A 72,089-nucleotide genomic window follows, 5' to 3' on the forward strand; every position below is an offset into this window, starting at 1 on the left:
AAGCTTCCACTTGCTCACTCTTTATGGAGCTACTGTGATGTTTATGTTGGTACCTGGTCATGTCGGTCTGATCAGAAACGCAGCTTCTCTTGTTGCTGCCAAGGCAACAGACTACCTCAGCCTGTTAGTTCTTCCATACCGTCTGATGATCTCTGTGTTGCCATCAGTCCGCAGGTGGTACCCTTGGGCATCACCACTGGTCCCCCCTTCATGGGAACAAGCTCCAGCAAAGTCCATCTGCTTGTCATCAGCCTTTGACAGTTTGGCATTTCCTGACAGAATTCCCTTTTTTCAACCACTTATCTTCTCATTTATGTTTGCCGCCTGAGTTATTACCCATTTTAGCGAAAGCTCCACAGGCGGTTGATCCTGTCTTACCTTTAATCTATCGTAGCAATACAGCAAATGACATTTAATATTTAGTTCAGGACCTCTGTTGTCTCTATGGAAAATTTTATGCAACTTTCTCCACAAGGAATTTTTCAGTTTTAACTGTCTCTCTTCTGTAGATTCGACTTAACGTGCACTTACTTTTAACTTCTTTTTTGTCTTAGTTTTCAGATGCTCTGACATGGGTACATATGACCTTAGTTGTTCTTATGCCCTAGAATAAAACAAATAAAACAATCAAAGTGTTAAGAACATACTTGATGGGGTTTCTAAAAACAAATTCAAATTCAAATTGAATTTAATGAAGATTTCAGATGTGGAAACCTTTTGCAGCTTTGACTGGGCTCACTTTATGAGTGCTGACAGGAAATGCACAATTGGGTTCTTTAGAAGTGAAGCAGTGTTTCTTCATGTATAAGGAACTATTGAACTCAGTGTCCATGACTTGGTGTGAAAACTGAAGTGATTTGTGTAATCTGATATAACAGAACCCTGGACATGGGACAAAAATAGTTAATGTAGCTGATGTAAATCAAATAAAGTAATTCCATTGGCACCTTTTGATCTGTATTTTCAGAACCTTCTTGCCACTTTGTGGCCATAACTTATGGCTTCAAATCCTTTTACTATAACCATTTTTTAGGGGAAGAGTAAAGGAAAAAATATGTGAATAATGTACTTGGCTAAAGGACATACATAGATAATTTAAAAGTAAAATAGTTCATAAACTGCAATAAGATATTTGTTCTATTACATTGTAGTGGTAAAATTGAGCAAATTGGAATATATTTTGCAATAAATATTTAATTATCAGTCCTTTGCCTTTTAACAACGACAGTATTGCTGAACAGCCTTGAATTCTCTGCATAACAGTTACTCTTGACACATGCACTGAAGACTAAGTTTATTATAAATCAGAATTGCACTGTAAGTGACAGTTGCATGGCATTAGATTGTTAGCCATCTGCCTCCGGGCCACCCCTCTTACAGACTTTCAGGAAAACCAAGCAGATCTATGCTGATCCATCTTACTTCTTCATCACAATTGGACTTGCAGCAATATAACTGATTTTAATTCTGAATATTGTCTTTTTAATGAATAATATAAGATGATTTGAATTACTAGCACATTAGTAAATCCACAAAACATTAATTCTTACTGCAAAAATGTGTTTAGTTCATATAAGTTGTTAAGCTTGGATATATTCATTCAATGGTGTCATGTTTCTCTAACTAAGACTCAAGAAATTGAAATTCCTTTTCAAACTTAGTGAAGAGGCAGGACATTGAAAGACAGTAAGTACCATCATATAAAATCAGTGTCTTTGACAGGATTTAGATCTTGTTTTCTTGTCAGCTCTCTCACACTACCAGTTTGTTGTTTTACTCCTCCATTTGGCCTCCTGTCTCTCTTCTGCATTCTGATTCTCATCTGAGATCATGAAAACTTTGTACTGCCTGTCCCAATTTGTCATTGGCATTGACTGAATTTTTAAAGATGATTTCAATATTTCATTTATATTTACTGATTTAGCCTATATGACGACTGCAGGGTTGTCTTACTGACCTCCAAAGTGGGAGACAGTGCCACTTTCTTCCAAGGTTGTCTTCAGTGTGGCTATTGTGTGAGGATGAACACTGTGAGCAGCAACATACCTTCCAGCAGCAGGTCAAACATGTTCTTTTATGCAGTTCATATTGATGCTCAAGCTAACTGACTATGTGCTAGATTGCCATGTGAAATGTATATTTACGTGATGAGCCTCATATGGTTGAATTTTGTTGCAAGAAGAATGAAATAGTCACCTACTGCTCCAGTGTAAACTTAGAGGTGGACTGTGGTGTGTCTTCCAAAATGTGGAGTTTCAATGGAGTAGTTAAAACACTGTAGGATAGAAGAGCTCATGTCAAAGAATTTGATAAGTAGTTCACTGTGACTTTTCATATTAGAGCACAGCATTACACATACACCTAAAATTAAGTAGCTTGTCCCCAAGTTGACCTGGAAAGGAAAGTTGCTACTCACCATTAAACAGAGATGCTGAGTTGGAGGTAGGCACAACAAAAAGACTGTCACAAATATAACTGGTTATAGTAGTTACAGGCACTCCTTTTAGGGTATGCAGTACTGTAGTCCAATGTAACACAAATGAATATTGACAAATACTTAACACAGGTTTGTGTATGCTTTTACTTCCAGTTCCAAGAACATCTACCAGCCAGTGCAAGCAGCTGCTTTTTATGCCGTGAAGTGGTGGGAATTACAGGGACTCCCATGACTGCCCTCACCGACACCAGCAGAATTAGCTTCAGCCAGAGGCTGGCTGAAATTATACATATGAGGAACGTAGAAATTGACAGAAAAGGAATGCTCTGTGAAGCATGCTGTTCTGAAATTAATGAGATAGATGAGAAGGAAATGCGAGTAAAGCAGCTTAAGAAATCAATTCGTGTGCTCGCCAGGGACCCTGATTATGGTAAGCACTGCAGATGTTCCACAAACGAGTCACATTATCTGATTTTTAGTGTTTATGATAATTTTGTCTTGAAACAAATTATTGTGATTTCAGCACATGGGAAAGGGTGGGGAGGGGAATGGTGTGATCATTCTAGTTCAGAGTGGTTTATGGCGGTTATGGAACACTGAGAACCCTGCTATTTTGGTGGAACACCTTGCTTATTTTGAAGGTTAATAAATGTAAAAGACTGAGAATCCTGTTTTATTCAGTGATTACTTCAATTTTCAATTATAACAAACAACATAGAGATCAGAACAAAACAAAAAATCCTTTTGCAGTTTTCCAAAAAGTTTTATTGTTCTGGTATCCTGGTTGGAGACAGTAAGAAAATTATGAAACATGTCCAGTGAAACGTTCTAAACAGCATTACTCTCCTTTGATTTTCATAGCATTTACTCGTGTGCTCCTAAATCCAGAAATTTAGGTGTAAAGAAAACAAAGTTCACAAGAGATGGCATGCAGTATGGCATCTGAACTACAGAATTCTATATACTGTGCACCTAAATGTGTTAATCATTGGCCTAGTTCTTTGCAACCTTCATCAGAAACAGCTTTGAGGACTAATGTCTTTGGCACACATTGCAACACACTTCTGTGATATACTGTTGTTTATTACTTCCACTGTCTCTGAAGGAGCTGTGTCAGTGTGGGTTTTATCACAAATGTGTTGCTTTAAATGAGTGGTTCCTGACTGGAAACAAAATAATGCAAAGCTGTATATGTGGAATACGTACCTATTAGACGTGATGTTTCCATCGCTAACTTTCAAATTGTACTCTATATTTCACTGATTAGATCCCCCCTATTTACTTCCTCAATGTGTATGCATTGATTCCAGTCTTACTGCTCACTGCATTGGCTGTCTCATGTTGCAGGATTATTTACATATACATGAGAAGACATTACTGGATGTAGCCAAGCATTATAGACATATTGAATGTCTTCGGAGTGAAACATTATTGAAGCCTGATGAAAGAAATTTGACTTCTACTGCAATAGCACATTGAAACAACTGAATAGTGACAGATGAAAATTTCTTTTGCACTCTGGGTATCAGTCTGTTTCCTTCATAACCCAAATCTCCACAGTAGTGTACCCTGTATATTAGCCTTCTTTGCTTGCGGGTCTACTATATTTCTGTGGGATATCTGACATTGCGGTGCATTTGGACTGAAAGGCCAATATTACATCAGGCATGAATATTTATAAAAGTGTGGTGTCTGTTCCTTTGGATGTCTATTTATTAATTAATTAATTTATTTATTTATTTATTTAGCATCCAATAGATCACACACGTGATATAGGATTTGTCATTTGATTACACGTAACTCATAACAACACATACACAAAATAAATGGACGAACATATACAAACAGCCAAACAAATTACATACACATAGTACATAAGTAGTGTACAAGAACTTATTACACAAAAACAAAAGTACGTGCTCATGATAAACAATTACAGACCATGAACTTCGCCTTGTACACAAAACATATTACAGATACTTAACAGATTTTTCATAAGTACCATAATTATGAAGTTGAAAACACAATTAAATTAGTTTAAATTTTTTAAAAAGTAAGTACTGGTTTCAATCCACAGTCTGAGACAGGTCTTTGCTTACTCTAGTAGCATTTTTCCATCAAGTATTTTTTTTTACTTAATGCTTGAAATTATTTTTACCTTTCAATTCTTTAATTGCCTAACATGTTTCTGACTTCTAGTTTTCGCTACATAGGGAATGTGGAAGTCTTAACAATGCCTTGTATTGTGATCATGGTAGCTTGAGTTGATTTGGAGATCGCAGTTATTTTTACTGACCATTTCCAGGCATTTAAAGATATATATCAATGGTATTGTCAGTATCTTCAGTTGTCTGAATAAGGGTCTACAGTGAGTTTGTGGTGGGCTGTGTGCCATGATACGAATAGCTCTTTTTCGCATAATAAAAATGTCATTTAGTCTTGACCTGGTTTTCTCCCCAAAAGCTTGTGCCACAGCTAGCAACTGATCAGAAATAACTAAAGTACACCGCTCTAATATATTCCTTGCTACATACCTTGGATATTATTCTTAAGGCAAAACATCCTGAGCTAAGTTCCTGAGTAATATAAAAACTGTATTCATTCCAGTTAAAATCTTGGTCAATTCGCATTCCCAGAAACTTCGTGGTGCACATTTTTTCTATTTCTTTGCTATCCAGCATAAGGCACATATTTTCCCCTTGTCACTTTCTCCCTTACTGTATAAAGTTCGTTTTCTTTCTATTTAATGTCATCTTATTTTAATATAACCATGACTGTATGTATGAGCATTTTTTCTGCTGTAGTACACAGTGATTCTTTTTTATCACTAATTATGATACTCGTGTCATCTGCAAATAGTAGAATTTTGGCTGAACTGTCTGGAGCCTGCATATCATTAATATAAACTAGAAATAACAATGGGTCCAGAATGCTGCCCTGAGAAACAACTATTTAAATTTGTTTTGGTTCAGATATGGGTTTAAAATTGTGAAGATTCTTGGATGACCTCAGCTCAACAACTTGTGACCTGTTTTGCAGATAGGATTCAAACCAATTTTTAACGGTACCCCTGATGCATATTGCTTCAAGTTTCCCTAGTAATATTACATTGTTCACAGTATTGAAGGCTTTGGCTAAATCTAGATTAATTCCAACAACCTGTTTATTTGACTCAAAATTTCTTACTATTTCTGTGCAATATGGCTGTTTCTGTACTGTGCCATGTTGACTGTTATTTATTAGTTTGTTTTTCTAGATATTTTGTAACCCTGGTTTTCATAAATTCCTCAAGTATTTTGGAGAAGTATGGGAGGAGAGATATAGGTTGGTAATTTTTATTTTATGTCTGTCACCATTTTTGTATAGAGGTATCACTTCAGAGATTTTTAGTTTATCCGGAAATATCTCTTCACTAAGGGACAGGTTTGACAACACATGGAGCAATTTTCTTAATTATTGATACAGGTACATCATCCAAACCAGCGGACAATTTGGATTTCAAGCATTTAATGACTTTTAGAACTTAATGCTCATCTGATGGAATTGCCATCATGCTGGTATTTACCATTGGAGACATCACTGTTAATTGTTGCTTAAAGTAAGGGGAATATTAACAAAATAATTGTTTACATTATATGCCATGGCATTTTTTCTATGGGAATATTTTCATTATTTTTAAGATGGATTTCCTGTTCTTTAGTTTGACTCAAATTTTTTTCTTTTTTCTTTTTTACCACATCATTCTGGACTACTAGCCTGCCTTATTAATCTATCATTACTTAATAATTTTGCTTTTGATATTACTTTGCGGTAAGTCTGTTTGTATGTTCTCACATACTCAACAAACTGCTGATCATGACATGTTTTTAACTTTAAACTTAGTAATTTCGTGGTTTCACTTGACGTTTTAATTCCGGGTGTACTCCAGGTCCCTTTGGATCCAGATGATCTGTAACTCAAAAGGTTTTTTGGGAAGCACATTTCAAAGTATGCCATAAAAGTGGAAGCAAATGTATTGTAAGCATCATTTGTGTTTGTTTGTGCCAAGACCTCTGGCCAAACTGCACCTTTAACATTATTTGTGAACTGATTACAATTTTCAGTAGAGAAATATCGTTTGTACTCCTTTTTATTTTCCCCTCCTTTGGAGTTGCAGTGAGATTAAAGGTTAGTGAATTATGATCTGATAATCCTATATTCACATTAGTAACTGCAACTTCATGTGTGACCATATTTGAGAAGATGTTATTTATTAGGCTTTCACTGGAATCTGTTGTTCTAGTGGGAGCTGATATGTGGGGAAACAAGTTGAAGCTTTTAGTATGTCTAAAAACTTGTCTTTTACTGAACTCTGGACCAATAGATTAATATTAAAGTCACCACAAAGAATTATGGCAGAGTTCTCATTTGAGAAAAATGTCGAGCATTTCTTCCAAATTCTTAAGAGAGACTTCAGTATCTCCAGATGGTGATCTGCAAATTGCTGCAACAATTACTTTCTTTTCTATGATTAATGGTTTAGCCTCATATCTTAACTTAAATTTAAGCTTGGGATTTAGATAAATGCATACACCACCACCTTTGACATTTTGCCTATAGTACTGACTGGCAAGTTTATAATATGTGTGACCAAAAGGACTTAAACTATATCTGTACATTGTATAAGGCTCAGTCACAACTTCTGTGCATGTCTATGACAGGTGGTGTGGGCAGCCTATCAAGTTAGGCTGTGGTCTCCTGATCTCACATTTTGTGCTCGCTTACTCAGTTGTGCAGGACTCTGACACTTGTCTCACTCCTCTGTCAACACAGCTTCCCTTTCATGTTGTTTGTCTCCTAACACTGTAGTCAATTGTCATGTAGTGTAACTATTTAATACAATGACGTATTATATTCTGTACCTTATCTTCTATACTTCTTCTCAAACTCTGTTTACTTTAAAATTCAAAATTGATGCCTTTGATGCATCACATTTTTATAAATAACTTACTATGTCACTTTTGACTTAACAAATTATTTATCCCCTTCATCATCACACTCGTGAACTACACTAAAAGATCACCTTCATTCAGTATAAAAGAGACACTCACAATAATTTTGAAGGTTCCTCTTGTGTGTCTCACAACACACATCAGTTGTTGAAACAACTCCTTTGGCAGCCTATTGCTTTATAGGACCGTGTGGTGTCCCCACAGAATACTTATTTTCCCACATGTAGTTTGGCACCCAAAGCTGCTGCGATAGCTGTACAGTGCTGAAGGTGCATATTGTCCCCTGATGTAAGTCACCACACACAAAATAGAAATCACACTAATGAACAATATCTGTACGTTTATGTTTGACATGTTGTTTTCTATTGCTCTTTTCATAATGTGTACACAACACTTCTTTCAAAATGGCATTCATTGATAAGAAGTCATTGATATGTGCATCTCCCATCTGGAGTGGTACATACAAGCACAGTCTGTGAACATGGTGCCCAGTGAACACAGTCCAAAGTTTTTTAAATTTTTTTCCTATATGCCATGAATGTGGATTTCTTTTTGTAACTATGGCTTCAGAGATTGGTTATAGCCTCAGTACATCATTGTCCATGATAAAATACGCAAATTTACCCTCAATTGCAGCCATAATTTAAGAGCATGTCACTAAAGTGAACATAAAGTACTTGAAAGATGTTTTCCTCTCTGTGTGTACAATAGTATCCAGTGCAGAACAGCGGCGGCTACGGTCACCAGAGGCTGGACCCAGTACTGCAGGTGCAGCGAAGTCACCTGGTGAGTAAGAGTAAGAGCCCACTGTGGCAGGCTTAAATTCCTGCTCTGTACACTAGAGAATCAAATGTATCTGGACACCTATTAGTGGACATTAAGATTTTGTGTTCTCCTTTGAGGACTTGAACTCTTCTGGGGACACTTTCACATTTCGAAATCTCTGTGGGTGGATGCCAGCCCATTCTTCCTTGATAGCTGATACCAGACAAGGTAGAAATATTGGACACAGGGTATGGAGTGAAAATGCCATTTATAACTAATCCCTAAGACGATCCATTGCTTTCAGGTTGGAACATCGGCAGGCAAGCCTTCTTCAGGAATGCCACTGGTTATAAGCCTTTGCCTAACAATGCTGATCCATGAGAGGTACAAGTGTTGAGCTGATCAAATCGGTCGTTGTCTGTGAACTGTTCCTCTGCTGTGTATAGTACACAATACTGTCAAATATGTACTTACCCTTCTGCATCTATCATATCCTGAAGTACAATAAGGGGAGAACAAGTTAAAGAGGAGAAATTGCATATTGTTACACTGCCTGCTCTGCACTGCATTGTTGGCAGTAGAGTTAATGGCAGATAATGTTCACTGAGTAGTCACTCTATCCAAATTCTTCCGTCAGATACCCACGGAGTATAGCACTGTTTGTCACTCCAAATCTCGTTTCCACTCATCCACTCACCAGCAGGCATAGGTTTTTATGCTACAGTCAGTGTGACTTTATGTTGAACAGAAATATGTTGTTTCCAGAAGCTGCTCAGCCACTGTAACCAGTTTTTCTAACTCCCTGTACACAGCCATTTACTTAGCGGGCTCCTAGCTGCACTTCAAAACTGAAGAGTGACTGCAGCAGCTAACTGCAAGCTGGTTTTTACTATTTGCTACCACAATGATAGAAGCACTTGTCCATCAGCATACTGTGTGTGCCTGGACTTCATGTAGCATTGGTTGTTCCTTCACATTTTCACTTAACTGTCACATCGCTGACAGCTGACTTGGGCAAGTTTGGAAGGGCTGAAATGCATCCCTGTGTTAATTATTCCGGTGTAATGCAAAGAAAAGTCCATGTTCAGTGTACTCAGATCCCTGACTGATGAATTCTGCTTACAAAACAGTATTACCTGCCACTTCTTATAATATACATGACGGCAGTATCTGTTCCTGTAAGAACAATTACCCTGGATGACCATGCAGCTTTGCTAGAAATGAAATGATAATTAAATGGATGGAGCATCTGCCATGTGAGCGGAAGATCCCGGGTGCGAGTCCCGGTCGGGGCACACATTTTCAACATTTCCCCAATGAAGTACATCACCGCCTGTTTGCAGCTAGGGTGTCCATTTAATTATCATTTCACTTCCTATAATAGTAGCTCCACCTCTCATTGAATTAAAATGCTCAGTTGCCCGTTACATTAGGGTGCCCAGGTATTTTGATTGGATAGCGGGTTTATAGTTCTTATGTATGTGATTTCTGCAACCCCTTAGTCAGTCCACCATACACAATTGAATTAGAACCCAGAAATCACAATATATTTTATTATATTTATGTTTTTGAATATTGAGGACTTTGATTTGGGGCGAGTAGTTACTGACTTACAGAAATACAAAGTTTACCTATATAGCTGTGGAAATATGTGTGCTGAGAATTACAGGGAGGGAAAAGGAAACAGAAAAATGGACAGGGAACAGGCAGGAGTAGGAGACGTAGTGGGGAGGTAGTGGAGATGAGTGACAAATGTAGTGATGGAGTGAGTGACAGATAGGATAAGACAATTACATGCTCCTATCCTAGAGAGGTGAGTGGGGGGAACATTGAGGTGACAGTCTGGTGAGAGGCATTGAGTGGATATCAGGCTACATGGACTACAAGCTGCAATGCCTGTAGCTTGAGACCAGAATACCAGGAGAAGCCAGGGAAGAGGCTTAATCAAACAGTGGGACTCCAATGAATGAATGAATGAATGATGTGAGTAGAAGAAACTGAGGATGATTTGTATTTCAAAACTGAACATTTTTGTACAACCTATTAGGGTAGTAACTTAAATGGAAATATTGGGGTGTGAATCTAGTTTACAAATGGTCATAGCTGATGCGTTCAGCACTACCATAAATAATTTGATACTAACATTTTCAGGGGCTCCCTTAACCATTCTGTGGTCAATCAGACATAAAGGTCCTGCCAAAATGTTTGTTTCAGAATCTGCACAACCATAGGAATGTCCCATTTCATTGTGTACTGTGATCTGTTGTTCAGTTTATGTACAATTAGAACCCAGAAGCTGACAGGTGATGCTAGAATGTGTTTTTTTCTTTGTTGGTACAGAAGTGTGTACAGTATGTTTTGTAGAAGGAGCTTCCTATCTTTGACTTAATTGTGGATGGCAAAGACAGTGTAGATATTATTTATCTTTGTTACATTATTTGCTAGGTATATACTATTTGACATATATTTTCACTGATAACTCATTCTTGAAGAAACCTGATGTCTGTGCCTTGTAACTAAAATTAATGCATGTCTTTATTAATGAAAATCATATCAAAATCGTGACTGTAGTTGGAAATCTACCACCACAAATGTACAGATACTGTTCTTTTGATGTACTGTTTTTCTTCTTTCTCATGAGATAGTGTACTGGAGACATTTGTTTTCTTTCCCTTATTTTGTCTTGAATGTCTCAATAGTTTCTTGGAATTAATTGTTTACAATTATTTATGGAGCTGTCTTTTGAATTATGGATAGGGTGGTTATGAAGAATCCAGTAAGCAGAAATAAGGTTTCTATGATCTACTTTATAACATATGAAAGCTGATCACCTCTGAAATGAAGGTGCTGGGAGTGTATAGTAGAGTGAAAACAACTGAAGCATGTGGGATGAATGTGTCAATGCTTTTGGAGAGAATGGCTGATAATACAGTATCACTTCCTGTTCACTAGATTTGTCTCTGGTGCCAGTACCTTTGTTCATAAAATACACTCCTGGAAATTGAAATAAGAACACCGTGAATTCATTAACCCAGGAAGGGGAAACTTTATTGACACATTCCTGGGGTCAGATACATCACATGATCACACTGACAGAACCACAGGCACATAGACACTGGCAAAAGAGCATGCACAATGTCGGCACTAGTACAGTGTATATCCACCTTTCGCAGCAATGCAGGCTGCTATTCTCCCATGGAGACGTTTGTAGAGATGCTGGATGTAGTCCTGTGGAACGGCTTGCCATGCCATTTCCACCTGGCGCCTCAGTTGGACCCGCATTCGTGCTGGACGTGCAGACCGCGTGAGACGACGCTTCATCCAGTCCCAAACATGCTCAATGGGGGACAGATACGGAGATCTTGCTGGCCAGGGTAGTTGACTTACACCTTCTAGAGCACGTTGGGTGGCACGGGATACATGCGGACGTGCATTGTCCTGTTGGAACAGCAAATTCCCTTGCCGGTCTAGGAATGGTAGAACGATGGGTTCGATGACGGTTTGAATGTACCGTGCACTATTCAGTGTCCCCTCGACGATCAACAGTCGTGTACGGCCAGTGTAGGAGATTGCTCCCCACACCATGATGCCGGGTGTTGGCCCTGTGTGCCTCGGTCGTATGCAGTCCTGATTGTGGCGCTCACCTGCACGGCGCCAAACACGCATACGACCATCATTGGCACCAAGGCAGAAGCGACTCTCATCGCTGAAGACGACACGTCTCCATTCGTCCCTCCATACCCGCCTGCCGCGACACCACTGGAGGCAGGCTGCACGATGTTGGGGCATGAGCGGAAGACGGCCTAACGGTGTGCGGGACCGTAGCCCAGCTTCATGGAGACGGTTGCGAATGGTCCTCTCTGATATCCCAGGAGCAACAGTGTCCCTAATTTGCTGGGAAGTGGCGGTGCGGTCCCCTACGGCACTGCATAGGATCCTACGGTCTTGGCGTGCATCCGTGCGTCGCTGCGGTCCGGTCCCAGGTCGACGGGCACGTGCATCTTCCGCCGACCACTGGCGACAACATCAATGTACTGTGGAGACCTCATGCCCCACGTGTTGAGCAATTCGGCGGTACGTCCACCCGGCCTCCCGCATGCCCACTATATGCCCTCGTTCAATGTCCGTCAACTGCACATACGGCTCACGTCCATGCTGTCGCGGCATGCTACCAGTGTTAAAGACTGCGATGGAGCTCCGTATGCCACGGCAAACTGGCTGACACTGACGGCGGCGGTGCACAAATGCTGCGCAGCTAGCGACATTCGACGGCCAACACCGCGGTTCCTGGAGTGTCCGCTGTGCCGTGCGTGTGATCATTGCTTGTACAGCCCTCTCGCAGTGTCCGGAGCAAGTATGGTGGGTCTGACACACCGGTGTCAATGTGTTCTTTTTTCCATTTCCAGGAGTGTATTTCCCATCAAGACTTTCACTACAGTTTGATCCCAGACCAATCTGTTCGTCTTTCTGCCTCACCTCTCCACAGGGAGTCCAGCAGGGAGCTGCCTTGCCCCATCCGCCACCCACACTCGTGGTCATATGTCCCACCTAATGTGGATGATCCATGCACAAGGAGAGAGATGTGCTCAGGTAGCCATGAACATTAGAACATTATTGCAACACAGAAGGCACATGATAATGCTGGGCACGTGAAACAGCTTCCTAGTGCAAGCAACATAAAAATACTCCTGATATGCTGTAAGGTTGTCACTAATATGAGCTAAGCTGAGCACTGCAAGCTGCACTGATGATGATGATGTCCTAGATTCCAATGTTGCTGTGCTCAGAGGAAAAGTTTTGACTGTAACAGCAGCCAAAAGTATGAACTGTCATCCCCATGGAGGAGATGGCAGTGCCATCCATGAGGCAAACACCTGGAAGAAAAATACAGAAATTGGGCCAAGACATCAGTAAGGAGGGATGATGATGTGGAATGGTGCAGGCAGAAAGATACCAGGATGAAAGAAAGAAGTGGCACAAGGCATTTGAACATCGAGCAAAACCATTCAAACACTATGCAGAAGCACTTGAACACAGAGATGAAGGCTACCTAATGGATCACAAGACACTGGTAAAAAGCTTCCAGAGACAAAAAGATAATTATAAAAGCACAAGAAGAGAGATGTTCCTGAGTGAGCAAGAGGAAGAGTGTTTCATTGCGGCACAGATGGTACATGCCAACATGAAGCAAATGAAACAACTTTCTGATGAAGGCAAGGAAGAGAATGCCCTGATGCATGAAAAGATTGCCACTAATATGAAAACTATTCTTGAAGCTTCCTGTTGAGCACTCTGTCTGTAACAACTGACAAACATTGCTGTAGGTTGCACTGGCAATGCCAATATTGTTGGCTGCCTTCTTATTAATATAGTCATGCATTCCAAAGTAGATAGTTGATGTCGAGTCTGGAACTTGGGTTGGCTGGTGAGCCACTGTACATTCCCCTACAAAGGCTATGTAGCGGAGAAATACTGTTAAGTTGTCCAGTGTCGCATGGCTCCAGGGTGGAAACTGTGCAGTGGCTGTCATTTGCAAGATCCGCTGCACTGAGGGTGAGTTTCAGTTTCAAGCCTGTTAAGATGCCAGCAACTGACATACCTCTGTTGTGTGGCATAAGGCATGATTGTAAAGCACCAGCCAGATGCTACACAACCCACTTCCACCTCATTCCTATTATGTCTCCTAATCCATCCTGTTCCCATACGCATCAGATTTTCTTTCTGTCTCACCTCTACAAAAAATCCACCTGAGAAATAATCTGCCTCACCTGCCACTCATTCTCCTCACTACTTGTACCCATCTGTAAGTAAAGAAAGGAGTGTTACATTGAATGTGTTTGATGTGGCATTATTACTGCACAAACAGCAAAAATGTGGTAAGTGATAAACATTTTTGCTATTACTTTCTGTGGGGTATCTGTGAGAGAAATTCATCATAATTTAAAATTATTGGTGAAGTTTCCTGCAAAACACCAAGTGCTCTCATTGCCAAATACTGGATAAATATAATGTCGGTACATGAATGCAATTAGTGAAGGTGCATAAACAAGCTTACACACAGTTCCTAAATGTTAAACGTGACACTGTGTTAACTGTGTAACATAAGATTGTATGTTTTATTAAGCAGATTTTAAAATTTGATCAATAATTATGTGAAATGATGACAATAAACATTTATTTGTCCCTGCCAGTCTTCAGATAGCAAGCGTGCAACCGGAATAAAGTTCTGGCTTTCTGGAACTCGGTAATATTGATCGTTGTTTATAATTGAGTAGATTAGATGCTCAATTATACACTGATCCGTACTTTTTCTAAAAGATAGAAACAATTGATTCTGTTCTTTATCAGGTCATGTTGAAACACACTTAGTTTATCACTAGTTTGTTTTACTTGTGCAGATAAAGTATTTTTTAAATTAACACGCAAATTCTTTTTTTGTCAATCAGGCCCTGCTGAGGAGGAAGGCACACGTCCCATCGCTCAGGTGAGTGAAAGTAGTGGATGCACGTATGAGACTGGCAGAGCAAGTGTGATTTTCACCAGTAGCATATAAAGTTTGGTTCTGTGGCATGTAATGAACCCCACACTGCTTCCTGTCCTCCTCCCAGGGTGAGGACATATTTCATCAGCTCAGGGCTTTGAACCGTTAAAATACTTCCTCCTATTCTGAGCTACTCTGCACACTACCAACTTGCTTAATCAAATAAACTCCTTTATTAATATCCTATTCATCTCCATTTCAGTCTCATTGCATCTCCCATGGCAGTCTGTTTCCTGACATCACAAACTTTGCAACTTTTTTAGCACTGTTAACTGAAATGCTATCTCAAGTCTAAATTACCTGCTAAATGAACCAAAAAATATCTCAAAGACCACTCATATACTGGCTCTTAATTTAAAACAAGTAACTCTCTTTAATTATTAATGTCAAGTCATGTGTCATTGGTTAGTGTACAGAATCTTACTGACAGCTCGACCTCATCTTCGTTCTCCTGATGTAATGGCAGTTGTCATGATGCTGACAGTTCTAGGGGGAAGGCACATTGCTGAACAAGAATGAGACAGCAAGGAATAAACCCATGGACTGGTTGTTTGTGTTGCCATCATCATTTGTGAAAGCGGCATGGCTGGACCATGTAAAATTTGGGGATTCGTGTGGATGCTGATAACCAGGCCATTGAGTGCCCCCTAACCAGGTATCATCATCATCATGATAGAATAAAACACTGAATTCATCATGAACTGTGAAGAACGATAAACTAATTATTGTTATCCCATCCTGCAGATATGCTGCATCAATCTCCACTAGATTTTGTGTGTTGTGGTTGGCAGGTGTTACTAGAGGAGGCCAAAATGCATGCGTTTTAACTCACGCAGACTGGCGTGAGGTCTGGAACAGGACAAGGAAATTAGAATTTAGAAAAACTGACTTAACTGGTGGAATACTTAACTTTAATCCATTAATGATGAACATCTGTCTTGATGGTACATGATTCACAATATCAATAGTAACTGATATGGGCCCCTTGCTAGGTCGTAGCAAATGAGGTAGCTGAAGGCTATGCTAAACTATCGTCTCGGCAAATGAGAGCGTATTTTGTCAGTGAACCACCACTACAAAGACGGTTGTACAGCTGGGGCGAGTGCTAGGAAGTCTCTCTAGACCTGCCGTGTGGTGGCGCTCGGTCTGCAATCACTGATAGTGGCGACACGCGGGTCCGACGTATACTACCGGACCGCGGCCGATTTAAAGGCTACCACCTAGCATGTGTGGTGTCTGGCGGTGACACCACATTATGCACAACAGAGAAGGGTATAAAATTTTAAAGCCATCATTTGAATTAAAAAAAAATATATATATATCACTTTGTGGTGGTGACCATTGTTCATCGGTACTATAGACATTGTGGGATGTACACCTTTACCAAAGCGATGTGTTACACCATAGTTGATACTCATTAAACACGACAATAAATATTCCTTAAAATCGACACTTACCACTTACTGTTGTCTAAAATGCTTACTGATTGCAGTTGGGAACTGAGATTTCTCCATTTTTGAACAAATATCACAAACACAAATGACAGGTACTCGCAATTGCAAACACATTTCAAAGTACCTTTCTAGAATGATATCAGACTCATTCTCCTTCATACATTCATGGCCTGTCAAACTTCCTAAACTCTTCTGAAAATACTTTCCTGCTTGTGAAATAACTACCAAGTAAACTACTTTGAGAGGTATACTTGCCATAGTGTTTGTTATGTTTGACACGTGTTGATTAGTAATTCAATAAAACTACCTTAGTGTACTTAAGCACGTGCATCACAAATTGTGCAGTGTGATTTCAAAGTAACTGTTTAGTTACTTTTGTCATTAGGGATTTGCTTTCAGTAACATTAATATAGGTCTCTGGTATATTAAACAGAATTGAATGATCATTCTTGTGATCTTTCAGATCTTGCATTGACTTACTTGCCAGCTCCCATGACCATGGCAAACAGTCCTTTATCCAGTAAGTGGTTTCTTTTTCATACATCTTGTTGTTTAGGACCAATATGTGGCACAAATCTTAAAGGTCAGGCTTGTGTCAGATAAAATAAAATGTTTAAGAAACCAAAAAAGAGGAGCCATAAGTTAATGTAAATGCAGTCAAGAATGTAACACAGGAATGGCCGCTGAGGTGCCACCTCTCCACCTCTTTCCTCCTCCTCTTTCCTAATCATGACATTATTCCAATGGAATATTAGTGGCCTTCAATCCAAAAAGATGACTTGCGGCTGCTCTTGGAATTGCAGCCTCTGCTAGTTCTCTGCCTGCAGGAAACAAAATTGCATCCTCCAGACTGATTTGCACTTTTGTATTTCTTCCCAGTCTGCTTTGACTCCCTCTCTCCAAAGATGGCATTCCATATCGTAGGAGGAGAGAGGGGAGTCATGCTGCTCATATGGAAGGACGTTCAAAGTCAACATTTCTCCCTGACTACCCAGCTTGAAGCTATTCCTATCCGCGTTTTACTTCCTCTCCTGAACTTTTCCATATGTACTGTTTACATCCCTCAGTCATTCGGTGTCGTGGACACTCTTTATCCAGCTTACTGGCCAACTCCCTCACCCCTTTCTGCTGCTCGTTGACTGTAATGCACACCATTCCCTTTGGAAATCTCCCAGAACCTGACAGAGAGGTGCCCTCTAGGCTGAACTTCTCAGTCACCTTAACCTCATTTGCCTTATCGTGGGAGTACCCCTCTTCCTTTTATACTACATGCACTCCTACCCATATCTGGAAATCTCCTGCACTGCCCAATTTGCCCATCATCTCATCACTGTCTCTAGTACGTACTCGAGCAACCATTTACCATTTGCTATCCATTTTCTGACTCCTACCCCACATATATGCACACCCAAATGGCAACTTTCTAGGGATGACTCGAGATTTACTGTTCCCTGGCACCCTTAGAGTAACATAATTTCTCCAGTTGTGATGGCCAGGTAGAATATCTTACAAATTCCATCATTACCACCACACAATATTCCATTCTCGCCCTTCATCTTTACTGTGCCATGTCCCAGTGCCTTGATTGACTGAGCTGTGTTGTGACTCAACTCACATGCAGAGATGTGTTCTCCATGTTTTTAACCACCATTCTATGATGGCAAACTGCATTCATTATGAACAGTTGCATGCACAGTGTCGTTGCACCCTTCAGGATAGCAAAAATCTAGCTAGATTTCCTTAACTACTTCTTCTAACAGTTCCACTACCTCATCTGTTGTATGGGCCCTGCAGGACCAAGATCCATTGGGCTGCTATTCTGCGGAGATTTCAAGCTCCACCCACTATCATTCTGCCTTCCTCCACCAGAAACAAGTGGAGGAGGCTTGGGTAGTACCCTTATTTTGGCAGATTAGCGAGTGCTACAAGCTGCCTTTAGTATGAGGGGGCGATAACTTGCTCTCACTTCCTATCGATCCTCCAACACAGTGCTGGACGATGTTTGCATTCAGATGTTGCTAAGCCTTTCTTTTGTGGGCAAGCACTTGCTCTTTCTTATGTACAACTGCATCTGGGCAGAGGGCGCCGTTTGCCAGATGCCAGCATAAAGACACTGTCATTCCCATACCCATCCCCAAGCCCAGTAAGGAAAAATACCTTCCTTCTAGTTACTGCCCCATTTCTCCCACAAGCTGTGTTTGCAAACTGATGAAACATGTAATTCATGCCTGGCTGGTATAGCGACTAGAGTGTGGCAATTCACTGACCACTGTACTGTGCGGATTTTGATCAGGCCGTCCTGCAGCTGACCATCTCATCACTTTGTCAACGTGTGTCGCGAATGGTTTTCTGTGGATATATCAGACACTGCCAGTGTTTTTAAATTTGCAGAAAGCCTGAAACACCTTCTGAAGGATGGGTATTCTTGATCTCTCTACATGTGGCACTTCTGAGGCCACATGCCCCATGTCCTTCAGGTATTTTTAAAGTATTGATTTTTCAAGGAATGTTGGTACTGCCTTGTCAGACACCTTTACCAGGAAGTTGGTGTGCCTCAGGGTACTGTTTTGAGTGTGACCCTCTTTGCTATTGCCTTTAACCTTATTATGTCCTGTCTCCTGCAGGTCATCTCCAGCAGTCTACTGTTGCCCACCCCTACCCTGTTACCGTCCCACACCCTGTCCCAGCCTCCTCCTTACCCCCACATGATTGCCTGTCTCATCATGTGCAACTGCTCGCAGCCTGGCTTCAGCCGCCAGAGAGTGTGATCACGTGTGTGAGAGTTGCATTTGCGTGAGTATGTGAGTGTATGTTATCTATATATAACAGAGGCCTTGTTCACTGAGAGCTCACTTTCTTACAGTTTTTTTTTTTTTTTTTGTCATGCCTCTGTGCCTTCCATGGTATTGTTAAATTCATTTCTGAAGAACTGTGATGGCTGGAGGCATTGATGTGCTGAGTTAGGGGTCAGTGTACACTCATCAGCAAACAAACAATTGTGTCTTATTAGACAAAAGCCTGGAAAGATCAGACCATTTGGCAATAGTGCCGTAAAAACCAGACCAGGGATTGATCTCGGGGAGATGAGTGTCATTAGTGTGGTAAATGTGAGGTGTCTGATACTAACTCAGTATTCATGCTAGTGATCGCTTACTTAACTGCATAGGTTATGGACCTCACTCTCGGAAGGTTCAAATCACTGACATAAGCACACTCTTAGCCTTAGTATATTTATTGGCATTCAGATTCTAAGTGCTCACTGTCTACCATTCAAGCAACTAAGAATGGAAGACCAGTTTTAAAAAAACAAGTTTTTTTGTATTCCACTGCCACTCATATTCTTCATTTTGCAGCTTGAAAATATATCTCTGCATGTTTTGGAATGAAGGTTAAGGCCTCAAAATTACCTGCTCTTCCCAAATCCATTCTCCATGGTGAAATGAGGGAAGCATTGCACGGTGACCTGAAGGTGCAGAGTTCAAAGCTACACATTTCCATTGTTTAATTGTTTTTGCAAATTCACTAGAAAGAGAGACAGATTTTTTTGACATTTATGCAAATAATGGAATTGTGTGTCTGAGTAATGAAATAGCTGCTCTTGTTGCGTATGGGCTTCACTCTGATTCAGATACATTTATTAAACTACCTGTAGCTAAAGTCATGAAAGTTATAATGTTTTATGATAGAGAAAATAACCAACAACAAAACAACGTTTGACGAGCTCTTCTTAAAAGACATAATGAAACATGATACCTTTAACAGTTCATGATAAGAAATATTACACACTACTACAACCACACTTAATACTTACCATCCTTAAATGTTTAAAGCAGTGGTTAAAATTTCCCAGAGTACTTTGACAAAGTGTGAACAAATAATGATGTACTTTTGCAACTACGTACAGCCATTAAAGCTCTAATGAATGGGCAGGCAGCATTATCAAATTAGTTATCAACATTACTGGGTCAGCTACTTGTCAGAGAATATTAACTATAATCTATTAGATCTATTATGAACTACTAGAAAGAAGAATGCCAACAATTAAAAGCTTCCAGATGCATTTGAACTTGGATGCTGGCATGTTAAGTACTCACTTATGTGCCTTTACTGATGTAGATGTAGAATGGGTGCCAAGTTTGATATAGCTATTTGAACACAAACCAGACCTCATGGCAAAGAATAGAAACAGTAAAACTAATGATTCACAGTATCATCCAGTTGCAGGCCTAGGTAAGCCAAGTGTTGCAACAAAACATTTGATCATATTCCATCAGATCTCATCTGTCACATGTGCCAAACTATAACTTCACTTTCCATTACAGTGCTTGTGTATAGTCCAGCGCAATATCAACATTGTGATGTGCGCTTCCACAAACATTTCAACAGCAAAAAGAGATCAAATTTCTTCACGGGGTTTACAATACTATTCAGGTTTTCGTCACACAATGTTTGTCTTGTATGGGAGTCCTAGTGTACTGCATATTGTGCTTGAAAAAGGGAACAGGGAGAAGGGGAAGATAAGGAAGATGATGGCGAGGTGAGTTGCAGTCTTGTGTTAGACCATCATAGCAACAATAGTTGCGGGCACAGATCAGTGGAAGATGTCATGGAAGGCCTTAGAACATCACTGAGGCCCTAATTACAAGTAAGAGACATAAGAAATAAATGAATACACCTTTGGTTGTCGTTACCCATGCCCTGGCTTCAACTCAAACCATTAATGTTTGCTTGACTGTGAATTTCCTGTGGTGCTGCTTGTGAGTGGATGACTGTAACTGAGGTATTGTCAGAGGTGTTAGTCATCAGAAATGGCATATTAGTTCAATGCTGATTCCTCTCTTGTCATGCTGATAAATGGCAAAAATGTTTAAGGAAATTTTGTTTAAATATGTGGCCTGTCCTCTGTGTAAGCTGTGCAAGGTTAAGCAAACATATGCAGTATGCAGATGATTTGGCTTTCCATCCATGCTTGTCACATATCTGGCAGAGTCGTGAATTTCTATGTATCCTGTGTTGACATGACAAATATTAAGGGGTAGTAACGTGCATTTTTAAAGCTATACAAATTCACCCCAAGGGTGACTATGGGAGTGGAAGTTGCCTGAGTATTGGGAACTTTGGATAAAATATCAACCTGTGTGATTGATGAATCTTTGGAATGTCAGAAGTCTACCCCTACTGTAAACAGAATTTTAAAGAATTTTGTTGAAGGAGGCACTATCAGCAGAATGCCTGGCTCAAGATACTGAGCACACAGCAGGATAACACATAGCTTGCCTGCAAGAGCCAACTAATCCCTCCCCTAGATACGAAGCAGTTGTAGTGAGTGACCAACTTCCCAGTTCCAATGATGCAGTTAGTTGAGGGCCAAGGAAAGCTGTACTGAATGCACAATGATCCACTATAAAACAGGAACTCAGTGAGGAAAAGTTACACTGGCTGGTAGCCACAGAGCTACATCTGAATGCAATGAGGAAAAATGTATTTTTTCACAGATAAGTTGTCTTACCAAGACCAAACAGTAGTTTAGCAGCCGCGAGGGTCCAGACATAATGGCGAATAAGTGGTGACAACAGGTAGTACTAGCCGATTGTCGGTTTCCCCGCCGGGGGCGTCGGTTTCCCCGCCGGGGGCGTCGGTTTCCCCGCCGGGGGCGTCGGTTTCCCCGCCGGGGGCGTCGGTTTCCCCGCCGGGGGCGTCGGTTTCCCCGCCGGGGGCGTCGGTTTCCCCGCCGGGGGCGTCGGTTTCCCCGCCGGGGGCGTCGGTTTCCCCGCCGGGGGCGTCGGTTTCCCCGCCGGGGGCGTCGGTTTCCCCGCCGGGGGCGTCGGTTTCCCCGCCGGGGGCGTCGGTTTCCCCGCCGGGGGCGTCGGTTTCCCCGCCGGGGGCGTCGGTTTCCCCGCCGGGGGCGTCGGTTTCCCCGCCGGGGGCGTCGGTTTCCCCGCCGGGGGCGTCGGTTTCCCCGCCGGGGGCGTCGGTTTCCCCGCCGGGGGCGTCGGTTTCCCCGCCGGGGGCGTCGGTTTCCCCGCCGGGGGCGTCGGTTTCCCCGCCGGGGGCGTCGGTTTCCCCGCCGGGGGCGTCGGTTTCCCCGCCGGGGGCGTCGGTTTCCCCGCCGGGGGCGTCGGTTTCCTGTGAGAGGAGCAGGAATGCTTCATCAGTAGCAGGCTGTATGTCCACATTTTGAAGAAAGTGGTGCTGCATTTAGTGTGAATGCTATATTGTGGAGGGGAATTCATGCTACAGGAGGAATATTCACTTGTGTATAGGTCTGCTCATTCAACTGCAACTGTCCAAGATAGACATTAATGTAATGGACTGGGTGTGAGAGACTGCTCACTTGAACACAATGGAAATTATGTGTGTGTAAGTAGCACGAACACACAGAGAACTGGCTGTGAAACACACCATTTATAGCTGATGCTCTTTTGGACTGCTTTTTTTGAAGCCTCGGTGGGGTTGTTTCTTCTGACAAATGGGTCCAATGCCTCACAGATTCAGTGCCAGGGTGCATGACTGAAGTCAGAAATAATGGGGCATTCTGGAGAAAATGTTATGGACTGAGAACATTTTACTTTCTTTCCTTGTTCTGCTGTGCAGTGTTCTGCCAGTGAGAGCCAGCACAAAATCTCTTGGTAACGGAAAAATATCAAAGATGAGAGAAGGAAATTTGAGCTAGTTCTAGTTGGCATTATCCTTGTACCTGAAATAAATTTATTTTAATTTAATATTTTGAGTATTACATTCTCTTTACTTGCTCTCTGCCTACATACATGAAATGAATAAATCAAGAGTGCCCCTTTTTAGGGCTATTTTTTGTTATGTCAAATTCATCTCTCTCCCACTCTATTGCCACCCATCAGACTGGGCAAAAATGTGCAAAATACATCTCTCTCTCTCTCTCTCTCTCTCTCACTCACTCACTCACTCACTCACTCACTCACTCACACACACACACACACACACACACACACACACACACACACACACACACACACACACACACGCAAATTACAAATTGGAAAGTCTCTCATGACCAAATAAGAAAACAGGGCAGTAGGATAATTTGTAGTTTCTAAATGGTGTTTATATATAGAAATTGGTCTGTATGCTGCATTTATTTGATGGAGTACATGTGTTTCCTCATGCTGTATGTAGAATAAGAAACAATGACATTTAATTTCTGTTGGACAAAACGTGTTTATTTCTTGTCTGAATCCTGGGCTATAGCAATGAACTTTGTCCACAGATTGTTCTTCCTTCATGTAATGGAGGAAAAATGCAACTGTGGACACTGCATCATGTAATTTCCCCATGCATCCTCCACAGCCTGACTAAACACAGCTTTGTTAGAGGCCATCTGATCTCGACTGTCAGTCATTTGTCCCAATCAGTGCTACCTAACAATAGCAAGACCGTGCACTCAATTTGCTTACTAAATCACAATCTGTCTTACATCACTGCACCTTTCAGTAAGAGTGATAGATTTGGTGAGTGGGAAGTAACTATACTGCCACTCATCTCAGACATTTCATACTTGCAGAACTTCAGTGCGAAAGGAGGGAGGTAGGGTGGGCGGGAGGGAGGTAGGAGGGAAGTCAGTATGGAACTGATGTAGCAGAAAATCAGTTTGTAAAGTAAGCACCACTTGGTGTTAGGCTCATACTCACCCAGTTTATGGACTGCAGTTGTTCTTGTTGTTGTTACTGTCAGTCCGAATGGGGTTTGATGCAGTTCTCCACTCTGGTCTACCTTGTGCAAGCATCCTTGGCTCTCTGTAACCATTATTAAATTCATTATCATGTGTTTAAATCTGGTAGGAGGCATACAGTAATGATTGTAACACAGTACCACATGGAATGACTTCAGTGCAGTCACCACCAGCAACTTCTGTGCAAATGACTGGTCAGAGAATTCTGTACTGCATTCACAGAGTGAATAAAAGTACTTGTTTCTCATGAGGTACTGCAGTGCTGGAAGTTAAGCCGCATCCTGTTAGCAACTGACACAAGCTGAGTGGACCAAAATCCATTTAGTTCACTTTCAGAGGACTAATTCCAGACCACTGCTGTAGCCCCTCAATGAGCTATGGACATTTGTGGACGTGTTTAGTCAGATGTTTTTACCTATTTTTCCACTTTTTGTTTCCATTTTAATTTCTTGTATTTCCTTTGTTTTGACTGCCTTTGGGACCCTAGTTGTTGGGCTGCCCCAGTCCAATTATGCTCTTACTCAAGTCACTACTCGACAAAAAATTCTTATTTGCAGTTGCCTCTTTATTGGATGTGTTCACATTAGTCACATTGTGTTGCTGCTGACATAATATCAGCTTCCATCCCTGTTAGCCATGACCACAGAGATATGCATGGCCAAAATACAAAGTTGCTTCAAAATTGTCCACAGCAACTGCTCTAACAGCTTCCCAATTAAATGTTCGAATATACCAAAATGGGATAATGATGCATTGCCTGTAGTTCTGTCAAACTGTGCTCTTACAGATTACTTTAAAGACTTCAGTTTTGAAATTTCCTTTCCCCTCCAAGTGATGTAGGACTTGCCTTATGCATGTCAAGGAATCCAAATTTACACTGCAGTTGGATTTTGTGTAAATGTTACATTAGTTTCTTGTAAAAGTTGTAACAGCAGTCCCTGACAGGAATGCCTGATGTTAAGTCATCAGTACTGAGTACCACACTTGTTGATGATAGTTTTGTTGGTTAAGCTGTGTATCCAAATTGGCATATAGTTCCTTTAGTTGCTGGATATAAAATTTTCCAATTGTTTAAACTCCCACACCTTTATGCTGGTTCTTCATGCTGTCATTGTTGCTCTCTGCAGTGTTACTATGAACATGTGCTAGGCTGTTACAGTATTTGTGATTTATGATGCCATATATCATTGCTACCAATGTCACATAGTACACTTCAAGACACCTACACTATCTTCTAAGTAAATTAGATATACTTTTCTGCATATCACCTTAACACTGTCCACAGTATGAAGTGGCTTCCACTAGTCATTCACTATGAAACACACAAGTCTCACTTGTTCTGTGTGTACAGGTACAAATCAGTGAGGCTGATACACTGATGCCAGTTGCCACTGATGCATTTTTACAGGAGAATGCCATCAATAGCGATTTGGATGCCTACAGTGCTATATTTCAATCACATTGCAGTCTGCTGTAGCAGTGTGAACAACAAGAGCTATTCAGTGTAGTTTCGGGGCTAACTGAGCATGTGCTAATCAACACAAAATACATAGAAAATAACTATCCAAACCTTAACCAACAATGTACCTTGAACAAACTGCTTGCATCTGTAAGAAGCTCCCTAACAGGGTAGTGTGACTCAATTGAAATGAAAACTTATGTGCTGGCCACGCATGTTAAGTATCTGTGGGCATACCCTCGACACATTAAACCTCCTTACCTCTGGGGCAGCTATTAGCATGTTGGAATCCAAAATATGAACTTTGATGAAGAATTACTCTAACACAACAACACTCTGGAACAGGTTAGTACACCCCTAAATAGACAAAGCTCATAAAATCATAATGTATTGTTGAGGCCAGTGTCCTCCAGTTTTGTAGGTATGCAGTCATTACAGTACTTGCAGATGGTTTAAAGTGTTTCGTTCAGGATTCTCGGTATTCATGTGTCCTTTATGGCTTCCTATCAACATCACACTACTAATACAAAAGAAAGTTAGTCACATAGTTGTAAGCTGCCACAACTCTGCTACACTACATGGCATGTCATTTGCGACGTGTGCTACGTGAACTGCTGTGGCTCAACGCTTTGGGATCTGCTGGTTCTCAGTAACTTGAAATCCAATGGAGACACTATCAGAATTGTACATGACATAATTTCTCTATCTCCTAACTGTGACAGTCTGTAATTTTATAATGGTCTGTTATTCCTTTCCCCTTTCATGACGGGTGTTCATTCCAGCAAACTAAGCTGTACCATTATTTCGGTCACTGGCAGTGTCCTTACACCAGCCTCCAAACACCAATGTTGCCTTGCTTTTTGTGGGCACCTTTGCCCTTCTCTGTGACAGTGGCTGTATATGGCAGCTGTAATGAATTCAGACAATTAAAATTAAAATATTTTGTGGTTCTTCACTTGGATCATTATGCAGTTTTCATCAGTCTCACTTTTATAAAATTCCACATGTATGTACTTGCCACAGCACCTGATTCCTAATCTCCATCACTATTTTAATTTAGCAACTTCTTGACATTAAAATGAGCATGTGCAGTGAGAAGACAACCACTGCCACATATCAAGATGTTTGATTTACACTCAAATTCTGTTGATGTAAAGTTATTCAGCTTCTTAATATTTTTGCAGATGCCGCAGAAGTTGAGGATGGAGGAGCTGTTGGCAGGTGAGATATTTGCTTTCTTCAGTAGCTTAATTACACATTAAAGTTACGACTTTAATATTTTATTATGTGGTACTTTATTTTTCATCTTTTTCTTTGACATTAATATTCCATTGGTGGTGTGCTAAATAATTTTTGTGAAACAGTTTTTAAAAACTCTATACTATAACTTAACACTGGATGTTAATTATGTCATACATAATTCATACTGAAAATTTGCGGTGTTTTTGTAACTACGAAAGATTGGTTACAAATGTGCAGTTGCATTGAAAATGTGTACTGTGGTAGATTGTGAGGGAAATGTGGTCAAAGAGAAAAAAGACAAATTTTTATGTACCAAATTGACATTTAGAAATTTGTCATTGTAATGTTAAGCAAACATTACAAATAGGCACACTACGATAAGTAGTAATGAATTTTGCCACCTGACTGATGTCTGAAATAGCCTGACCCATCTGGGTGCCACAGTTACTCTCAATCCCCCGCCTGCCAAGAGTGTTATTGACTACCCGGTGACAACATGCTACTGAGTACAAGGTGGCTGACTTGTTGGTGGCTTCACAACTTGTGTACTGCATTCTCGAGACCCATCTCATACTCCTCTCGCCCCCTCTACTCCCATACCAGCTTCACTAATTTGAAAATTTTGGAGTTCCCCTTAACTTAAGTTTCACAATTCTTCCCTCAGTACTAGCCACCCCTACAATGCCCTTTCCCATGCCTAGCTCTGTACCTGTACCTGTACCTGTACCTGTACCTGTACCTGTACCTGTACCTGTACCTGTACCTGTACCTGTACCTGTACCTGTACCTGTACCTGTACCTGTACCTGTACCTGTACCTGTACCTGTACCTGTACCTGTACCTGTACCTGTACCTGTACCTGTACCTGTACCTGTACCTGTACCTGTACCTGTACCTGTACCTGTACCTGTACCTGTACCTGTACCTGTACCTGTACCTGTACCTGTACCTGTACCTGTACCTGTACCTGTACCTGTACCTGTACCTGTACCTCCTATGTTACACCCTCTGCCACCCCATCCCCTCTATGACATTTGCATTAAATCTGTCCACCACAACACCTCACGCAGTTGGCCTGCAGGTTTATGACAATTTATCTGGTTGGCAGAGAGACAGAACGCAACAATGTTATTCCAGGCTTAGGCTTTTACTGCTTATTTCCAGATTAACTCTTTCATGGCCAATCGAACGTCTTAGGCTGATGCATAACACTGTAGTGTTTCCTACAAGTTAAAAAACTCAGACTATACATACTGGAGACTTAAATCATCATAAATAATATAATTTGTTTCGCTGTTCACTTCAGTCTGTTGGGATAACTTTCTGGATCCACAACTGTAGAAATCATGTGGTTTTGTAGCAAAGAGCCATGTTAAAAGTGTATTTTCACCCCAAAGGAAGTATGTCAAGATCATTGAACAGAGAGCAGAGAAGATGAAATCTGAGGGTGCAAGATCAGATGAAAAATGGTGGGTGCAAAATGACTTCTCAACCCAGTTGTTCTATAGTGTTTGTTGCCAGTCTAGTAGAATGCTGGTGACTGTTACTGTGGAATAGCACCACTTCACACAGTCTTCCTGGATGTTTTTCTGGGACTATATCTGCAAGATGTCTGTTGTTGACAATAAATACCAACAGGAAAGTTACACCTCATGCAAGCAACTCATAGTACACCACATGGTCACCTACATCTACATCTACATGATTACTCTGCAATTCACATTTAAGTGCTTGGCAAAGGGTTCATCCAACCACAATCATACTATCTCTCTACCATTCCACTCCTGAACAGCGCATGGCAAAAACAAACACCTAAACCTTTCTATTGGAGATCTGATTTCTCTTATTTTATTTTGATGATCATTCCTACCTATGTAGATTGGTCTCAACAAAATATTTTCTCTTTCAGAAGAGAAAGTTGGTGATTGAAAATTCATAAATAGATCTCGCCGCAATGAAAAACGTCTTTGTTTTAATGACTTCCATCCCAACTCGCATATGATATCTGCTGTACTCTCTCCCCTATTACGTGATAATACAAAACGAGCTGCCCTTTTTTGCACCCTTTTGATGTCCTCCATCAATCCCACCTGGTAAGGCTCCCACACCCCGCAGCAATATTCTAACACCGGACCTCTGCACAATATCCATAACATTATCTTGTGTGGATGCTCAAATGTCTATGTGGCACTGCTGCTCTGTTTGGACTAAGGCATCCTTTCCGTTCTTTCTCTTACATTAGCATAAAAACAAAATTTCTAGTCATCAGTAACAATACAGGTTAGAAATGGTCAGTGGTATTCACCCACTAATCAACAACAAGCAAGAGGGTAATGTACATACGGCCAACCACTGATTTATATGTTTTGGCATGTGGTACCCGTATGATTTATTGTTGAACCTTCTCCTTTGTATTCAAATGCTGCACAGTGACGGAATGGCCATACTTCATCACATTTTCTGGTTCTTGAGTGCAATGATGTGCATCATCATGGATTAATGCATCGAGATGATCTTCATCAAATGCTGAAGGTCTTTCTGAAAATGGAGGGTCAATAATGTCAAAACAATCATCCTTTAAATTAGAATATCTTTCCTTGCCATGCTCTGTCCCATGGCATTATCCCCATACATGGTGAAAACGTTACCATTGAAACCACATATTCATAAACTCCACTGTTCTCATTTTGCCGTCTTAGCCATTTTAAATTAAAATGTAGCAGTGCTTTGTGTCAACATAATATTCATAGAATGACAATTTACCTAAAAGAATGTGTCCACATTAAGTGAGAACAAGGTAATGTACTTCGTAAAAATGGTGGAAAAGACAACTGTATCCTTTGATCCCTAGGCATATGAACTTGTCAAGGATCACATGTAATGCCCCCAACAACACAAAACACAATGATGGGAAAGGCTGACTTAAAGCATACATTGTGTGCCCACTCTTACATTATTGGTATCGGCTGCATAAGTAACAATAACACAGTGCACAGTGTTCACTTAAGACGTCTCTCTGTTTTTGCTCCCAACATTTAATGTTCTAATGATGTACCAACATCATAATGCATTGATGGTGGGTGGTTTAAATAAAAAATATGTACAAATGAAATGAGCTTCATGACAAGGCTGAAGATATATCGGTACATAGGACACTGGAACATTGTAGATGTAACTGTAGATGTGCTCCAAGGAAGTGTGTGGGGCCCTTGATATTGATGTTTTATATTAATGACATCACAGACATTCTTCTTCTTTTTGTTTTTCTGTTTGGGGTATCTAATGACCACATACTAATTTCAATGCTTCCTCCTTTGTTCTTCTTCCAGGTTTCCTTTGTCTTCACTATCTATCCTTTTTTCTTCCTCAGACCATTCTGACCCTGTCTTCCTCTTCTTCTTCCTGCCTTGGAATGCTTCCATTTGCAACACTTTCTTCTTGAAATCCTATCATTCTGCTGGGTCTTTTTCTTGTATTTCTTTCCAAATCTTTCCTAACTACTTGAATCTGTCCTGTTGTTGACATCTTGTCCCAAAGATGCTTAACAATCTGTTTGGTTAACCTGTTGCTGTTCACTCTGTATAAATGTCCAAAAAATAATAGTCAGCTCTTCTGCAGCATTTCAATTGTTTTTCCTATGCTGCAATATACTTCATTACTTCTTAATATTCATACTCATGGATTTCCTAGCAGCCTGAGTATTTTTCAAATGATTCTTAATTCTAGGACTTGAAGTTTGTATAACTCATTATTCAACATTAAACATTCACTTGCATAGAGACATTCTGGTTTTACTACTGTGCTGTAGTGCTGTATTTTCAAATTTTTAGACACACACATCTTGTTGTAAATGTTCATGTTTATATCATATGCTTTCTCCATTTTACATACTATTTTGTCTACAGCAAATATTTTTGAAGCCATTGCCTTGAATCTTTCCTCCCAAATATTTAAATTTATAAACCCTCTTTATCAGTTCATTACCTGTTACTAGGATTTCTGGGTCATTTTTTTATGTTTGCCCTATAAAATTTTTTCTACAGAAACTTTTAAAGCTGCTTTGTTAGGTATTCCTTCTAAGAGGTTGATTTGTATTTCTGAATTTGTTATATTTATATAAAGAATGGCATAATCATTTGCAAATACTAGACACTGAATTTCAGTATCTCTTTTTCCTGAAGTCTCCAGTCTCATTGTGACAACTTGTGTTCTTTGCCTTTTGTTTCAATTATCTTACTATTTCCTCTAAGATGCAGTTGAGGTGGCGTGGAAACATGTTGTCACCCTGCATTTCACCTGTTATTTTGAGTGCCTTAGGTGTTTCACACCATAACTTTATTTATGCTTCAGTGTGTGGGTGTTTCACGAATAAGGTTTGCTAGTTTAGTGTAATGCCAAGTTCTCGAGTCACTTTACCCACTGTTTACCTGTCAATCAAATGCTTTTCTAAAACCTGTAAATGTTAAAACTATGTCTTAAAATTCGTATGGACTAAAAGTTAAAATTCTGTTCTGAGCCAGATTCGATCTTTCTAAATCCACTCTGATATTCTCCCAAATGGCTGTCAAGTGTTACTTCTACCTTGTTTAGTAATATTGTTAAAAATATAACACAGCCCACTGGCAACAGATATATACCTGTGCAATTATTTAGATAATGCCTATGACTTTTTTGTGCACAGGATGGATAGGAGCCACTTTCCAGTCTTCGGGAATCTTTTCAGTTTCCCATATTTCTTCAGACATAATCTGAAGGTTAGTTGTCATTTCTGCTTGACACCAGTTATGTTTGAGATGATTTTATTTCTTCTCCACTGGCTTTGTTGTTTTTCAGGGTTTTTGTTTGTTTGTTTGTTTGCTGTAGGTGGTAGATCTGCTTCCATGTTTTCATCAAATATCTGGAAATTCTAGCTAACAATTCAGTTATCTACCGTTCAAGAATTGATCAAAGTACTTTCTTAGTAATTTACATGTGTGGTTATTGCTTAGACCTATTTTACCATTTTCGTCTCTGATGTAAATACATTGGAGCATGATAGCCCTTTTTGAATAAAACCAAGACTGTATGTATGAGAGCATTTTTTCTGCTGTAGTACATAGTGATTCTTTTTTATCACTAATTATGATACTCGTGTCATCTGCAAATAGTAGAATTTTGGCTGGGCTGTCTGGAGCCTGTATGTCATTGATATAAACTAGAAATAACAATGGGCCCAGAATGCTGCCCTGAGAAACAACTATTTAAATTTGTTTTGGTTCAGATATGGGTTTAAAATTGTGAAGATTCTTGGATGACCTCAGCTCAACAACTTGTGACCTGTTTTGCAGATAGGATTCAAACCAATTTTTAACGGTACCCCTGATGCATATTGCTTCAAGTTTCCCTAGTAATATTACATTGTTCACAGTATTGAAGGCTTTGGCTAAATCTAGATTAATTCCAATAACCTGTTTGACTCAAAATTTCTTACTATTTCTGTGCAATATGGCTGTTTCTGTACTGCGCCATGTTGACTGTTATTTATTAGTTTGTTTTTCTAGATATTTTGTAACCCTGATTTTCATAAATTCCTCAAGTGTTTTGGAGAAGTATGGGAGGAGAGATATAGGTTGGTAATTTTCTATTTTATGTCTGTCACCATTTTTGTGTAGAGGTATCACTTTAGAGATTTTTAGTTTATCCGGAAATATCTCTTCACTAAGGGACAAGTTTGCTATGTGCACTATAGGTTCGACAACACGTGGAGCAATTTTTTAATTATTGATACAGGTGCATCGTCCAAACCAGAGGACAATTTGGATTTCAAGCATTTAATGACTTTTAGAACTTGATGCTCATCTGATGGGATTGCCATCATGCTGGTATTTACCATTGGAGACATCACTGTTAATTGTTGCTTAAACTAAGGGGAATATTAACAAAATAATTGTTTACATTGTTTGCCATGGCGTTTTTTCTATGGGGATATTTTCATTATTTTTAAGATGGATTTCCTGTTCTTTAGTTTGACCCAATTTTTTTTTTCTTCTTTTTTTTTTTTTACCTCATCATTCTGGACTTGATACTAGCCTGCCTTATTAATCTATCATTACTTAATAATTTTGCTTTTGATATTACTTTGTGGTAAGTCTATTTGTATGTTCTCACATACTCAACAAACTGCTGATCATGACATGTTTTTAACTTTAAACTTAGTAATATCATGGTTTCACTTGACGTTTTAATTCCGGGTGTACTCCAGGTCCCTTTGGATCCAGATGATCTGTAACTCAAAAGCTTTTTTGGGAAGCACATTTCAAAGTATGCCATAAAAGTGGAAGCAAATGTATTGTAAGAATCATTTGTGTTTGTTTGTGCCAAGACCTCTGGCCAAACTGCATTTTTAACATTATTTTTGAACTGATTACAATTTTCAGTAGAGAAAAATCGTTTGTACTCCTTTTTATTTTCCCCTCCTTGGGAGTTGCAGTGAGATTAAAGGTTAGTGCATTATGATCTGATAATCCTATATTCACATTTGTAACTGCAACTTCATGTGTGACCACATTTGAGAAGATGTTATTTATTAGGCTTTCACTGGAATCTGTTGTTCTAGTGGGAGCTGATACGTGGGGAAACAAGTTGAAGCTTTTAGTATGTCTAAAAACTTGTCTTTTACTGAACTCTGGACCAATAGATTAATATTAAAGTCACCACAAAGAATTATGGCAGAGTTCTCATTTGAGAAAAATGTCGAGCATTTCTTCCAAATTCTTAAGAGAGACTTCAGTATCTCCAGATGGTGATCTGCAAATTGCTGCAACAATTACTTTCTTTTCTATGATTAATGGTTTAGCCTCATATCTTAACTTAAATTTAAGCTTGGGATTTAGATAAATGCATACACCACCACCTTTGACATTTTGCCTATAGTACTGACTGGCAAGTTTATAATATGTGTGACCAAAAGGACTTAATCTATATCTGTACATAGTATAAGGCTGTCACAACGTCTGTGCATGTCTATGACAGGTGATGTGGGCAGCCTATCAAGTTAGGCTGTGGTCTCCTGATCTCACATTTTGTGCTCGCTTACTCAGTTGTGCAGGACTCTGACACTTGTCTCACTCCTCTGTCAACACAGCTTCCCTTTCATGTTGTTTGTCTCCTAACACTGTAGTCAATTGTCATGTAGTGTAACTATTTAATACAATGATGTATTATATTCTGTACCTTATCTTCTATACTTTTTCTCAAACTCTGTTTACTTTAAAAATCAAAATTGATGCCTTTGATGCATCACATTTTTATAAATAACTTACTATGTCACTTTTGTCTTAACAAATTATTTATCCCCTTCATCATCACATTCGTGAACTACACTAAAAGATCACCTTCATTCAGTATAAAAGAGACACTCACAATAATTTTGAAGGTTCCTCTTGTGTGTCTCACAACACACATCAGTTGTTGAAATAACTCCTTCGGCAGCCTATTGCTTTACAGGACAGTGTGGTGTCCCCACAGAATACTTATTTTAACACATGTAGTTTGGCACTCAAAGCTGCTGCGATAGCTGTACAGTGCTGAAGGTGCATATTGTCCCCTGATGTAAGTCACCACACACAAAATAGAAATCACACTAATGAACAATATCTGTACGTTTATGTTTGACATGTTGTTTTCTATTGCTCTTTTCATAATGTGTACACAAAACTTCTTTCAAAATGGCATTCATTGATAAGAAGTCATTGATATGTGCATCTCTCCTCTGGAGTGGTACGTACAAGCACAGTCTGTGAACATGGTGCCCAGTGAACACAGTCCAAAGTTTTTTTAAATTTTTTTTCCTATATGCCATGAATGTGGATTTCTTTTTGTAACTATGGCTTCAGAGATTGGTTATAGCCTCAGTACATCATTGTCCATGATAAAATACGCAAATTTACCCTCAATTGCAGCCATAATTTAAGAGCATGTCACTAAAGTGAACATAAAGTACTTGAAAGATGTTTTCCTCTCTGTGTGTACAATAGTATCCAGTGCAGAACCACAGCGGCTGCGGACACCCGAGCCTGGAACCAGTACTGGGGCTGAGGACATACGTGCAGTGAAGTCACCTGGTGAGTAAGAGTAAATTTACACGTAATTGCAGCCTTAACTAAAGCAGTACATAAAGTACTTAAAAGACGTTTTACGCTCTGTGTGTACAATAGTAGGCAGTGCAGAACAGCATCAGCAACGGTCACCAGAGGCTGGACCCAGTACTGCAGGTGCAGCGAAGTCACCTGGTGAGTAAGAGTAAGAGGCCACTGTGGCAGGCTTACATTCCTGCTCTGTACACTAGAGAATCAAATGTATCTGGACACCTATTAGTGGACATTAAGATTTTGTGTTCTCCTTTATGAGGACTTGAACTCTTCTGGGGACACTTTCACATTTCGAAATATCTGTGGGTGGATGCCAGCCCATTCTTCCTTGATAGCTGATACCAGACAAGGTAGAAATATTGGACACAGGGTATGGAGTGAAAATGCCATTTATAACTAATCCCTAAGACGATCCATTGCTTTCAGGTTGGAACATCGGCAGGCTAGCCTTCTTCAGGAATGCCACTGGTTATAAGCCTTTGCCTAACAATGCTGATCCATGAGAGGTACAAGTGTTGAGCTGATCAAATCGGTCGTTGTCTGTGAACTGTTCCTCTGCTGTGTATAGTACACAATACTGTCAAATATGTACTTACCCTTCTGCATTTATCATATCCTGAAGTACAATAAGGGGAGAACAAGTTAAAGAGGAGAAATTGCATATTGTTACACTGCCTGCTCTGCACTGCATTGTTGGCAGTAGAGTTAATGGCAGATAATGTTCACTGAGTAGTCACTCTATCCAAATTCTTCCGTCAGATACCCACGGAGTATAGCACTGTTTGTCACTCCAAATCTCGTTTCCACTCATCCACTCACCAGCAGGCATAGGTTTTTATGCTACAGTCAGTGTGACTTTATGTTGAACAGAAATATGTTGTTTCCAGAAGCTGCTCAGCCACTGTAACCAGTTTTTCTAACTCCCTGTACACAGCCATTTACTTAGCGGGCTCCTAGCTGCACTTCAAAACTGAAGAGTGACTGCAGCAGCTAACTGCAAGCTGGTTTTTACTATTTGCTACCACAATGATAGAAGCACTTGTCCATCAGCATACTGTGTGTGCCTGGACTTCATGTAGCATTGCTTGTTCCTTCACATTTTCACTTAACTGTCACATCGCTGACAGCTGACTTGGGCAAGTTTGGAAGGGCTGAAATGCATCCCTGTGTTAATTATTCAGGTGTAATGCAGAGAAAAGTCCATGTTCAGTGTACTCAGATCCCTGACTGAAGAATTCTGCTTACAAAACAGTATTACCTGCCACTTCCTATAATATATATGACGGCAGTATCTGTTGCCGAAAGAACAATTGCCATGGATAACCATGCAGCTTTGCTAGAAATGAAATTATGATTAAATGGATGGAGCGTCTGCCATGTAAGCAGGAGATCCCGGGTTCGAGTCCCGGTCGGGGCACACATTTTCAACATTTCCCCAATGAAGTACATCACCGCCTGTTTGCAGCTAGGGTGTCCATTTAATTATCATTTCACTTCCTATAATAGTAGCTCCACCTCTCATTGAATTAAAATGCTCAGTTGCCCATTACATAAGGGTGCCCAGGTATTTTGATTGGATAGTGGGTTTATAGTTCTTATCTATGTGATTTCTGCAACCCCTTAGTCAGTCCACCATACACAATTGAATTAGAATCCAGAAATCATAATATTTATGTTTTTGAATATTGAGGACTTTGATTTGGGGCGAGTAGTTACTGACTTACAGAAATACAAAGTTTACCTATATAGCTGTGGAAATATGTGTTGAGAATTACAGGGAGGGAAAAGGAAACAGAAAAATGGACAGGGAACAGGCAGGAGTAGGAGACGTAGTGGGGAGATAGTGGAGATGAGTGACATATGTAGTGATGGAGTGAGTGACAGATAGGATAAGACAATTACATGCTCCTATCCTAGAGAGGTGAGTGGGGGGAACATTGAGGTGACAGTCTGGTGAGAGGCATTGAGTGGATATCAGGCTACATGGACTACAAGCTGCAATGCCTGTAGCTTGAGGCCAGAATACCAGGAGAAGCCAGGGAAGAGGCTTAATCAAACAGTGGGACTCCAATGAATGAATGAATGAATGATGTGAGTAGAAGAAACTGAGGATGATTTGTATTTCAAAACTGAACATTTTTGTACAACCTATTAGTGTAGTAACTTAAATGGAAATATTGGGGTGTGAATCTAGTTTACAAATGGTCATAGCTGATGCGTTCAGCACTACCATAAGTTATTTGATACTAACATTTTCAGGGGCTCCCTTAACCTTTCTGTGGTCAATCAGACATAAAGGTCCTGCCAAAATGTTTGTTTCAGAATCTGCACAACCATAGGAATGTCCCATTTCATTGTGTACTGTGATCTGTTGTTCAGTTTATGTACAATTAGGACCCAGAAGCTGACAGGTGATGCTAGAATGTGTTTTTTTCTTTGTTGGTACAGAAGTGAGTACAGTATGTTTTGTAGAAGGAGCTTCCTATCTTTGGCTTAATTGTGGATGGCAAAGACAGTGTAGATATTATTTATCTTTGTTACATTATTTGCTAGGTATATACTATTTGACATATATTTTCACTGATAACTCATTCTTGAAGAAAACTGATGTCTGTGTATTGTAACTAAAATTAATGCATGTCTTTATTAATGAAAATCATATCAAAATCGTGACTGTAGTTGGAAATCTACCACCACAAATGTACAGATACTGTTCTTTTGATGTACTGTTTTTCTTCTTTCTCATGAGATAGTGTACTGGAGACATTTGTTTTCTTTTCCTTATTTTGTCTTGAATGTCTCAATAGTTTCTTGGAATTAATTGTTTACAATTATTTATGGAGCTGTCTTTTGAATTATGGGGAGGGTGGTTATGAAGAATACAGTCAGCAGAAATACGGTTTCTATGATCTACTTTATAACATATGAAAGCTGATCACCTCTGAAATGAAGGTGCTGGGAGTGTATAGTAGAGTGAAAACAACTGAAGCATGTGGGATGAATGTGTCAATGCTTTTGGAGAGAATGGCTGATAATACAGTATCACTTCCTGTTCACTAGATTTGTCTCTGGTGCCAGTACCTTTGTTCATAAAATATTTCCCATCAAGACTTTCACTACAGTTTGATCCCAGACCAATCTGTTCGTCTTTCTGCCTCACCTCTCTACAGGGAGTCCAGCAGCGAGCTGCCTTGCCCCATCTGCCACCCACACTCGTGGTCATATGTCCCACCTAATGTGGATGATCCATGCACAAGGAGAGAGATGTGCTCAGGTAGCCATGAACATTAGAACTTCATTGGAACACAGAAGGCACATGATAATGTTGGGCAAGTGAAACAGCTTCCTAGTGCAAGCAACATAAAAATACTCCTGATATGCTGCAAGGTTGTCACTAATATGAGCTAAGCTGAGCACTGCAAGCTGCACTGATGATGTCCTAGATTCCAATGTTGCTGTTCTCAGAGGAAAAGTTTTGACTGTAACAGCAGCCAAAAGTATGAACTGTCATCCCCATGGAGGAGATGGCAGTGTCATCCATGAGGCACACACCTGGAAGAAAAATACAGAAATTGGGCCAAGACATCAGTAAGGAGGGATGATGATGTGGAATGGTGCAGGCAGAAAGATACCAGGATGAAAGAAAGAAGTGCCACAAGGCATTTGAACATGGAGCAAAACCATTCAAACACTATGCAGAAGCACTTGAACACAGAGATGAAGGCTACCTAATGGATCACAAGACACTGGTAAAAAGCTTCCAGAGACAAAAAGTTAATTATAAAAGCACAAGAAGAGAGATGTTCCTGAGTGGGCAAGAGGAAGAGTGTTTCATTGTGGCACAGATGGTACATGCCAACATGAAGCAAATGAAACAACTTTCTGATGAAGGCAAGGAAGAGAATGCCCTGATGCATGAAAAGATTGCCACTAATATGAAAACTATTCTTGAAGCTTCCAGTTGAGCACTCTGTCTGTAACAACTGACAAACACTGCTGTAGGTTGCACTGGCAATGCCAATATTGTGGGCCACATTCTTATTAATATAGTCATGCATTCCAAAGTAGATAGTTGATGTCGAGTCTGGAACTTGGGTTGGCTGGTGAGCCACTGTACATTCCCCTACAAAGGCTATGTAGTGGAGAAATACTGTTAAGTTGTCCAGTGTCGCATGGCTCCAGGGTGGAAACCGTGCAGTGGCTGTCATTGGCAAGATCCACTGCACTGAGGGTGAGTTTCAGTTTCAAGCCTGTTAAGATGCCAGCAACTGACATACCTCTGTTGTGTGGCACAAGGCATGATTGTAAAGCACCAGCCAGATGCTACACAACCCACTTCCACCTCATTCCTATTATGTCTCCTAATCCATCCTGTTCCCATACGCATCAGATTTTCTTTCTGTCTCACCTCTACAAAAAATCCACCTGAGAAATAATCTGCCTCACCTGCCACTCATTCTCCTCACTACTTGTACCCATCTGTAAGTAAAGAAAGGAGTGTTACATTGAATGTGTTTGATGTGGCATTATTACTGCACAAACAGCAAAAATGTGGTAAGTGATAAACATTTTTGCTATTACTTTCTGTGGGGTATCTGTGAAAGAAATTCATCATAATTTAAAATTATTGGTGAAGTTTTCTGCAAAACACTAAGTGCTCTCATTGCCAAATACTGGATGAATATAATGTCGGTACATGAATGCAATTAGTGAAGGTGCATAAACAAGCTTACACACAGTTCCTAAATGTTAAACGTGACACTGTGTTAACTTTGTAACATAAGATTGTATGTTTTATTAAGCAGATTTTAAAATTTGATCAATAATTATGTGAAATGATGACAATAAACATTTATTTGTCCCTGCCAGTCTTCAGATAGCAAGCGTGCAACCGGAATAAAGTTCTGGCTTTCTGGAACTCGGTAATATTGATCGTTGTTTGTAATTGAGTAGATTAGATGCTCAATTATACACTGATCCGTACTTTTTCTAAAAGATAGAAACAATTGATTCTGTTCTTTATCAGGTCGTGTTGAAACACACTTAGTTTATCACTAGTTTGTTTTACTTGTGCAGATAAAGTATTTTTTATATTAACACGCAAATTCTTTTTTTGTCAGTCAGGCCCTGCTGAGGAGGAAGGCACACGTCCCATCGCTCAGGTGAGTGAAAGTAGTGGATGCACGTATGAGACTGGCAGAGCAAGTGTGATTTTCACCAGTAGCATATAAAGTTTGGTTCTGTGGCATGTAATGAACCCCACACTGCTTCCTGTCCTCCTCCCAGGGTGAGGACATATTTCATCAGCTCAGGGCTTTGAACCGTTAAAATACTTCCTCCTATTCTGAGCTACTCTGCACACTACCAACTTGCTTAATCAAATAAACTCCTTTATTAATATCCTATTCATCTCCATTTCAGTCTCATTGCATCTCCCATGGCAGTCTGTTTCCTGACATCACAAACTTTGCAACTTTTTTAGCACTGTTAACTGAAATGCTATCTCAAGTCTAAATTACCTGCTAAATGAACCAAAAAATATCTCAAAGACCACTCATATACTGGCTCTTAATTTAAAACAAGTAACTCTCTTTAATTATTAATGTCAAGTCATGTGTCATTGGTTAGTGTACAGAATCTTACTGACAGCTCGACTTCATCTTCGTTCTCCTGATGTAATGGCAGTTGTCATGATGCTGACAGTTCTAGGGGGAAGGCACATTGCTGAACAAGAATGAGACAGCAAGGAATAAACCCATGGACTGGTTGTTTGTGTTGCCATCATCATTTGTGAAAGCGGCATGGCTGGACCATGTAAAATTTGGGGATTCGTGTGGATGCTGATAACCACACCATTGAGTGCCCCCTAACCAGGTACCATCATCATCATGATAGAATAAAACACTGAATTCATCATGAACTGTGAAGAACGATAAACTAATTATCGTTATCCCACCCTGCAGATATGCTGCATCAATCTCCACTAGATTTTGTGTGTTGTGGTTGGCAGGTGTTACTAGAGGAGGCCAAAATGCATGCGTTTTAATTCACGCAGGCTGGCGTGAGGTCTGGAACAGGACAAGGAAATTAGAATTTAGAAAAACTGACTCAACTGGTGGAATACTTAACTTTAATCCATTAATGATGAACATCTGTCTTGATGGTACATGATTCACAATATCAATAGTAACTGATATGGGCCCCTTGCTAGGTCGTAGCAAATGAGGTAGCTGAAGGCTATGCTAAACTATCGTCTCGGCAAATGAGAGCGTATTTTGTCAGTGAACCACCACTACAAAGACGGTTGTACAGCTGGGGCGAGTGCTAGGAAGTCTCTCTAGACCTGCCGTGTGGTGGCGCTCGGTCTGCAATCACTGATAGTGGAGACACGCGGGTCCGACGTATACTACCGGACCGTGGCCGATTTAAAGGCTACCACCTAGCAAGTGTGGTGTCTGGCGGTGACACCACATTATGCACAACAGAGAAGGGTATAAAAGTTTAAAGCCATCATTTGAATTAAAAAAAAAATATATATCACTTCGTGGTGGTGACCATTGTTCATCGGTACTATAGACATTGTGGGATGTACACCTTTACTAAAGCGATGTGATACACCATAGTTGATACTCATTAAACATGACAATAAATATTCCTTAAAATCGACACTTACCACTTACTGTTGTCTAAAATGCTTACTGATTGCAGTTGGGAACTGAGATTTCTCCATTTTTGAGCAAATATCACACACACAAATGACAGGTACTCGCAATTGCAAACACATTTCAAAGTACCTTTCTAGAATGATATCAGACTCATTCTCCTTCATACATTCATGGCCTGTCAAACTTCCTAAACTCTTCTGAAAATTCTTTCCTGCTTGTGAAATAACTACCAAGTGAACTACTTTGAGAGGTATACTTGTCATAGTGTTTGTTATGTTTGGCACGTGTTGATTAGTAATTCAATAAAACTACCTTAGTGTACTTAATCACGTGCATCACAAATTGTGCAGTGTGATTTCAAAGTAACTGTTTAGTTACTTTTGTCGTTAGGGATTTGCTTTCAGTAACATTAATATAGGTCTCTGGTATATTAAACAGAATTGAATGATCATTCTTGTGATCTTTCAGATCTTGCATTGACTTACTTGCCAGCTCCCATGGCCATGGCAAACAGTCCTTTATCCAGTAAGTGGTTTCTTTTTCATACATCTTGTTGTTTAGGACCAATATGTGGCACAAATCTTAAAGGTCAGGCATGTGTCAGATAAAATAAAATGTTTAAGAAACCAAAAAAGAGGAGCCATAAGTTTATGTAAATGCAGTCAAGAATGTAACACAGGAATGGCCGCTGAGGTGCCACCTCTCCACCTCTTTCCTCCTCCTCTTTCCTAATCATGACATTATTCCAATGGAATATTAGTGGCCTTCAATCCAAAAAGATGACTTGCGGCTGCTCTTGGAATTGCAGCCTCTGCTAGTTCTCTGCCTGCAGGAAACAAAATTGCATCCTCCAGTCTGATTTTCACTTTTGTATTTCTTCCCAGTCTGCTTTGACTCCCTCTCTCCAAAGATGGCATTCCATATCATAGGAGGAGAGAGGGGAGTCATGCTGCTCATATGGAAGGACGTTCAAAGTCAACATTTCTCCCTGACTACCCAGCTTGAAGCTATTCCTGTCCGCGTTTTACTTCCTCTCCTGAACTTTTCCATATGTACTGTTTACATCCCTCAGTCATTCGGTGTCGTGGACACTCTTTATCCAGCTTACTGGCCAACTCCCTCACCCCTTTCTGCTGCTCGTTGACTGTAATGCACACCATTCCCTTTGGAAATCTCCCAGAACCTGACAGAGAGGTGCCCTCTAGGCTGAACTTCTCAGTCACCTTAACCTCATTTGCCTTATCGTGGGAGTACCCCTCTTCCTTTTATACTACATGCACTCCTACCCATATCTGGAAATCTCCTGCACTGCCCAATTTGCCCATCATCTCATCACTGTCTCTAGTATGTACTCGAGCAACCATTTACCATTTGCTATCCATTTTCTGACTCCTACCCCACGTATATGCACACCCAAATGGCAACTTTCTAGGGATGACTCGAGATTTACTGTTCCCTGGCACCCTTTGAGTAACATAATTTCTCCAGTTGTGATGGCCAGGTAGAATATCTTACAAATGCCATCATTACCACCACACAATATTCCATTCTCGCCCTTCATCTTTACTGTGCCATGTCCCAGTGCCTTGATTGACTGAGCTGTGTTGTGACTCAACTCACATGCAGAGATGTGTTCTCCATGTTTTTAACCATCATTCTATGATGGCAAACTGCATTCATTATGAACAGTTGCATGCACAGTGTCGTTGCACCCTTCAGGATAGCAAAATTCTAGCTAGATTTCCTTAACTACTTCTTCTAACAGTTCCACTACCTCATCTGTTGTATGGGCCCTGCAGGACCAAGATCCATTGGGCTGCTATTCTGCGGAGATTTCAAGCTCCACCCACTATCATTCTGCCTTCCTCCACCAGAAACAAGTGGAGGAGGCTTGGGTAGTACCCTTATTTTGGCAGATTAGCGAGTGCTACAAGCTGCCTTTAGTATGAGGGGGCGATAACTTGCTCTCACTTCCTATCGATCCTCCAACACAGTGCTGGACGATGTTTGCATTCAGATGTTGCTAAGCCTTTCTTTTGTGGGCAAGCACTTGCTCTTTCTTATGTACAACTGCATCTGGGCAGAGGGCGCCGTTTGCCAGATGCCAACATAAAGACACTGTCATTCCCATACCCATCCCCAAGCCCAGTAAGGAAAAATACCTTCCTTCTAGTTACTGCCCCATTTCTCCCACAAGCTGTGTTTGCAAACTGATGAAACATGTAATTCATGCCTGGCTGGTATAGTGACTAGAGTGTGGCAATTCACTGACCACTGTACTGTGCGGATTTTGATCAGGCCGTCCTGCAGCTGACCATCTCATCACTTTGTCAACGTGTGTCGCGAATGGTTTTCTGTGGATATATCAGACACTGCCAGTGTTTTTAAATTTGCAGAAAGCCTGAAACACCTTCTGAAGGATGGGTATTCTTGATCTCTCTACATGTGGCACTTCTGAGGCCACATGCCCCATGTCCTTCAGGTATTTTTAAAGTATTGATTTTTCAAGGAATGTTGGTACTGCCTTGTCAGACACCTTTACCAGGAAGTTGGTGTGCCTCAGGGTACTGTTTTGAGTGTGACCCTCTTTGCTATTGCCTTTAACCTTATTATGTCCTGTCTCCTGCAGGTCATCTCCAGCAGTCTACTGTTGCCCACCCCTACCCTGTTACCGTCCCACACCCTGTCCCAGCCTCCTCCTTACCCCCACATGATTGCCTGTCTCATCATGTGCAACTGCTCGCAGCCTGGCTTCAGCCGCCAGAGAGTGTGATCACGTGTGTGAGAGTTGCATTTGCGTGAGTATGTGAGTGTATGTTATCTATATATAACAGAGGCCTTGTTCACTGAGAGCTCACTTTCTTACAGTTTTTTTTTTTTTTTTTTTTTTTTTTTTTTTGTAATGCCTCTGTGCCTTCCATGGTAATGTTAAATTCATTTCTGAAGAATTGTGATGGCTGGAGGCATTGAGGTGCTGAGGTAGGGGTCAGTGTACACTCATCAGCAAACAAACAATTGTGCCTTATTAGACAAAAGCCTGGAAAGCTCAGACCATTTGGCAATAGTGCCGTAAAAACCAGACCAGGGATTGATCTCGGGGAGATGAGTGTCATTGGTGTGGTAAATGTGAGGTGTCTGATACTAACTCAGTATTCATGCTAGTGATCGCTTACTTAACTGCATAGGTTATGGACCTCACTCTCGGAAGGTTCAAATCACTGACATAAGCACACTCTTAGCCTTAGTATATTTATTGGCATTCAGATTCTAAGTGCTCACTGTCTACCATTCAAGCAACTAAGAATGGAAGACCAGTTTTACCAACAAGATTTTTGTATTCCACTGCCACTCATATTCTTCATTTTGCAGCTTGAAAATATATCTCTGCATGTTTTGGAATGAAGGTTAAGGCCTCAAAATTACCTGCTCTTCCCAAATCCATTCTCCATGGTGAAATGAGAGAAACATTGCACGGTGACCTGAAGGTGCAGAGTTCAAAGCTACACATTTCCATTGTTTAATTGTTTTTGCAAATTCACTAGAAAGAGAGACAGATTTTTTTGACATTTATGCAAATAATGGAATTGTGTGTCTGAGTAATGAAATAGCTGCTCTTGTTGCGTATGGGCTTCACTCTGTTTCAGATACATTTATTAAACTACCTGTAGCTAAAGTCATGAAAGTTATAATGTTTTATGATAGAGAAAATAACCAACAACAAAAGCAACATTTGAAGAGCTCTTCTTAAAAAACAGAATGAAACATGATACCTTTAACAGTTCATGATAAGAAATATTACACACTACTACAACCACACTTAATACTTACCATCCATAAATGTTTAAAGCAGTGGTTAAAATTTCCCACAGTACTTTGACAAAGTGTGAACAAATTATGATGTACTTTTGCACCTACATACAGCCATTAAAGCTCTAATGAATGGGCAGGCAGCATTATCAAATTAGTTATCAACATTACTGGGTCAGCTACTTGTCAGAGAATATTAACTATAATCAGTGAGGAAATGTTACACTGGCTGGCAGCCACAGAGCTACATCTGAATACAATGTGGAAAAATGTATTTTTTCATAGATAAGTTGTCTTACCAAGACCAAACAGTAGTTTAGCAGCCGCGAGGGTCCAGACATAATGGCAAATAAGTGGTGACAACAGGTAGTACTTGCCGATTGTCGGTTTCCCCGCCGGGGGCGGTCGGTTTCCCCGCCGGGGGCGGTCGGTTTCCCCGCCGGGGGCGGTCGGTTTCCCCGCCGGGGGCGGTCGGTTTCCCCGCCGGGGGCGGTCGGTTTCCCCGCCGGGGGCGGTCGGTTTCCCCGCCGGGGGCGGTCGGTTTCCCCGCCGGGGGCGGTCGGTTTCCCCGCCGGGGGCGGTCGGTTTCCCCGCCGGGGGCGGTCGGTTTCCCCGCCGGGGGCGGTCGGTTTCCCCGCCGGGGGCGGTCGGTTTCCCCGCGAGAGGAGCAGGAATGCTTCCTCAGTAGCAGGCCGTATTCCCACATTTTGAAGAAAGTGGTGCTGCATTTAGTGTGAATGCTATATTGTGGAGGGGAATTCATGCTACAGGAGGAATATTCACTTGTGTATAGGTCTGCTCATTCAACTGCAGCTGTCCAAGACAGACATTAATGTAATGGACTGGCTGTGAGAGACTGCTCACTTGAACACAATGGAAATTATGTGTGTGTAAGTAGCACGAACACACAGAGAACTGGCTGTGAAACACACCATTTATAGCTGATGCTCTTTTGGACTGCTTTTTTTGAAGCCTCGGTGGGGTTGTTTCTTCTGACAAATGGGTCCAATGCCTCACAGATTCAGTGCCAGGGTGCATGACTGAAGTCAGAAATAATGGGGCATTCTGGAGAAAATCTTATGGACTGAGAACATTTTACTTTCTTTCCTAGTTCTGCTGTGCAGTGTTCTGCCAGTGAGAGCCAGCACAAAATCTCTTGGTAACACACACACACACACACAGGCAAATTACAAATTGGAAAGTCTCTCATGACCAAATAAGAAAACAGGGCAGTAGGATAATTTGTAGTTTCTAAACGGTGTTTATATATAGAAATTGGTCTGTATGCTGCATTTATTTGATGGAGTACATGTGTTTCCTCATGCTGTATGTAGAATAAGAAACAATATGACATTTAATTTCTGTTGGAAAAAACGTGATTATTTCTTGTCTGAATCCTGGGCTACAGCAATGAACTTTGTCCACAGATTGTTCTTCCTTCATGTAATGGAGGAAAAATGCAACTGTGGACACTGCATCATGTAATTTCCCCATGCATCCTCCACAACCTGACTAAACACAGCTTTGTTAGAGGCCATCTGATCTCGACTGTCGGTCATTTGTCCCAATCAGTGCTACCTAACAATAGCAAGACCGTGCACTCAATTTGCTTACTAAATCACAATCTGTCTTGCATCACTGCACCCTTCAGTAAGAGTGATAGATTTGGTGAGTGGGAAGTAACTATACTGCCACTCATCTCAGACATTTCATACTTGCAGAACTGCAGTGCGAAAGGAGGGAGGTAGGGTGGGTGGGAGGGAGGTAGGAGGGAGGTCAGTATGGAACTGATGTAGCAGAAAATCAGTTTGTAAAGTAAGCTCCACTTGGTGTTAGGCTCATACTCACTCAGTTTATGGACTGCTTGTTGTTGTTGTTGTTGTTGTTGTTGTTGTTGTCAGTCCGAATGGGGTTTGATGCAGTTCTCCACTCTGGTCTACCTTGTGCAAGCATCCTTGGCTCTCTGTAACCATTATTAAATTCATTATCATGTGTTTAAATCTGGTAGGAGGCATACAGTAATGATTGTAACACAGTACCACATGGAATGACTTCAGTGCAGTCACCACCAGCAACTTCTGTGCAAATGACTGGTCAGAGAATTCTGTACTGCATTCACAGAGTGAATAAAAGTACTTGTTTCTCATGAGGTACTGCAGTGCTGGAAGTTAAGCCGCATCCTGTTAGCAACTGACACAAGCTGAGTGGACCAAAATCCATTTAGTTCACTTTCAGAGGACTAATTCCAGACCACTGCTGTAGCCCCTCAATGAGCTATGGACATTTGTGGACGTGTTTAGTCAGATGTTTTTACCTATTTTTCCACTTTTTGTTTCCATTTTAATTTCTTGTATTTCCTTTGTTTTGACTGCCATATGGACCCTAGTTGTTGGGCTGCCCCAGTCCAATTATGCTCTTACTCAAGTCACTACTCGACAAAAAATTCTTATTTGCAGTTGCCTCTTTATTGGATGTGTTCACATTAGTCACATTGTGTTGCTGCTGACATAATATCAGCTTCCATCCCTGTTAGCCATGACCACAGAGATATGCATGGCCAAAATACAAAGTTGCTTCAAAATTGTCCACAGCAACTGCTCTAACAGTTTTCCAATTAAATGTTCGAATATACCAAAATGGGATAATGATGCATTGCCTGTAGTTCTGTCAAACTGTGCTCTTACAGATTACTTTAAAGACTTCAGTTTTGAAATTTCCTTTCCCCTCCAAGTGATGTAGGACTTGCCTTATGCATGTCGAGGAATCCAAATTTACACTGCAGTTGGATTTTGTGTAAATGTTACATTAGTTTCTTGTAAAAGTTGTAACAGCAGTCCCTGACAGGAATGCCTGATGTTAAGTCATCAGTACTGAGTACCACACTTGTTGATGATATTTTTGTTGGTTAGGCTGTGTATCCAAATTGGCATATAGTTCCTTTAGTTGCTGGATATAAAATTTTCCAATTGTTTAAACTCCCACACCTTTATGCTGGTTCTTCATGCTGTCATTGTTGCTCTCTGCAGTGTTACTATGAACATGTGCTAGGCTGTTACAGTATTTGTGATTTATGATGCCATATATCATTGCTACCAATGTCACATAGTACACTTCAAGACACCTACACTATCTTCTATGTAAATTAGATATACTTTTCTGCATTTCACCTTAACACTGTCCACAGTATGAAGTGGCTTCCACTAGTCATTCACTATGAAACACACAAGTCTCACTTGTTCTGTGTGTACAGGTACAAATCAGTGAGGCTGATACACTGATGCCAGTTGCCACTGATGCATTTTTACAGGAGAATGCCATCAATAGCGATTTGGATGCCTACAGTGCTATATTTCAATCACATTGCAGTCTGCTGTAGCAATGTGAACAACAAGATCTATTCAGTGTAGTTTGGGGGCTAACTGAGCATGTGCTAATCAACACAAAATACATAGAAAATAACTATCCAAACCCTAACCAACAATGTACCTTGAACAAACTGCTTGCATCTGTAATAAGCTCCCTAACAGGGTAGTGTGACTCAATTGAAATGAAAACTTATGTGCTGGCCACGCATGTTAAGTATCTGTGGGCATACCCTCGACACATTAAACCTCCTTACCTCTGGGGCAGCTATTAGCATGTTGGAATCCAAAATATGAACTTTGATGAAGAATTACTCTAACACAACAACACTCTGGAACAGGTTAGTACACCCCTAAATAGACAAAGCTCATAAAATCATAATGTATTGTTGAGGCCAGTGTCCTCCAGTTTTGTAGGTATGCAGTCATTACAGTACTTGCAGATGGTTTAAAGTGTTTCGTTCAGGATTCTCGGTATTCATGTGGCCTTTATGGCTTCCTATCAACATCACACTACTAATACAAAAGAAAGTGAGTCACATAGTTGTAAGCTGCCACAACTCTGCTACACTACATGGCATGTCATTTGCGACATGTGCTTTGTGAACTGCTGTGGCTCAACACTTTGGGATCTGCTGGTTCTCAGTAACTTGAAATCCAATGGAGACACTATCAGAATTGTACATGACATAATTTCTCTATCTCCTAACTGTGACAGTCTGTAATTTTATAATGGTCTGTTATTTCTTTCCCCTTTCATGACGGGTGTTCATTCCAGCAAACTAAGCTGTACCATTATTTCGGTCACTGGCAGTGTCCTTACACCAGCCTCCAAACACCAATGTTGCCTCGCTTTTGATGGGCACCTTTGTCCTTCTCTGTGACAGTGGCTGTATATGGCATCTGTAATGAATTCAGGCAATTAAAATTAAAATATTTTGTGGTTCTTCACTTGGATCATTATGCAGTTTTCATCAGTCTCTCTTTTATAAAATTCCACATGTATGTACTTGCCACAGCACCTGATTCCTAATCTCCATCACTATTTTAATTTAGCAACTTCTTGACATTAAAATGAGCATGTGCAGTGAGAAGACAACCACTGCCACATATCAAGATGTTTGATTTACACTCAAATTCTGTTGATGTAAAGTTATTCAGCTTCTTAATATTTTTGCAGATGCCGCAGAAGTTGAGGATGGAGGAGCTGTTGGCAGGTGAGATATTTGCTTTCTTCAGTAGCTTAATTACACATTAAAGTTACGACTTTAATATTTTATTATGTGGTACTTTATTTTTCATCTTTTTCTTTGACATTAATATTCCATTGGTGGTGTGCTAAATAATTTTTGTGAAACAGTTTTTAAAAACTCTATACTATAACTTAACACTGGATGTTAATTATGTCATACATAATTCATACTAAAAATTTGCGGTGTTATTGTAACTACGAAAGATTGGTTACAAATGTGCAGTTGCACTGAAAAGGTGTACTGTGGTAGATTGTGAGGGAAATGTGGTCAAAGAGAAAAAAGACAAATTTTTATGTACCAAATTGACATTTAGAAATTTGTCATTGTAATGTTAAGCAAACATTACAAATAGGCACACTACGATAAGTAGTAATGAATTTTGCCACCTGACTGATGTGTGAAATAGCCTGACCCATCTGGGTGCCACAGTTACTCTCAATCCCCCACTTGCCAAGAGTGTTATTGACTACCCGGTGACAACATGCTACTGAGTACAAGGTGGCTGACTTGTTGGTGGCTTCACAACTTGTGTACTGCATTCTCGAGACCCATCTCATACTCCTCTCGCCCCCTCTACTCCCATACCAGCTTCACTAATTTGAAAATTTTGGAGTTCCCCTTAACTTAAGTTTCACAATTCTTCCCTCAGTACTAGCCACCCCTACACTGCCCTTTCCCATGCCTAGCTCTGTACCTGTACCTCCTATGTTACACCCTCTGCCACCCCATCCCCTCTATGACATTTGCATTAAATCTGTCCACCACAACTCCTCACGCAGTTGGCCTGCAGGTTTATGACAATTTATCTGGTTGGCAGAGGGACAGAACGCAACAATGTTATTCCAGGCTTAGCTTTTTACTGCTTATTTCCAGATTAACCCTTTCATGGCCAATGGAACGTCTTAGTCTGATGCATAACACTGTAGTGTTTCCTACAAGTTAAAAAACTCAGACTATACATACTGGAGACTTAAATCATCATAAATAATATAATTTGTTTCGCTGTTCACTTCAGTCAGTTGGGATAACTTTCTGGATCCACAACTGTAGAAATCATGTGGTTTTGTAGCAAAGAGCCATGTTCAAAGAGTATTTTCACCCCAAAGGAAGTATGTCAAGATCAGTGAACAGAGAGCAGAGAAGATGAAATCTGAGGGTGCAAGATCAGATGAAAAATGGTGGGTGCAAAATGACTTCTCAACCCAGTTGTTCTATAGTGTTTGTTGCAAGTCTAGCAGAATGCTGGTGACTGTTACTGTGGAATAGCACCACTTCACACAGTCTTCCTGGATGTTTTTCTGGGACTATATCTGCAAGATGTCTGTTGTTGACAATAAATACCAACAGGAAAGTTACACCTCATGCAAGCAACTCGTAGTACACCACATGGTCACCTACATCTACATCTACATGATTACTCTGCAATTCACATTTAAGTGCTTGGCAAAGGGTTCATCCAACCACAATCATACTACCTCTCTACCATTCCACTCCTGAACAGCGCATGGCAAAAACGAACACCTAAACCTTTCTATTGGAGCTCTGATTTCTCTTACTTTATTTTGATGATCATTCCTACCTATGTAGATAGGTCTCAAGAAAATATTTTCGCTTTCAGAAGAGAAAGTTGGTGATTGAAAATTCATAAATAGATCCCGCCGCAATGAAAAAGTCTTTGTTTTAATGATTTCCATCCCAACTCGCATATCGTATCTGCCATACTCTCTCCCCTATTATGTGATAATACAAAACGAGCTGCCCTTTTTTGCACCCTTTCGATGTCCTCCATCAATCCCACCTGGTAAGGCTCCCACACCCCGCAGCAATATTCTAACACCGGACCTCTGCACAATATCCATAACATTATCTTGTGTGGATACTCAAATGTCTATGATTGGACTAAAGCATTCCTTTCCGTTCTTTCTCTTACATTAGCATAAAAACAAAATTTCTAGTCATCAGTAACAATACAGGTTAGAAATGATCAGTGGTATTCACCCACTAATCAAGAACAAGCAAGAGGGTAATGTACATACGGCCAACCACTGATTTATATGGTTTGGCATGTGGTACCCGTATGATTTATTGTTGAACCTTCTCCTTTGTATTCAAATGCTGCACAGTGACGCAATGGTCATACTTCATCACATTTTCTGGTTCTTGAGTGCAATGATGTGCATCATCGTGGATTAGTGGATTAGTGCATCCAGATGATCTTCATCAAATGCTGAAGGTCATTCTGAAAATGGAGGGTCAATAATGTCAAAACAATCATCCTTTAAATTAGAAAATCTTTCCTTGCCATGCTCCGTCCCGTGGCATTATCCCCATAAATGGTGAAAACGTTACCATTGAAACCACATATTCATAAACTCCACTGTTCTCATTTTGCAGACTTAGCCATTTTAAATTAAAATGTAGCAGTGCTTTGTGTCAACATAATATTCATAGAATGACAATTTACCTAAAAGAATGTGTCCACATTAAGTGAGAACAAGGTAATGTACTTCGTAAAAATGGTGGAAAAGACAACTGTATCCTTTGATCCCTAGGCATATGAACTTGTCAAGGATCACATGTAATGCCCCCAACAACACAAAACACAATGATGGGAAAGGCTGACTTAAAGCATACATTGTGTGCCCACTCTTACATTATTGGTATCGGCTGCATAAGTAACAATAACACAGTGCACAGTGTTCACTTAAGACGTCTCTCTGTTTTTGCTCCCAACATTTAATGTTCTAATGATGTACCAACATCATAATGCATTGATGGTGGGTGGTTTAAATAAAAAATATGTACAAATGAAATGAGCTTCATGACAAGGCTGAAGATATATCGGTACATAGGACACTGGAACATTGTAGATGTAACTGTAGATGTGCTCCAAGGAAGTGTGTGGGGCCCTTGATATTGATGTTTTATATTAATGACATCACAGACATTCTTCTTCTTTTTGTTTTTCTGTTTGGGGTATCTAATGACCACATACTAATTTCAATGCTTCCTCCTTTGTTCTTCTTCCAGGTTTCCTTTGTCTTCACTATCTATCCTTTTTTCTTCCTCAGACCATTCTGACCCTGTCTTCCTCTTCTTCGTCCTGCCTTGGAATGCTTCCATTTGCAACACTTTCTTCTTGAAATCCTATCATTCTGCTGGGTCTTTTTCTTGTATTTCTTTCCAAATCTTTCCTAACTACTTGAATCTGTCCTGTTGTTGACATCTTGTCCCAAAGATGCTTAACAATCTGTTTGGTTAACCTGTTGCTGTTCACTCTGTATAAATGTCCAAAAAATAATAGTCAGCTCTTCTGCAGCATTTCAATTGTTTTTCCTATGCTGCAATATACTTCATTACTTCTTAATATTCATACTCATGGATTTCCTAGCAGCCTGAGTATTTTTCAAATGATTCTTAATTCTAGGACTTGAAGTTTGTATAACTCATTATTCAACATTAAACATTCACTTGCATAGAGACATTCTGGTTTTACTACTGTGCTGTAGTGCTGTATTTTCAAATTTTTAGACACACACATCTTGTTGTAAATGTTCATGTTTATATCATATGCTTTCTCCATTTTACATACTATTTTGTCTACAGCAAATATTTTTGAAGCCATTGCCTTGAATCTTTCCTCCCAAATATTTAAATTTATAAACCCTCTTTATCAGTTCATTACCTGTTACTAGGATTTCTGGGTCATTTTTTTATGTTTGCCCTATAAAATTTTTTCTACAGAAACTTTTAAAGCTGCTTTGTTAGGTATTCCTTCTAAGAGGTTGATTTGTATTTCTGAATTTGTTATATTTATATAAAGAATGGCATAATCATTTGCAAATACTAGACACTGAATTTCAGTATCTCTTTTTCCTGAAGTCTCCAGTCTCATTGTGACAACTTGTGTTCTTTGCCTTTTGTTTCAATTATCTTACTATTTCCTCTAAGATGCAGTTGAGGTGGCGTGGAAAAATGTTGTCACCCTGCATTTCACCTGTTATTTTGAGTGCCTTAGGTGTTTCACACCATAACTCTATTTATGCTTCAGTGTGTGGGTGTTTCACGAATAAGGTTTGCTAGTTTAGTGTAATGCCAAGTTCTCGAGTCACTTTACCCACTGTTTACCTGTCAATCAAATGCTTTTCTAAAACCTGTAAATGTTAAAACTATGTCTTAAAATTCGTATGGACTAAAAGTTAAAATTCTGTTCTGAGCCAGATTCGATCTTTCTAAATCCACTCTGATATTCTCCCAAATGGCTGTCAAGTGTTACTTCTACCTTGTTTAGTAATATTGTTAAAAATATAACACAGCCCACTGGCAACAGATATATACCTGTGCAATTATTTAGATAATGCCTATGACTTTTTTGTGCACAGGATGGATAGGAGCCACTTTCCAGTCTTCGGGAATCTTTTCAGTTTCCCATATTTCTTCAGACATAATCTGAAGGTTAGTTGTCATTTCTGCTTGACACCAGTTATGTTTGAGATGATTTTATTTCTTCTTCACTGGCTTTGTTGTTTTTCAGGGTTTTTGTTTGTTTGTTTGTTTGTTTGTTTGTTTGTTTGTTTGTTTGTTTGTTTGTTTGTTTGTTTGTTTGTTTGTTTGTTTGTTTGTTTGTTTGTTTGTTTGTTTGTTTGTTTGTTTGTTTGTTTGTTTGTTTGTTTGTTTGTTTGTTTGTTTGTTTGTTTGTTTGTTTGTTTGTTTGTTTGTTTGTTTGTTTGTTTGTTGTAGGTGGTAAATCTGCTTCCATGTTTTCATCAAATATCTGGAAATTCTAGCTAACAATTCAGTTATCTACAGTTCAAGAACTGATCAAAGTACTTTCTTAGTAATTTACATGTGTGGTTATTGCTTAGACCTATTTTACCATTTTCGTCTCTGATGTAAATACATTGGAGCATGATAGCCCTTTTTGAATAAAACCATGACTGTATGTATGAGAGCATTTTTTCTGCTGTAGTACACAGTGATTCTTTTTTATCACTAATTATGATACTCGTGTCATCTGCAAATAGTAGAATTTTGGCTGGGCTGTCTGGAGTCTGTATGTCATTGATATAAACTAGAAATAACAATGGGCCCAGAATGCTGCCCTGAGAAACAACTATTTAAATTTGTTTTGGTTCAGATATGGGTTTAAAATTGTGAAGATTCTTGGATGACCTCAGCTCAACAACTTGTGACCTGTTTTGCAGATAGGATTCAAACCAATTTTTAACGGTACCCCTGATGCATATTGCTTCAAGTTTCCCTAGTAATATTACATTGTTCACAGTATTGAAGGCTTTGGCTAAATCTAGATTAATTCCAACAACCTGTTTATTTGACTCAAAATTTCTTACTATTTCTGTGCAATATGGCTGTTTCTGTACTGCGCCATGTTGACTGTTATTTATTAGTTTGTTTTTCTAGATTTTTGTAACCTTGATTTTCATAAATTCCTCAAGTATTTTGGAGAAGTATGGGAGGAGAGATATAGGTTGGTAATTTTCTATTTTATGTCTGTCACCATTTTTGTGTAGAGGTATCACTTTAGAGATTTTTAGTTTATCCGGAAATATCTCTTCACTAAGGGACAAGTTTGCTATGTGCACTATAGGTTCGACAACACGTGGAGCAATTTTTTAATTATTGATACAGGTGCATCATCCAAACCAGAGGACAATTTGGATTTCAAGCATTTAATGACTTTTAGAACTTAATGCTCATCTGATGGGATTGCCATCATGCTGGTATTTACCATTGGAGACATCACTGTTAATTGTTGCTTAAACTAAGGGGAATATTAACAAAATAATTGTTTACATTGTTTGCCATGGCGTTTTTTCTATGGGGATATTTTCATTATTTTTAAGATGGATTTCCTGTTCTTTAGTTTGACCCAAATTTTTTGTCTTCTTTTTTTTTTTTACCTCATCATTCTGGACTTGATACTAGCCTGCCTTATTAATCTATCATTACTTAATAATTTTGCTTTTGATATTACTTTGCGGTAAGTCTGTTTGTATGTTCTCACATACTAAACAAACTGCTGATCATGACATGTTTTTAACTTTAAACTTAGTAATATCATGGTTTCACTTGATGTTTTAATTCCGGATGTACTCCAGGTCCCTTTGGATCGAGATGATCTGTAACTCAAAAGCTTTTATGGGAAGCACATTTCAAAGTATGCCATAAAAGTGGAAGCAAATGTATTGTAAGCATCATTTGTGTTTGTTTGTGCCAAGTCCTCTGGCCAAGCTGCATTTTTAACATTATTTTTGAACTGATTACAATTTTCAGTAGAGAAAAATCGTTTGTACTCCTTTTTATTTTCCCCTCCTTGGGAGTTGCAGTGAGATTAAAGGTTAGTGCATTATGATCTGATAATCCTATATTCACATTTGTAACTGCAACTTCATGTGTGACCATATTTGAGAAGATGTTATTTATTAGGCTTTCACTGGAATCTGTTGTTCTAGTGGGAGCTGATATGTGGGGAAACAAGTTGAAGCTTTTAGTATGTCTAAAAACTTGTCTTTTACTGAACTCTGGACCAATAGATTAATATTAAAGTCACCACAAAGAATTATGGCAGAGTTCTCATTTGAGAAAAATGTCGAGCATTTCTTCCAAATTCTTAAGAGAGACTTCAGTATCTCCAGATGGTGATCTGCAAATTGCTGCAACAATTACTTTCTTTTCTATGATTAATGGTTTAGCCTCATATCTTAACTTAAATTTAAACTTGGGATTTAGATAAATGCATACACCACCACCTTTGACATTTTGCCTACAGTACTGACTGGCAAGTTTATAATATGTGTGACCAAAAGGACTTAATCTATATCTGTACATAGTATAAGGCTCAGTCACAACTTCTGTGCATGTCTATGACAGGTGGTGTGGGCAGCCTATCAAGTTAGGCTGTGGTCTCCTGATCTCACATTTTGTGCTCGCTTACTCAGTTGTGCAGGACTCTGACACTTGTCTCACTCCCCTGTCAACACAGCTTCCCTTTCATGTTGTTTGTCTCCTAACACTGTAGTCAATTGTCATGTAGTGTAACTATTCAATACAATGATGTATTATATTCTGTACCTTATCTTCTATACTTTTTCTCAAACTCTGTTTACTTTAAAATTCAAAATTGATGCCTTTGATGCATCACATTTTTATAAATAACTTACTATGTCACTTTTGTCTTAACAAATTATTTATCCCCTTCATCATCACATTCGTGAACTACACTAAAAGATCACCTTCATTCAGTATAAAAGAGACACTCACAATAATTTTGAAGGTTCCTCTTCTGTGTCTCACAACACACATCAGTTGTTGAAACAACTCCTTTGGCAGCCTATTGCTTTATAGGACCGTGTGGTGTCCCCACAGAATACTTATTTTCCCACATGTAGTTTGGCACCCAAAGCTGCTGCGATAGCTGTACAGTGCTGAAGGTGCATATTGTCCCCTGATGTAAGTCACCACACACAAAATAGAAATCACACTAATGAACAATATCTGTACGTTTATGTTTGACATGTTGTTTTCTATTGCTCTTTTCATAATGTGTACACAACACTTCTTTCAAAATGGCATTCATTGATAAGAAGTCATTGATATGTGCATCTCTCATCTGGAGTGGTACATACAAGCACAGTCTGTGAACATGGTGCCCAGTGAACACAGTCCAAAGTTTTTTAAATTTTTTTCCTATATGCCATGAATGTGGATTTCTTTTTGTAACTATGGCTTCTGAGATTGGTTATAGCCTCAGTACATCATTGTCCATGATAAAATACGCAAATTTACCCTCAATTGCAGCCATAATTTAAGAGCATGTCACTAAAGTGAACATAAAGTACTTGAAACATGTTTTCCTCTCTGTGTGTACAATAGTATCCAGTGCAGAACAGCGGCGGCTACGGTCACCAGAGGCTGGACCCAGTACTGCAGGTGCAGCGAAGTCACCTGGTGAGTAAGAGTAAGAGCCCACTGTGGCAGGCTTAAATTCCTGCTCTGTACACTAGAGAATCAAATGTATCTGGACACCTATTAGTGGACATTAAGATTTTGTGTTCTCCTTTGAGGACTTGAACTCTTCTGGGGACACTTTCACATTCCGAAATCTCTGTGGGTGGATGCCAGCCCATTCTTCCTTGATAGCTGATACCAGACAAGGTAGAAATATTGGACACAGGGTATGGAGTGAAAATGCCATTTATAACTAATCCCTAAGACGATCCATTGCTTTCAGGTTGGAACATCGGCAGGCAAGCCTTCTTCAGGAATGCCACTGGTTATAAGCCTTTGCCTAACAATGCTGATCCATGAGAGGTACAAGTGTTGAGCTGATCAAATCGGTCGTTGTCTGTGAACTGTTCCTCTGCTGTGTATAGTACACAATACTGTCAAATATGTACTTAACCTTCTGCATTTATCATATCCTGAAGTACAATAAGGGGAGAACAAGTTAAAGAGGAGAAATTGCACATTGTTACACTGCCTGCTCTGCACTCCATTGTCGGCAGTGGAGTTAATGGCAGATAATGTTCACTGAGTAGTCACTCTATCCAAATTCTTCCGTCAGATACCCACGGAGTATAGCACTGTTTGTCACTCCAAATCTCGTTTCCACTCATCCACTCAACAGCAGTCATAGGTTTTTATGCTACAGTCAGTGTGACTTTATGTTGAACAGAAATGTTGTTTCCAGAAGCTGCTCAGCCACTGTAACCAGTTTTTCTAACTCCCTGTACACAGCCATTTACTTAGCGGGCTCCTAGCTGCACTTCAAAACTGAAGAGTGACTGCAGCAGCTAACTGCAAGCTGGTTTTTACTATTTGCTACCACAATGATAGAAGCACTTGTCCATCAGCATACTGTGTGTGCCTGGACTTCATGTAGCATTGCTTGTTCCTTCACATTTTCACTTAACTGTCACATCGCTGACAGCTGACTTGGGCAAGTTTGGAAGGGCTGAAATGCATCCCTGTGTTAATTATTCAGGTGTAATGCAAAGAAAAGTCTATGTTCAGTGTACTCAGATCCCTGACTGATGAATTCTGCTTACAAAACAGTATTACCTGCCACTTCCTGTAATATATATGACGGCAGTATCTGTTGCCGAAAGAACAATTGCCATGGGTAACCATGCAGCTTTGCTAGAAATGAAATGATGATTAAATGGATGGAGCGTCTGCCATGAAAGCAGGAGATCCCGGGTTCGAGTCCCGGTCGGGGCACACATTTTCAACATTTCCCCAATGAAGTACATCACCGCCTGTTTGCAGCTAGGGTGTCCATTTAATTATCATTTCACTTCCTATAATAGTAGCTCCACCTCTCATTGAATTAAAATGCTCAGTCGCCCGTTACATAAGGGTGCCAGGTATTTTGATTGGATAGCGGGTTTATAGTTCTTATGTATGTGATTTCTGCAACCCCTTAGTCAGTCCACCATACACAATTGAATTAGAATCCAGAAATCACAATATATTTTATTATATTTATGTTTTTGAATATTGAGGACTTTGATTTGGGGCGAGTATTTACTGACTTACAGAAATACAAAGTTTACCTATATATCTGTGGAAATATGTGTGCTGAGAATTACAGGGAGGGAAAAGGAAACAGAAAAATGGACAGGGAACAGGCAGGAGTAGGAGACGTAGTGGGGAGGTAGTGGAGATGAGTGACAAATGTAGTGATGGAGTGAGTGACAGATAGGATAAGACAATTACATGCTCCTATCCTAGAGAGTTGAGTGGGGGGAACATTGAGGTGACAGTCTGGTGAGAGGCATTGAGTGGATATCAGGCTACATGGACTACAAGCTGCAATGCCTGTAGCTTGAGACCAGAATACCAGGAGAAGCCAGGGAAGAGGCTTAATCAAACAGTGGGACTCCAATGAATGAATGAATGAATGATGTGAGTAGAAGAAACTGAGGATGATTTGTATTTCAAAACTGAACATTTTTGTACAACCTATTAGGGTAGTAACTTAAATGGAAATATTGGGGTGTGAATCTAGTTTACAAATGGTCATAGCTGATGCGTTCAGCACTACCATAAGTTATTTGACACTAACATTTTCAGGGGCTCCCTTAACCTTTCTGTGGTCAATCAGACATAAAGGTCCTGCCAAAATGTTTGTTTCAGAATCTGCACAACCATAGGAATGTCCCATTTCATTGTGTACTGTGATCTGTTGTTCAGTTTATGTACAATTAGAACCCAGAAGCCGACAGGTGATGCTAGAATGTGTTTTTTTCTTTGTTGGTACAGAAGTGTGTACAGTATGTTTTGTAGAAGGAGCTTCCTATCTTTGGCTTAATTGTGGATGGCAAAGACAGTGTAGATATTATTTATCTTTGTTACATTATTTGCTAGGTATATACTATTTGACATATATTTTCACTGATAACTCATTCTTGAAGAAACCTGATGTCTGTGCCTTGTAACTAAAATTAATGCATGTCTTTATTAATGAAAATCATATCAAAATCGTGACTGTAGTTGGAAATCTACCACCACAAATGTACAGATACTGTTCTTTTGATGTACTGTTTTTCTTCTTTCTCATGAGATAGTGTACTGGAGACATTTGTTTTCTTTTCCTTATTTTGTCTTGAATGTCTCAATAGTTTCTTGGAATTAATTGTTTACAATTATTTATGGAGCTGTCTTTTGAATTACGGGGAGGATGGTTATGAAGAATACAGTCAGCAGAAATAAGGTTTCTATGATCTACTTTATAACATATGAAAGCTGATCACCTCTGAAATGAAGGTGCTGGGAGTGTATAGTAGAGTGAAAACAACTGAAGCATGTGGGATGAATGTGTCAATGCTTTTGGAGAGAATGGCTGATAATACAGTATCATTTCCTGTTCACTAGATTTGTCTCTGGTGCCAGTACCTTTGTTCATAAAATATTTCCCATCAAGACTTTCACTACAGTTTGATCCCAGACCAATCTGTTCGTCTTTCTGCCTCACCTCTCTACAGGGAGTCCAGCAGCGAGCTGCCTTGCCCCATCTGCCACCCACACTCGTGGTCATATGTCCCACCTAATGTGGATGATCCATGCACAAGGAGAGAGATGTACTCAGGTAGCCATGAACATTAGAACTTCATTGGAACACAGAAGGCACATGATAATGTTGGGCAAGTGAAACAGCTTCCTAGTGCAAGCAACATAAAAATACTCCTGAGATGCTGTAAGGTTGTCACTAATATGAGCTAAGCTGAGCACTGCAAGTTGCACTGATGATGTCCTAGATTCCAATGTTGCTGTGCTCAGAGGAAAAGTTTTGACTGTAACAGCAGCCAAAAGTATGAACTGTCATCCCCATGGAGGAGATGGCAGTGTCATCCATGAGGCACACACCTGGAAGAAAAATACAGAAATTGGGCCAAGACATCAGTAAGGAGGGATGATGACGTGGAATGGTGCAGGCAGAAAGATACCAGGATGAAAGAAAGAAGTGCCACAAGGCATTTGAACACGGAGCAAAACCATTCAAACACTATGCAGAAGCACTTGAACACAGAGATGAAGGCTACCTAATGGATCACAAGATACTGGTAAAAATCTTCCAGAGACAAAAAGTTAATTATAAAAGCACAAGAAGAGAGATGTTCCTGAGTGGGCAAGAGGAAGAGTGTTTCATTGTGGCACAGATGGTACATGCCAACATGAAGCAAATGAAACAACTTTCTGATGAAGGCAAGAAAGAGAATGCCCTGATGCATGAAAAGATTGCCACTAATATGAAAACTATTCTTGAAGCTTCCAGTTGAGCACTCTGTCTGTAACAACTGACAAACACTGCTGTAGGTTGCACTGGCAATGCCAATATTGTGGGCCACATTCTTATTAATATAGTCATGCATTCCAAAGTAGATAGTTGATGTCGAGTCTGGAACTTGGGTTGGCTGGTGAGCCACTGTACATTCCCCTACAAAGGCTATGTAGTGGAGAAATACTGTTAAGTTGTCCAGTGTCGCATGGCTCCAGGGTGGAAACCGTGCAGTGGCTGTCATTGGCAAGATCCGCTGCACTGAGGGTGAGTTTCAGTTCCAAGCCTGTTAAGATGCCAGCAACTGACATACCTCTGTTGTGTGGCATAAGGCATGATTGTAAAGCACCAGCCAGATGCTACACAACCCACTTCCACCTCATTCCTATTATGTCTCCTAATCCATCCTGTTCCCATACGCATCAGATTTTCTTTCTGTCTCACCTCTACAAAAAATCCACCTGAGAAATAATCTGCCTCACCTGCCACTCATTCTCCTCACTACTTGTACCCATCTGTAAGTAAAGAAAGGAGTGTTACATTGAATGTGTTTGATGTGGCATTATTACTGCACAAACAGCAAAAATGTGGTAAGTGATAAACATTTTTGCTATTACTTTCTGTGGGGTATCTGTGAGAGAAATTCATCATAATTTAAAATTATTGGTGAAGTTTTCTGCAAAACAACAAGTGCTCTCATTGCCAAATACTGGATGAATATAATGTCGGTACATGAATGCAATTAGTGAAGGTGCATAAACAAGCTTACACACAGTTCCTAAATGTTAAACGTGACACTGTGTTAACTGTGTAACATAAGATTGTATGTTTTATTAAGCAGATTTTAAAATTTGATCAATAATTATGTGAAATGATGACAATAAACATTTATTTGTCCCTGCGAGTCTTCAGATAGCAAGCGTGCAACCGGAATAAAGTTCTGGCTTTCTGGAACTCGGTAATATTGATGGTTGTTTATAATTGAGTAGATTAGATGCTCAATTATACACTGATCCGTACTTTTTCTAAAAGATAGAAACAATTGATTCTGTTCTTTATCAGGTCGTGTTGAAACACACTTAGTTTATCACTAGTTTGTTTTACTTGTGCAGATAAAGTATTTTTTATATTAACACGCAAATTCTTTTTTTGTCAATCAGGCCCTGCTGAGGAGGAAGGCACACGTCCCATCGCTCAGGTGAGTGAAAGTAGTGCATGCACGTATGAGACTGGCAGAGCAAGTGTGATTTTCACCAGTAGCATATAAAGTTTGTTTCTGCTTCCTGTCCTCCTCCCAGGGTGAGGACATATTTCATCAGCTCAGGGCTTTGAACCGTTAAAATACTTCCTCCTATTCTGAGCTACTCTGCACACTACCAACTTGCTTAATCAAATAAACTCCTTTATTAATATCCTATTCATCTCCATTTCAGTCTCATTGCATCTCCCATGGCAGTCTGTTTCCTGACATCACAAACTTTGCAACTTTTTTAGCACTGTTAACTGAAATGCTATCTCAAGTCTAAATTACCTGCTAAATGAACCAAAAAATATCTCAAAGACCACTCATATACTGGCTCTTAATTTAAAACAAGTAACTCTCTTTAATTATTAATGTCAAGTCATGTGTCATTGGTTAGTGTACAGAATCTTACTGACAGCTCGACCTCATCTTCGTTCTCCTGATGTAATGGCAGTTGTCATGATGCTGACAGTTCTAGGGGGAAGGCACATTGCTGAACAAGAATGAGACAGCAAGGAATAAACCCATGGACTGGTTGTTTGTGTTGCCATCATCATTTGTGAAAGTGGCATGTCTGGACCATATAAAATTTGGGGATTCGTGTGGATGCTGATAACCACGCCATTGAGTGCCCCCTAACCAGGTATCATCATCATCATGATAGAATAAAACACTGAATTCATCATGAACTGTGAAGAACGATAAACTAATTATCGTTATCCTACCCTGCAGATATGCTGCATGAATCTCCACTAGATTTTGTGTGTTGTGGTTGGCAGGTGTTACTAGAGGAGGCCAAAATGCATGCGTTTTAACTCACGCAGGCTGGCTTGAGGTCTGGAACAGGACAAGGAAATTAAAATTTAGAAAAACTGACTTAGCTGGTGGAACACTTAACTTTAATCCATTAATGATGAACGTCTGTCTTGATGTTACATGATTCACAATATCAATAGTAACTGATATGGGCGCCTTGCTAGGTCATAGCAAATGAAGTAGCTGAAGGCTATGCTAAACTATCGTCTCGGCAAATGAGAGCGTATTTTGTCAGTGAACCATCACAACAAAGACGGTTGTACAGTTGGGGCGAGTGCTAGGAAGTCTCTCTAGACCTGCCGTGTGGTGGCGCTCAGTCTGCAATCACTGATAGTGGAGACACGTGGGTCCGACGTTTACTACCGGACTGCGGCCGATTTAAAGGCTACCACCTAGCAAGTGTGGTGTCTGGCGGTGACACCACATTATGCACAACAGAGAAGGGTATAAAAGTTTAAAGCCATCATTTGAATTAAAAAAAAATATATATATCACTTTGTGGTGGTGACCATTGTTCATCGGTACTATAGACATTGTGAAATGTACACCTTTACTAAAGCGATGTGTTACACCATAGTTGATACTCATTAAACATGACAATAAATATTCCTTAAAATCGACACTTACCACTTACTGTTGTCTAAAATGCTTACTGATTGCAGTTGGGAACTGAGATTTCTCCATTTTTGAGCAAATATCACACACACAAATGACAGGTACTCGCAATTGCAAACACATTTCAAAGTACCTTTCTAGAATTATATCAGACTCATTCTCCTCCATACATTCATGACCTATCAAACTTCCTAAACTCTTCTGAAAATACTTTCCTGCTTGTGAAATAACTACCAAGTGAACTACTTTGAGAGGTATACTTGTCATAGTGTGTGTTATGTTTGACAGATGTTGATTAGTAATTCAATAAAACTACCTTAGTGTACTTGAGCACGTGCATCACAAATTGTGCAGTGTGATTTCAAAGTAACTGTTTAGTTACTTTTGTTGTTACGGATTTGCTTTCAGTAACATTAATATAGGTCTCTGGTACATTAAACAGAATTGAATGATCATTCTTGTGATCTTTCAGATCTTGCATTGACTTACTTCCAGCTCCCATTACCATGGCAAACAGTCCTTTATCCAGTAAGTGGTTTCTTTTTCATACATCTTGTTGTTTAGGACCAATATGTGGCACAAATCTTAAGGGTCAGGCATGTGTCAGATAAAATAAAATGTTTAAGAAACCAAAAAAGAGGAGCCATAAGTTTATGTAAATGCAATCAAGAATGTAACACAGGAATGGCCGCTGAGGTGCCACCTCTCCACCTCTTTCCTCCTCCTCTTTCCTAATCATGACATTATTCCAATGGAATATTAGTGGCCTTCAATCCAAAAAGATGACTTGCGGCTGCTCTTGGAATCGCAGCCTCTGCTAGTTCTCTGCCTGCAGGAAACTAAATTGCATCCTCAAGACTGATTTGAGCTTTTGTATTTCTTCCCAGTCTGCTTTGACTCCCTCTCTCCAAAGATGGCATTCCATATCGTAGGAGGAGAGAGGGGAGTCATGCTGCTCATATGTAAGGACGTTCAAAGTCAACATTTCTCCCTGACTACCCAGCTTGAAGCTATTCCTGTCCGCGTTTTACTTCCTCTCCTGAGCTTTTCCATATGTACTGTTTACATCCCTCAGTCATTCGGTGTCATGGACACTCTTCATCCAGCTTACTGGCCAACTCCCTCACCCCTTTCTGCTGCTCGTTGACTGTAATGCACACCATTCCCTTTGGAAATCTCCCAGAACCTGACAGAGAGGTGCCCTCTAGGCTGAACTTCTCAGTCACCTTAACCTCATTTGCCTTATCGTGGGAGTACCCCTCTTCCTTTTATACTACATGCACTCCTACCCATATCTGGAAATCTCCTGCACTGCCCAATTTGCCCATCATCTCATCACTGTCTCTAGTACGTACTCGAGCAACCATTTACCATTTGCTATCCATTTTCTGACTCCTACCCCACATATATGCACACCCAAATGGCAACTTTCTAGGGATGACTCGAGATTTACTGTTCCCTGGCACCCTTTGAGTAACATAATTTCTCCAGTTGTGATGGCCAGGTAGAATATCTTACAAATGCCATCATTACCACCACACAATATTCCATTCTCGCCCTTCATCTTTACTGTGCCATGTCCCAGTGCCTTGATTGACTGAGCTGTGTTGTGACTCAACTCACATGCAGAGATGTGTTCTCCATGTTTTTAACCATCATTCTATGATGGCAAACTGCATTCATTATGAACAGTTGCATGCACAGTGTCGTTGCACCCTTCAGGATAGCAAAACTCTAGCTAGATTTCCTTAACTACTTCTTCTAACAGTTCCACTACCTCATCTGTTGTATGGGCCCTGCAGGACCAAGATCCATTGGGCTGCTATTCTGCGGAGATTTCAAGCTCCACCCACTATCATTCTGCCTTCCTCCACCAGAAACAAGTGGAGGAGGCTTGGGTAGTACCCTTATTTTGGCAGATTAGCGAGTGCTACAAGCTGCCTTTAGTATGAGGGGGCGATAACTTGCTCTCACTTCCTATCGATCCTCCAACACAGTGCTGGACGATGTTTGCATTCAGATGTTGCTAAGCCTTTCTTTTGTGGGCAAGCACTTGCTCTTTCTTATGTACAACTGCATCTGGGCAGAGGGCGCCGTTTGCCAGATGCCAGCATAAAGACACTGTCATTCCCATACCCATCCCCAAGCCCAGTAAGGAAAAATACCTTCCTTCTAGTTACTGCCCCATTTCTCCCACAAGCTGTGTTTGCAAACTGATGAAACATGTAATTCATGCCTGGCTGGTATGGTGACTAGAGTGTGGCAATTCACTGACCACTGTACTGTGCGGATTTTGATCAGGCCGTCCTGCAGCTGACCATCTCATCACTTTGTCAACGTGTGTCGCGAATGGTTTTCTGTGGATATATCAGACACTGCCAGTGTTTTTAAATTTGCAGAAAGCCTGAAACACCTTCTGAAGGATGGGTATTCTTGATCTCTCTACATGTGGCACTTCTGAGGCCACATGCCCCATGTCCTTCAGGTATTTTTAAAGTATTGATTTTTCAAGGAATGTTGGTACTGCCTTGTCAGACACCTTTACCAGGAAGTTGGTGTGCCTCAGGGTACTGTTTTGAGTGTGACCCTCTTTGCTATTGCCTTTAACCTTATTATGTCCTGTCTCCTGCAGGTCATCTCCAGCAGTCTACTGTTGCCCACCCCTACCCTGTTACCGTCCCACACCCTGTCCCAGCCTCCTCCTTACCCCCACATGATTGCCTGTCTCATCATGTGCAACTGCTCGCAGCCTGGCTTCAGCTGCCAGAGAGTGTGATCACGTGTGTGAGAGTTGCATTTGCGTGAGTATGTGAGTGTATGTTATCTATATATAACAGAGGCCTTGTTCACTGAGAGCTCACTTTCTTACAGTTTTTTTTTTTTTTTTTGTCATGCCTCTGTGCCTTCCATGGTATTGTTAAATTCATTTCTGAAGAATTGTGATGGCTGGAGGCATTGATGTGCTGAGTTAGGGGTCAGTGTACACTCATCAGCAAACAAACAATTGTGCCTTATTAGACAAAAGCCAGGAAAGATCAGACCATTTGGCAATAGTGCCGTAAAAACCAGACCAGGGATTGATCTTGGGGAGATGAGTGTCATTGGTGTGGTAAATGTGAGGTGTCTGATACTCAGTATTCATGTATGCCCCATATGCTAGTGATCGCTTACTTAACTGCATAGGTTATGGACCTGACTCTCGGAAGGTTCAAATCACTGACATAAGCACACTCTTAGCCTTAGTATATTTATTGGCATTCAGATTCTAAGTGCTCACTGTCTACCATTCAAGCAACTAAGAATGGAAGACCAGTTTTACCAACAAGATTTTTGTATTCCACTGCCACTCATATTCTTCATTTTGCAGCTTGAAAATATATCTCTGCATGTTTTGGAATGAAGGTTAAGGCCTCAAAATTACCTGCTCTTCCCAAATCCATTCTCCATGGTGAAATGAGAGAAGCATTGCATGGTAACTTGAAGGTGCAGAGTTCAAAGTTACACATTTCCATTGTTTAATTGTTTTTGCAAATTCACTAGAAAGAGAGACAGATTTTTTTGACATTTATGCAAATAATGGAATTGTGTGTCTGAGTAATGAAATAGCTGCTCTTGTTGCGTATGGGCTTCACTCTGTTTCAGATACATTTATTAAAGTACCTGTAGCTAAAGTCATGAAAGTTATAATGTTTTATGATAGAGAGAATAACCAACAACAAAAGCAACATTTGAAGAGCTCTTCTTAAAAGACAGAATGAAACATGATACCTTTAACAGTTCATGATAAGAAATGTTACAAACTACTACAACCACACTTAATAATTACCATCCTTAAATGTTTAAAGCAGTGGTTAAAATTTCCCAGAGTACTTTGACAAAGTGTGAACAAATAATGATGTACTTTTGCACCTACATACAGCCATTAAAGCTCTAATGAATGGGCAGGCAGCATTATCAAATTAGTTATCAACATTACTGGGTCAGCTACTTGTCAGAGAATATTAACTATAATCTATTAGATCTATTATGAACTACCAGAAAGAAGATTGCCAACAATTAAAAGCTTCCAGATGCATTTGAACTTGGATGCTGGCATGTTAAGTACTCACTTATGTGGCTTTACTGATGTAGATGTAGAATGGGTGCCAAGTTTGATATAGCTATTTGAACACAAACCAGACCTCATGGCGAAGAATAGAAACAGTAAAACTAATGATTCACAGTATCATCCAGTTGCAGGCCTAGGTAAGCAAAGTGTTGCAACAAAACATTTGATCATATTCCATCAGATCTCATCTGTCACATGTGCCAAAGTATAACTTCACTTTCCATTACAGTGCTTGTATATAGTCCAGCACAATATCAACATTGTGAAGTGCACTTCCACAAACATTTCTACAGCATAAAGAGATCAAATTTCTTCACGGGGTTTACAATACTATTCAGGTTTTCATCACACAATGTTTGTCTTATATGGGAGTCCTAGTGTACTGCATATCGTGCTCGAAAAAGGGAATGGGGAGAAGGGGAAGATAAGGAAGATGATGGCGAGGTGAGTTGCAGTCTTGTGTTAGACCATCATAGCAGCAATAGTTGCGGGCACAGATCAGCGCAATTTCCCTAAATTGCTCCAGGCAAATGACGAGATGGTTCCTATGAAAGGGCATGGCCGACTTCCTTCCCCATCCTTCCCTAAACTGATGAGACCGATGACCTCGCAGTTTGGTCTCTTCCCTCAAAACAGCCCAGCCAGCACAGATCAGTGGAAGTTGTCATGGAAGGTCTTAGAACATCACTGAGACCCTAATTACAAGTAACAGACATAAGAAATAAATGAATACACCTTTGGTTGTTGTTACCCATGCCCTGGCTCCAACTCAAACCATTAATGTTTGCTTGACTGTGATGTTCCTGTGGTGCTGCTTGTGAGTGGATGACTGTAACTGAGGTATTGTCAGAGGTGTTAGTCATCAGAAATGGCATATTAGTCAAATGCTGATTCCTCTCTTGTCATGCTGATAAATGGCAAAAATGTTTAAGAACATTTTGTTCAAATACGTGGCCTGTCCTCAGTGTAAGCTGTGCAGGGTTCAGCAAACGTCTGCAGTATGCAGATGATTTGGCTTTCCATCCATTCTTGTCACATATCTGGCAGAGTCGTGAATTTCTATGTATCCTGTGTTGACATGACAAATATTAAGGGGTAGTAACGTGCATTTTTAAAGCTATACAAATTCACCCCAAGGGTGACTATGGGAATGGAAGTTGACTGAGTATTGGGAACTTTGGATAAAATATCAACCTGTGTGATTGATGAATCTTTGGAATGTCAGAAGTCTACCCCTACTGTAAACAGAATTTTAAAGAATTTTGTTGAAGGAGGCACTATCAGCAGAATGCCTGGCTCAAGATACTGAGCACACAGCAGGATAACACATAGCTTGCCTGTAAGTGCCATCTAATCCCTCCCCTAGATATGAAGCAGTTGTAGTGAGTGACCAACTTCCCAGTTCCAATGATGCAGTTAGTTGAGGGCCAAGGAAAGCTGTACTGCACGCACAATGATCCACTATAAAACAGGAACTCAGTGAGGAAATGTGTTACACTGGCTGGCAGCCACAGAGCTCCATCTGAATGCAATGTGTAAAAATGTACTTTTCACAGATAAGTTGTCTTACCAAGACCAAACAGTACTTTAGCAGCCGCGAGGGTCCAGACATAATGGCAAATAAGTGGTGACAACAGGTAGTACTAGCCGATTGTCAGTTTCCTGGGGGCGTTGGTTTCCCCCGCAGGGGGCGTTGGTTTCCCCCGCAGGGGGCGTTGGTTTCCCCCGCAGGGGGCGTTGGTTTCCCCCGCAGGGGGCGTTGGTTTCCCCCGCAGGGGGCGTTGGTTTCCCCCGCAGGGGGCGTTGGTTTCCCCCGCAGGGGGCGTTGGTTTCCCCCGCAGGGGGCGTTGGTTTCCCCCGCAGGGGGCGTTGGTTTCCCCCGCAGGGGGCGTTGGTTTCCCCCGCAGGGGGCGTTGGTTTCCCCCGAGAGGAGCATGAATGCTTCCTCAGTAGAGGGCCGTATGACCACATTTTGAAGAAAGTGGTGCTGCATTTAGTGTGAATGCTATATTGTGGATGGGATCTCATGCTACAGGAAGAATATTCACTTGTGTATAGGTATGCTCATTCAACTGCAGCTGTCCAAGATAGACATTAATGTAATGGACTTGCTGTGAGAGACTGCTCACATGAACACAATGGAAATTATGTGTGTGTAAGTAGCAGGAACACACAGAGAACTGGCTGTGAAACACACCATTTATGGCTGATGCTCTTTTGGACTGCTTTTTTTGAAGCCTCGGTGGGGTTGCCTCTTCTGTCAAATGGGTCCAATGCCTCACAGATTCATTGCCAGGGTGAATGACTGAAGTCAGAAATAATGGGGCATTCTGGATAAAATGTTATGGACTGAGAACATTTTACTTTCTTTCCTTGTTCTGCTGTGCAGTGTTCTGCCAGTGAGAGCCAGCACAAAATCTCTTGGTGACGGAAAAATATCAAAGAAGAGAGAAGGAAATTTGAGCTAGTTCTAGTTGGCACTATCCTTGTACCTGAAATAAATTTATTTTAATTTAATATTTTGAGTATTACATTCTCTTTACTTGCTCTCTGCCTATATACATGAAATGAATAAATCAAGAGTGCCCCTTTTTAGGGCTATTTTTTGTTATGTCAAATTCATCTCTCTCCCACTCTATTGCCACCCATCAGACTGGGCAAAAATGTGCAAAATACATATCTCTCTCTCTCTCTCTCTCTCTCTCTCTCTCTCTCTCTCTCTCTCACTCACACTCACTCACTCACTCACACACACTCACTCACTCACTCACTCACACACACACACACACACACACACACACACACACACACACACACACACACACACACACACACACACACACACAGGCAAATTACAACACAGGCAAATTACAAATTGGAAAGTCTCTCATGACCAAATAAGAAAACAGGGCAGTAGGATAATTTGTAGTTTCTAAATGGTGTTTATATATAGAAATTGGTCTGTATGCTGCATTTATTTGATGGAGTACATGTGTTTCCTCATGCTGTATGTAGAATAAGAAACAATGACATTTAATTTCTGTTGGACAAAACGTGTTTATTTCTTGTCTGAATCCTGGGCTACAGCAATGAACTTTGTCCACAGATTGTTCTTCCTTCATGTAATGGAGGAAAAATGCAACTGTGGACACTGCATCATGTAATTTCCCCATGCATCCTCCACAGCCTGACTAAACACAGCTTTGTTAGAGGCCATCTGATCTCGACTGTCGGTCATTTGTCCCAATCAGTGCTACCTAACAATAGCAAGACCGTGCACTCAATTTGCTTACTAAATCACAATCTGTCTTACATCACTGCACCTTTCAGTAAGAGTGATAGATTTGGTGAGTGGGAAGTAACTATACTGCCACTCATCTCAGACATTTCATACTTGCAGAACTGCAGTGCGAAAGGAGGGAGGTAGGGTGGGCGGGAGGGAGGTAGGAGGGAAGTCAGTATGGAACTGATGTAGCAGAAAATCAGTTTGTAAAGTAAGCACCACTTGGTGTTAGGCTCATACTCACCCAGTTTATGGACTGCAGTTGTTCTTGTTGTTGTTACTGTCAGTCCGAATGGGGTTTGATGCAGTTCTCCACTCTGGTCTACCTTGTGCAAGCATCCTTGGCTCTCTGTAACCATTATTAAATTCATTATCATGTGTTTAAATCTGGTAGGAGGCATACAGTAATGATTG

At 40.3% G+C, this 72,089-nt stretch overlaps 1 protein-coding gene across 1 annotated transcript; it reads right to left on the bottom strand.

Moving 5' to 3' along the window:
• Positions 1-13,022: 13,022 nt before the first annotated feature.
• LOC126457649 (uncharacterized) lies at positions 13,023-41,893 on the bottom strand. Its single transcript, XM_050094543.1, has 3 exons — positions 41,874-41,893; positions 21,816-22,314; positions 13,023-13,067 (listed from the first exon to the last, which is right to left on the bottom strand). The coding sequence occupies exons 1-3, from the start codon at positions 41,891-41,893 to the stop codon at positions 13,023-13,025; spliced, it is 564 nt and encodes a 187-aa protein (XP_049950500.1).
• Positions 41,894-72,089: the final 30,196 nt, after the last annotated feature.

The sequence above is a fragment of the Schistocerca serialis genome, chromosome 1 (assembly GCF_023864345.2).
Source record: "Schistocerca serialis cubense isolate TAMUIC-IGC-003099 chromosome 1, iqSchSeri2.2, whole genome shotgun sequence".
NCBI classification, from domain to species: Eukaryota; Metazoa; Arthropoda; class Insecta; order Orthoptera; family Acrididae; genus Schistocerca; species Schistocerca serialis.

Bases quoted from the DNA above. Each gene is read 5' to 3' on its own strand.
- LOC126457649 (XM_050094543.1), bottom strand. From the start codon at position 41,893: ATGGCCATGGGAGCTGGCAA. The intron at 22,315-41,873 runs GTAAGTCAATGC...CTCCTCTCACAG, and splicing joins ATGGCCATGGGAGCTGGCAA to GAAACCGACGCCCCCGGCGG. The intron at 13,068-21,815 runs GCGGGGAAACCG...TTTTTCTTCCAG, and splicing joins CGGGGAAACCGACGCCCCCG to GTGTTTGCCTCATGGATGGC.